At 34.5% G+C, this 72,089-nt stretch overlaps 1 gene segment (V, D, J or C); it reads right to left on the reverse strand.

Annotated features, from left to right (window-relative positions):
• Nucleotides 1–11,156: 11,156 nt before the first annotated feature.
• On the reverse strand, nucleotides 11,157–16,841 carry LOC308418492 (Ig heavy chain V region 108A-like). The segment is given in 2 exons: nucleotides 16,760–16,841; nucleotides 11,157–11,476 (listed from the first exon to the last, which is right to left on the reverse strand).
• Nucleotides 16,842–72,089: the final 55,248 nt, after the last annotated feature.

The raw sequence follows: 72,089 nt of genomic DNA on the forward strand, positions 1-72,089 counted from the left end.
TGTCAGTGCTTGCCTTTTTTGTTCTTTTTTTTTTATTTTTTGATGCTCTGCATTAAGGTCTTACTAGTTACAATGAGCAAAAAGTACATGAAAAACAGGATGTAACCTGGAATTAGTCAACATTTTCTTGTTGTGTAAGGCTTTAGTATAATATTTTTTGTTGTGTTTGCTTTTCTTTTCTTTTTTTTCTTGAACTTCACACAGTCTGTGAGTTGTTTCTGGAGCACTCCGAGCCTCTGGGGTTAACATCCCACTATCAGTTACTGCATATTATTTCTGTTCTTTTGTGACTGGGTTATCTCACTCAGGATGTTATTCTCTAGATGCCACAATTTTCTTTTTCTTTTTATTGAAGAAATTTATTAAAAAAAAAAAAAAAAAACAAAGATAAATGTACAAATTTTTAACCTTTTTTTTTAAGGCTTGATACTCTGCATTAACATCTTACTAGTTACAATAAGCAAAAAGTACATGTAAAATAGGATGTAACCCAGAATTAGTCAAAGTATTCTTCGTGTGTAAGGATTGAGTATAATGTTTTTTTTTTTTTTTTTTTTTCTTGAACTTCACACAGTCTGTGAGTTGTTTCTGGGGTAGGCCGAGCTTTCTGGGTTGAGTATCCCATTATCAGTGACTGCATATTATGTCTGCTCTTTTGTGATTGGGTTATCTCACTCAGGATGATATTCTCTAGATGCAACAATTTTCTTAAGAATCTGGCTAAATAATTGTTTCTGATAGCTGAGTAGTACTCCATTGTGTAAATGTAACACAATTTTTGTATCCATTCATCTACTGAAGGACATCTCGGTTCTTTCCAGCTTCTGGCTATTATAAATAGATTTCTTCATTTTGTGAATTACTATTTATTTTCTGGGATCACAAATTTGATGGAAATTTTTCTTATTTAGTCGTCTCTGTAATTGTAGCTCTATATTCAACAATGTGAAAATGACTTGTAGCATTTATTTCATATATATATATATATATATATATATATATATATATATATGCATATATATATATATATATACGTAATCATTTTGTAATCATATTATTCATGAAAATAAATACTTCATAATTTAAAATATTTATAAGGGTTACCCAAAACAAAATTCTACAAGATAATATTGCTGTCATTTTTGCTGACATAACCATCTGTTTGTTTAGTCTTAAAAAGTACAGCTAACTCACTGGTCTCAACTTTTCATTTAGGATATGCAGTAATACTGTTATTTAACAAGGAAGTTCACCCCTCAACCCTCCCAAAGTAACATTCCCTGTGTGGTGAATAGATGCAGGGAATAAAACAGAAGACATAGAAAAAGAAAAGTCTTTGTCATTAGATCTATCTAGAGATTCTCTTATAAATTTCAGGGATAAGTCATACCGTCTATCTGGCTTCAAATAATTTAAAATAAATTGAAGAAAATGGGATCATGACTATCCTCATGTGTAATGTTAAGTTTTCAAAGAATTGTATGGAACTGATGTACTAACTCAGGTGAACCAAATTACTCCAATGTAAACTATGATCAGAGAGTAGACCCTCAGGCAATAATATTAAAGTGTGATAAATGTCTTATCCATTCACGATAATGTACAGTGTTTAAAGTGTAAATAATATTCATAATTCTTAGATCTGGAAAACAAATGGATTGTCATTACTATACTTGAAATTTTTAAAGAAAGAATCAGTTTTTGATAACAAATTTCACAATCATCATTTCTTAGTTCATATCATTGTTTGTGGTCCCATACATAGTACTATAGACTCTCTGGAAAGTATTATAGAGTAACTCAGACTTTAAACCTTTGTGCGAATTAAATATTCTTAATTGATAAGTGGGTAGAATAAAAGTAGATTCTCTAATTAAAACAAATGAAATATAAATACTATACTTTTATGGTAGGGGAACCAGCATTTTTAAGATGTATTTTTTGCAAAACAGGGTGTGATGACTTAATATTTTAGAAATGTGGAAATTTAATTGAGTTGTAGAGTAGAAAACTATGTTCAAAATCATTCCAGATATTAGAAAACAAAAACGAATAGTTTTGTAGTGTCAATTACTCCTGTTCTAACTTGAATTTTTTAGGGAAGTTTAAGATTTAGGACTCAAACCTTTTAGGCTGTGTTCAAACACAATTTGCAAGTGGAGATGATGCTAAACACATGAACATTTGCACATGATTCCATCTATGAAAACTATAAATAATGCACTCATAAATCTTGTATGATGTACACCCACAATTGGAGGGATGATTTCACTTATCTATATTATTTTCAGTGAAGAAGCAAGGTTATGTTATCTGTTCCATTTTTAGAACAGATTATTTGGATGGAGAACAGTATCACAAAGAAACTTAAAGTTATTGGATGTTTCATATAAAACACTAATCATTAAAAGCCTATACACACAATCAACATGTATACATACCTCCATATACATATAGATGAAATATATATACAAAGATAGATAGATTATAGGTGATAGATAGATTACCTATGCATATATATTTATAAAGATAGACAGATGATAGAGATATGTGTATATATATACATATATGTATATTTATATATCCATATATTTTAACTATTTTGATATGCAAGTATGATACTTTGATTTTAGAAAACTTGAGTGCAAATTATAATTTGAAAACAAGTTCAGTGCAGACTCTATGAGCCATAGACTCATAACTGATGGATATCATTCTCTAAGCTGCAGAGCTGTATCTTATCTCTACATTATCTTACACAGTACTGATGTCAATTTACATTTTTGTGATGGAGCAGAGTTTGAAAAAATGAATTATCCAATGTTGTTCCACAGCTATATTAACTATTCATATTCAAGGGGTCAAAGAAAACTATTGTGACAGAAAAATATTTGTGGTTGACATATTTTCAAAATAAATTTTTATACTTTTTTATGACAATTCTAGAGTTTGTCTAAGGGTTTCCACTGCTGTAAAGAGGGCCCATGACCATCTCACCTTAAGAACAACGTTTAATTGGGGCTCACATACTAGTTCTGAGGTTTAGTCTATTATTATATAGTTGGAAGCATGGCACCATCCCTAACCATGAAGGCATACAGAAAACTGGATTTCTAGACAGGTAGGAGGAGTGTCTCAAAGTCCACTCACACAGTGAAAAACTTTTTCCAACGTGTCATACTTATTCATACAAGGCCACAAAACCTTATGGTACCATTCACTCCCTAGGTTGTGTATATTCAAATCACCACATTACCCTTTACACCCACACAACTTATTGCTAATTGAAGAAAGATGGTGCCCTCCTTGTACTAATGTAATACTTCTTAGCTACTGTGGACAGAGACTGGTAACTAAGTCACATGTACTACTCTGTGTATGTCTATCCATACAGCAACATTTACAACACAATAAAAATCCTGAGGTATGTACATATTCAAAAAATTATGTAACAAGCTCAGATAAGGTATTTAGCTTAGTAGGAAGCTACTATTTCTATTTCTACTACGTAAAATTCAGTACGATTCTATTGTAATAGTGGAAATTATATGTGAAACAATGATTGTTAATTCATATGTAATTTTTACCTTGAGTTTAGAAAACATGAGAAATGTCAAGAGCACACATTAACAGCTTATACACTTGAAGGTCTGTATTGTGAAAGTATTTTCTGTGAGAATTCAATGTACAAAAATTAATTAAAAACAAATATTAATGTGAATAAACCTTCACGGTAGGATTATCATCATTCAAAACTAATAAATTATTTAATGGAATTAAAAATGATGAAAATTATTTTTCTCATTGAGACAGCTATGTGTCAGGGAAACAATTGCCATAATAGGAATCCTGAAGTCTCAGCCATTGGAGAGTGGATTATGGATAATCCAAACTATCAATTACCAAATTTACAAACCCACAAATACCAAGATGAATTTCACACCACTCACGGGTCCTCATGCTTATGTTTTACACTTTACTCACTGACACTTTCCCACCACTTCCTGTCAACACTCTAATCTAGGGACTGGGACCTCAGAGACCTCAAGTCACCTCATGGTGTGATTACCCCTCTATGGCTTGTCAAAGGTGTGTTTAGAACAGAGTGCTCACACTTTGTAAAACACACAGTCGTGAACAGTGCATGAGGTCCTGTCCCTCAACCAAGATATGAAAGTCTTCTTGGCTCTGCAGACCCACACTATGTTCCCCCAGGCAAACTGCTCAGTCTGAAGGTGTGTTTCCACAGAGACGGTGTCTGTGTGTCTACAAGAGAAACTTTTAAGCATCATATTGAACACCAGGAAGTGATTCACGAGAGAGAGTGGAACTCTCATGAAGATCAGTTACTACTGAAAAAGAGTTGGGAGAGTGAACTCCTGTCCTTTATGTGAGGATGAGCTCTTAAAAAATAGGTCTTTCCTAGACTCTGAATCTGCTGAGCCCTGATCTTGGACTTCCAGCCTCCAGAACCACGAGCAAGACACACTGGCTGTTCCATTTCATGGCCTGAGATGATCATCTGTGGCTTAAACCATCGCAGAGCAACAGGGAACTACTGTATGCAATAACAGAATAGGATGCTGGTAAAAACAGAGCAGAGTCCAAAGGAAAACATGTGGTTCTGGGAACTGGAGGAAAAGTCACCTATAACAAAGCTGAAAAGCTTGGTTGATCTGCAGGTAGATCCAGTGTCACGCGCCCATGCTTACCGCCGCTAGGAACAGGCGTGCAACAAAACAAACTCTTCTGCAGATAACCTTTATTGAACAGCACTTTGAGCAGGGGGCTTCTTGAGCAGGAAAATTCTCTCTCAGCCTGGGACCCCCTACCGGGTTCTACTATCTAGCCGACCTCTCACGCGCAGTCCCCCACGAGCGTTCTCTCTGTCCAATCTCTCTCCACTTGGGATCTCCCGCAACCTCTCTTATTGGGCTTCTCTCCACGTGGTCTCTCTCTCCCCGTCGTCTCTCTCTCCCCGTCTTCCTCCCTCCGTGGGGGCGAAATGCACTGCTATATATGCCTGGGAGACTCGTGTTGCTACCTGATTGGTGCATCCTCCTGTAGCTCAATCACGTGTCCCGGGGGTGGGCTGTGACTATGTGGTTGCCAAGTAACACAAGGGGAAAGGTTTTTGTAGGCTGAACAATGGGCGGGAAGCTGGCGCCATCTATTGGCGCCAACGGCTTCCTACAGTAGGTGTAGATTTCAGTGTCTGGTACTACTTACCCACGCATAGGAATGTTACCTTAAATTATTTACACACTCACAACACTGTCAAAAAAGCCATGAAATAATTTATTCATGTCATGTGCCATTTCACACAAGAGATACAATCAGTATTTTGAATATTGTCTCAACCTAATGTGAAAGTTTATTTGATCAATGAATTTTTGGGTCTTAATCTAAATTCTACTTAGAAAATTATCTAAGTTTCCTGATACTTTTAAACCGATTTAGGAGGCACATATTAATGAGACTATTATTTTGAAGAAATGTTAGCAGAAATAAATGGAATCAAGAAAATGTTTATGAGAAGTGTTAGCATATCAAAAATGCATTACTGATCATTTAAGGAGCATAATAATCAAGGTTTGGTCAGTATTGATAATAGGAAAGTTTGGCTTTACCATGTATATAAATAAAATAGGACGGTTTCTGTCTTAACATTTCACATACACTGATATTCATATAAGATAGTTAACTTAAAAATCAAAATTCAGCCCTTGGTAAACTCAGTGATTACAAGACTGTAGGTCATGGTAAAACTGACTTGTAACTCTGGTTTACCGAATTCACAGTGCATTATCACAGCTGGCTGGATTAGAATATGTCATTTTCTATTTTTGGATACAACATGATATTACCATGATGTACTTCCAGTAGGACAGACTAAATCATGCTACCCAGAATTCAAAAGAAAAAAACAAAGTTTCAGCCTGTTGTAATTTAAACAACTTTAAATAAGTAACACATTGTTGATCAGGTTACCACTGAATTCTCTGGAAATCAGTCTGGTGATTCCTCAGAAAATTGGTCTTAGTACTACCTGAAGACCCAATAATTCCACTTGTGGGCCTAAAGACAATCCAATATACAACAAAGAAACATTCACCACAATGTTCATAGCAGCTCTATTTATAATAGCCAGAACCTGGAAAGAACCCAGATGTCCTTCAGTACATAAATGGATACAAAAATGGTGGTACATTTACACAATGGAGTACAACTCAGCTATCAGATACAATGACCTTATGAAATTCTTAAAATATGGATGCATCTAAAGAATATCATCCTGAGTGAGATAACACAGTCAAAAAAGAACAGACATAATATGCAGTCACTGATAATTGGACACTAATCCCAGAAAGCTCTGAACACCCCAGAAACAACTCACAGACTGTGTTAGGTTCAAGAAAAAATAAATAAATAAAAGAAAAAAAAAAACACTGTTTACTCCTTACACACCAAGAAAACTTTGACTTATTCCAGGTTACATCCTGTTTTGCATGTACTTTGTGATCATTGTAACTAATAAGATCTTAATGCACATTATCAAACCTTAAAAAGAAAAGAAAAGAAAAAGCCAAGCAATGACAAAAATGTATTCATATACTTTTATGTGAAAATGCTTAAAATTTGTACATTTATCTTCGTTTTTTTAAAATAAATTTCTTCAATAAAAAGATATTAAATTTTAATGGTTTATATTTTTATACAACATAATTCATAATAGAAACTTATGAAAAGTACATAGATAAAATTATAATTAATATATTTCAAGATTAGTTCATTATGATCTACGTTTTGAATAGATAAGTATTATTGACATGGGTGGAGTGTTTCAGTCATATCTTCCTCTACATTTTACCATTCTCTAACTTTATAGGAAGTGCAATGTCTAATTAGATAGCAATTATATTACAAATCAATGAGGGATATTTTTAACTAACAGACCACTTAGAATGATGTGCCTCAAACATTTCTCGCTTCTAATCAGATAAATCTGAGATGGTGTTAATTCGAATATGTTTGAACCTAATATGTGTTCACAGGGTAAAAAATAAGTAAAATTTTATATTGATATGTGAGTTAAAACAATTATGACCTCTTGAGATACTACAACATCCATATACATACTTTAATTTCTACAAGTTAAACCACAACTTTAATCTGCATAGCTTCAGTGGACGAGTTGAGTGGGTGTGGATGACATCATGTTCTCTATTTCATGAATGAGGATATAGTGATTTTTCTATGCTTTAATAATTTGAAATATTTTGACATATCAATATTCTGTAATAATTATCAGTGATTCAGTGCAGAATGAAATGACATAAAAATCTAAGTCCAGATGATTAATTAACACATAATTTAACAACTTATTATTATTATGTTCACAGTTTTAATTTCACATAGGTTTAGAATTACTTCTATTTGACATACAACCACATTATTTCTACTATGGTACACTCATGAGGAACAAAGATACATAAGAGTGAACATAGCACGATGTAATTCTGGTTCTGCATAGAAGAAATGAGATTTTTTATATATTTTTTCTTAGTATATAAATTTTTTGTGCATTTTAATTTGAGGAATTTTATTGGTAGGAATTTTACTTATATAAGTGAAATCATTACTGGTTAAGATTTTATGTTCACATATATATATATATATATATAACTTTTATATGGTGCCTGTAAGATTCTTTGAAACAAAGTTCACATACTTCTTTTGTGCATCAGGATATTATTATCAGAAAATCATTAGAGGAATCATTGGCTTATTTCACAGAAGTAAACAAACACCAGTTACATTGAATTACCTACATGTACATCAGTCATTACACCTTCATCAAGCAGCTTACTATTCATTTTTTATATCATCAACATTATTGATGTAAATACTGTTCATTCATTTCCATACACATGTGTTTATATAAATGTGTGTATATTTATATTTTTCCAGTGATCATTTCTATAATAATGTGTAATTGCTTTAATTTTTCTGAGATTATGTGATTATATTAGCTGTAATGAGCTTAAAAGTTATTCTTATTCAAAAGGTAAACAAATCCATGGGAATTTTGGGCTAGATGATCAGTTCACATTAATTATTGCTGTTTTGATTTTGGAACAAGAAAACAAAGAGGTAGACTTGTTATCTGAGATACAAATAACATGAGTGGGTATGGTTTTTTAACTTGGAAACTTTTAACAACATAATAACATGTTATGAGTTGTGTTTATCAGATTTATTGTCTTTTGAATAAAAATATTTAAAATTTTCCTTGAGTGACTGCAATATCCTATGAACTAAAAAGAGACGATACTAATAAATTCTAGAATGGTCCTCTATAGCATGAAATAATTTTATTAAGACCTTTCTGACTATCTTCAACAGAGTACACCAGATCTGGCACAATTACACATAATTTACTCCTAGACAAGGAGTTAGGATGAATCCATACTGTAGGCAGATTCTCATGAGTATCACATTTTGCTTTCTTACTTAAAATGTAGCAAAGGGAATAAGTCTTCCTGAAAAAGTGAGAGCAGAATATATCCATCTCACCAAAATGCAAAGGATTCCAACTGAAAATATCAAAACCATAGATGTAACAGGTAAATTCAATGCTGTTTGTCAATTTACAATTAAAGGGAAATTAAAGAAAAACACAAAGAATTCAATTGTCATTTCCACTAAGGGAAACATAACAAATGAAGTTCTCTATTCACTGCAAAAATGAACTGGCTTTTTATTTCTATTCTCTGTATCTCACAGATGCATGTCCTAAATGAAAGCCTAAACGCAGGGAGTAGACACTTGACAGTTACTTCTCCTGACTCATTTAGAATGTTTTCAGGTTAACACTTTTATCTAATCAACCATAACAATATTTACATTTGAGGACTTCTTATATTTTAATTGAGTCTCATGTACATAACTCAGGCAAAATAAACAAATTCCATCTGGATTAAACAATTGAGCTAATGAATTTTTAAAAATGTTTTAAAAGTTATCTTGAAAATGAATTATAAAATATGATTAACTTCATTAACATCTTTTTTATCTATACCATAAATGCTTTTCATAGTTTATAATTATAATGATTCATCATTGTTCTAGTAGAAACCGACATTAGTTTTCTGTAGTATTCATCCATTGTATAATGTGTACAAGCTCCCAATCATAAAAAAATATTATTTAATTAGGGAACTGTAGGGGCTGATACCAAAATCTGGTTCAATAACTCTTTCTTGATTATATCAATAAAGAGGGTAGAATCTAATTGCTTGGTGAATGAAGAAAGGTGGGATTTCTAGTCTCCAGAGGTAAGTAGATGGAAATAAAAGGAGGGAGGGTTTTTCAACAAAGCCTTGGGGAAAGCTGCAAGACACCACGTAAGGCCTTGGGGTAACTAGAACCAGTGGTGGCTTCTGCCATCAGCAGAATCTGATGGGACATCTGATGCATTTTGAAATATAAATTCTTTGCCCAGCTATTGAGTTATCTGGAAAGATTTTAAATATTAATGTATTCATATACTTTTATGCAAAAATGCTGTTAAAATCTGTACATTTATCTTTGTTTTTTAAAATAAAGTTGCTCAAGTTAAAAAAAAAAATTAACGCTGCCTGGTTTTTCTCATCTACGGTAACTGAGCTGGACAAGACAAAAGCACAGACTGTTCAGTTGTTAGAGGTTTGGCAGAGCTATTCTCAGGGTGGTTGTCTGGTGGACAGTGAGTGCAGTTCTAGGCATTCATGAGAAAAGCCACAGAGATTCTTGTTTGATGGAACTAGACACCAGAGGTTGAGGAAACTGAGTTTCTGATTAGGGATCCAGATGGCTGATGGCAGATCTACAACAGAAGTGGGCCCAGCAGCAGTGTGTTCTTGGAGCTGAGCTGAGAACACAGCTGCAGGCAGGTGATAGAGGGAAGAGTTAAAAGTACAGGGAACAGAAACCAATGTTAAATGAACATTCAAAGAGAAACCAAAGCACCTTAAGCTTCATTTTATAACTGGACTTAAAATGATTATGAAAATTATTGTTGCCTGCAGTCCTTTTTCATAATTCTATTGGGATTAATTATACCTACAATGAACTACCTTTCTTAGACTGGATGAAATATGATCCAGGTTGGTAAAGTCAACGTGCACCGAGATCTCAGTCTCTTCTCTTCTTGTGGTTTGCTACCAAAGGTTGACATAGAGACACATTAGCTCTCTAATATTCTATGGCTGGTAGAAGATAGGACCAGGAATACCATCAACTGCGAGAGATGGTGCTATATCACAATATGTCTCTAAAGGTTAGTGACTGTAAGGCTGATTGCTGAAACTGGCACAATTTTTATAGAATCGTGTATTGACAGGACACCTCAGAAACTACACATTATAACATGTACACACAGTGAAATGATAAATGAGCTCTGTAAAAAGTGATTTAATATTACTATTGTCCAACAGATAGGAATTATGCTGATAAGAATATACATTATAAATAAATAATTCTTATAATTTAAAGCCTAGAACTTCTTGACTTCACAGCATGAGGTATCAATATACATAGAAGTCACTTCCATAGCAAATATTACTACTACTACTACTACTACTACTACTACTACTACTACTACTACTACTACTACTACTAAATAATAATAATAATAATAATAATAATAATAATAATAATAATAATAAAGACTTATCACTGTTATAGGAATTTTTGTTTACCCAGTGATTTGTGAGAATTTATTGGTCAAGATAATTTTATTCTTTATTCCTAGATATTCTGATGAAAGCTCTAGGCTATGTCAGAATCCAGATATATTTTATTGTGCATTATCACAGTTTCTGTATTTGTTCTCCTCTTAAATAAGAAACACATTACTGAAGGTGGCCACTGGTGAAGAGATTGAAAACAATTGTAGAAGATACTCTAGGAGCATCCTAATCAACATCATACAACCCATACATATTCTTTTTCAAAGCTGACAAAAGAAATATATGTCTCTAAGGAAGAGAAACAAAAATGGAATCTCAAAAGAATTGTGAATGAGAAAGATTTCAGGCTAAACTTCTCTGAGTCATCTAAGTCCTAGGGTAGCTTTCTGCTCTTTCAGTGTTTCTGACACTCTTAGGATGCGGTTACAACACTGTGTGAGTTGCACAGTAATAGACCGCAGAGTCATCAGATGTCAATCTTCTAAGCTTCATGTAGGCTGTGTTGGAAGATTTATCTGCAAACAATGTGATCCTTTCCTTGAACTTTTGATTGTATGCAGTATCACCATTGTAAGGATAAAACCATACAATCCACTCTAGGCCCTTTTCATGACTCTGCTTCACCCAGTGCATGTAATAGTCAATGATATTGTATCCAGAAACCTTGCAGGAAATCTTCACTGAGATCGCAGACCTCACCAGCACAGACCCATATTGCTGCAGCTGGCCCTGGGAGTGGACACCTGTGGAGGGATGTCATTGTAACCTGAGAGCATGGACAGACTTCAACACTTCTACTGTGAGACACTTACCTGTAGCTGTTGCGACCAGAAAGAGGATGGTACAGCTCCATCCTATGGTGAGGTCCTGTGTACTCAGTGACAAGACAAGACTGCCTATACAATATAGTACTGGAATTTTTAGCCAGAGCAATTAGACAACAAAAAGAGATCAAACTGATAAAAATCAAGAAGGAAAAAGTCATGCTAACCCTATTTGCAATTAACATGATAGTATATATAAGTGACCCCAAAAAGTCTACCAGACAGTGACTACAGCTCTTAAACAACTATAACACAGTGGCTCATTGAAAATTAACTGAAACAGATCAGTAGCCTTCCTCTATTGAAGCAGCCAGCTCTCTCTAATTCTGTCCAGGCATTGTCATAACCAATCCACCAAGTACCTAGGAGAACAAACTACTAACTTTTTCTATGGTTGTATATCATCTTCTAATTCTCTAATCTTTATTTCCTCATCCTTGCCATTCCATTACCCAATGTACTCTCCTTCAAATACTATGTGCTTTCACATGTATGCAAGTCCTTCTCTTATAAATGAGACCTATCATTTACTTCTATTTTATAGATACCAACTTTTCCTTTCTGTGCCATTTCTTATTTGGACCACTTTTATACTCTATCCTTGATATTACCAAGCTCATCCTGGCTAATTGATTCTCCATATTCTCAGCAGCATCTGCTGTCATCTGACTTTTTGACCTTAGCAATTCTGAATGACATGAGGTAGAATCACAGGGTTGTTTTGATTTGCATTTCCCTGATGACTAGGGATGTTTAGCACTTCCTTAAATGGTTCTCTGCCATGTGATATTCCTCAATTGAGAGTTTTTTGTTTAGCTCTCTACATCATTTTTAATAGGATTGTTTGATTCAGTGGCATCTAACTTATTGAGTTATCTATATTCATTGATTATTAGACCTCTATCAGATATGGGCTTGGTAAAGATTTTTTTTCCAATCTGTAGGCTGCTGTTCTATTTTCTTGACAGTGTACTTAGCCTTACAGAAACATTGCAATCTCATTAAGTCCCATTTCTCGATCTTTGGACTTAGAGCACAAGTCATTGATGCTCTGTTCAGGAAATTTTCTACTGTGCTTATGTGTTCTAAGAATTTCCCTACTTTCTCTTCTAATAGTTTCAGTGTACCTGGTTTAATGTGGAGATCTTTGATCCACTTGCACTTGAGCTTTGTACACAAATATAAGAAAGGGCCTATTTTCGTTACTCTGCATGCTAAGTGTCAGTTGAGCCAACACCATTTGTGCAACAAACTGTACTTATCCAGGAATGTTTTCAGATTTTTTGTCAAAGATCAAGTGACTATATGTGTGAGAGTTAATTTTTGGATCTTCTATTCTGTTCGATATATCTACATTTTTATATGTGTACCAGTACCATTGTGTTTTTAACACAATTGCCTTTTAAAATAGCTTGATGTCACAGGTTGTAAATTATGAAGACGTTTTCTTGTTGTTGATAATAGATTTGGGTGTTCTAGTTTTCTAGTTATTTCAGATGAATTTGCAAATTATTCTTTCCAACTCTACAAATAATTGAGTAGGGATTTTGATAGGGATTGCATTGATATGATTTTGATATGGATCACTTTTGGTAAGATGGCTATTTTTTCAATGTTAATCTTTTCAATCCATGAGAAAAGGAGATCTTTCCATCTTCTGAGATCTTCTTCAATTTCCTTCCTCAGAGATTTGACATTATTGTCAGACAGGTCCTTCACTGGCTTCTTTAGAGTCACACCAAGTTATTTCATATAGGTTTGTGGCTAATGCACAGAGTGTATTTTCCCTAATACTGTTCTCAATGTGTTTCTCTTTGCGGTAGATGAAGGCTACTCATTTGTTTGAGTTAATTTTATATCCAGCAACTTTGCTGAAGTTGTTTATCAGCTATAAAAGTTCTTTGATAGAATTTCTAAGGTCACCTAAGTATACTATCATGTAATCTGCAAAATGTGATATTTTTACTTCTTTCTTTATAATTCGTATCCCTTTGATTTCCTTTTGCTGCCTAATTTGTCTGGCCAGGACTTTGAGAACTATGTTGAATAAATAGGTAGAGGGAGAGTGGGCAGCCTTGTCTAGTCCCTGATTTTAGTGGTATTGCTTCAAGTTTCTCACGATTTAGTTTGATGTTGGCTATTGGCTTGTTGTATATTGCTTTTATTATGATTAGTCATGGGCCTAAAATTCCTTCTTTTTCCAAGACTTCTATCATGAAGGGGTATTGAATTTATCAAATCCTTTCTCAGAATCTAGTAAGATTATCATGTAGGTTTATTTCTATCATAGATTACTTTGATATATTTCAGTATATTAAACCATCCCTGCATTCCAGGGATGATACCTAATTGATTATGTTGATGAGTTCTTGGATTTGGTTTCCAAGAATTTTGTTGAGTATTTTTGCATAAGTTTTTATAAGGGAGATTGGATTGAAGTTCTCTTTCCTGTTAATATCTTTCGGTGGTAAAGTAATAAGAGTTATTTTGGCTTCAAATTATAAGTTGGGTACGTCTTGCACTCTATTTTGTGCAGTAGTTTGGAGAGAATTGGTATTAGGTCATCAATAAATATCTGATAGAAGTTCTCACTGAACCCATCTGGTGCTGCTTTAACTTTTGTGTCTGGTATATGTCTAAGAATTCATTCATTTCCAGCAGATTTTCCCGATGTTGTACTAATATCTGATGATTTGTTGAATTTCCTCAGTTGCAGTTGTTATGTCTCCACTTTCAGTTCTGATTTTGTTAATTTGGATACACTCTCTTTGCTCTCTCATTAGTCTGGCTATGGGTTTATCAATTTTGTTAATTTTCTCAAAGAAGCTCTTAGTTTTGTTGATTCTTTGAAAGGTTATTTTTTATTCTATTTGTTTAATTTCTGCTCTGATTTTGATTATTTTTTGCTGTCTAGTCTTCTTGTGTATATATGCTTCCTTTTGTTCTAGAGCATTCAACTGTGCTATCAAGTTGCTAGTGTATGCTCTCTCCAGATTCTTTTTGGAGGCAATAAGAGCTATGAGTTTTCTTTTAGTACTGCTTTCATTGCATCCCATATGTTTGGGCATATTGTGCTTTCATTTTCATTAAATTCTAGAGAATCCTTAATTTCTTTCTTTATTTCATCTTTGTCCATGCTATTCTTTAGTAGAGACTTGTTAAGCTTCCACTTCTATATGTTTTTTTGTTGTCTTTGTTGTTACTAAAGACCAGACTTAGTTTATGTTGATCTGACTGGATACATGGGAGTATTTAAATCTTCTTATATATATTGATGCTTGTTTTATGACAAACTATATGGTCAGTTTTAGAGAAGGTGCTATGAGGTGCTGAGAAGAATGTGTATTCTTCTGTCTTAGTGTGAAATGTTCTGCTCATGTCTGTTAATTTCAATTGGTTTTTAACCTCTGATTCCATGATGTGTACATTGATTAGAGTGGGATGTTGAAGTCTCCAACTATTATTGTTTGTGGTGCAATTTATGTTTTAATCTTTAGTAGGGTTTATTTTATGAATATGGGTGTTCTTGTATTTGGAGCATATATGTTATGTACTGAGAGTTCCTCCTGACAAATTTTCCCTATAACAAGGAAAAAGTGTCCTTCCTTATTTTTTTTTTTTGATAACTTTTGTTTGAAAATATACTTTATTCGATATTAGAATGGCCACTCCAGCTTGCTTCTTGGGGCCATTTAGCTTGGAAGGTTATTTCCCAACCTTTTACCCTGAGATAGTGTCTGTTTTTGTCTCTGAGATGAGTTTCCTGTATGCAGCAAATTTCTGGGTTTTGTTTATGTATCCAATCTGATAGCCTGTCTTTTTATTAAGGAATTGAGTCCATTTATGTTAACAGATATCATGGAATAGTGGTTGCTCTTTCCTGCTATTTTTGTTTTTGGAGGTTGAATTGTGCCTGTATGTCTTTCTTTTTTTGGTTTTCTTACTTGGGAGTTTTCTTGTATTTATTAGGATGTAGTTCCCCTCGTTGTATTGGGTTTTCCCCCTATAATTCATTGTAGTGCTATGTTTGTTGTCAGATATTGTGCAAATTTAGATTTGTCTTGGAATATATTAGTTTCTCCATCTATGGTGATTGAGAGTTTTGTTGGATATGGCAGCTTTGGCTGGCACCTGTGCTCTCTTAGGGTCTGCATGATGTCTGCCCAGGCTCTTCTAGATTTCATAGTCTCTAGTGAGAAACGGGTGTGATTCTGATTGGTCTGCCTTTATATTTCACCTGGCCATTTTCCCTTACTGCTTTTAATATTTTTTCTTTACTTTGGGTACTTTGCATTTTGACTATTATGTGTGGGGAGGAATTTCTTTTCTGGTCCAATCTATTTGGAGTTCAGTAGGCTTGTATTATTCTCATGGTCATCTCATTCTTAAAGGTAAGGAAGTTTTCTTCTATGATTTTGTTGAAGATATTTACTGTGCCACTTAGTTGATATTCTTCTCCTTATTCTATTTCTTTTATCCTTAGGTTTGGTCATCTCATTGTGTCCTGGATCTCCTGAACATTTTTGGTTAGGAGCTTTTTGGTTTTTGCATCTTTCTGACTATTTTGTCTATGCTTTCAATCTTGTCTTCGCCCCCGGATATTCTATCTTCCATTTCTTGTAGTCTATTGGTAATGTTTGCATCTGTGACTTCTGATTTATTTTTTAGGTTTTCTATTTCTAGGATTGTCTCTTTTAGTGTTTTCTTTATTGTGTCTATTTCTGTTTTAAATTCCTTCTTTGATTTCTTCATCTCTTTGGTTCTGTTTTTCTCTAGTTCTTTGTGTTTTTTTGTTTGTTTGTTTGTTTGTTTCCTCTTTAAAAGCTTCTAATTCTTTATGCTTGTCCTCCTGTTCTTGTTTAAGGATCTCTATCATCATTTTGAGGTATGATTTTAGGTCTGTGTCTTCTTTTTCTGGAGTGATTGATATTCTTCTGTTTGCTGTGTTGGGAGAGCTGGGTCCTGGCATTGCCAGGTTTTCTTGGATTCCCTGGGGTATGTTCTTTCCGTTTCCTCTTGCCACCTTGTGGTCAGCCTTGTGTCAATGCCAGGTTATTGGTTTCCTTAGCTGGGTCAGTGAGGGGGACCGGTGAACTGCTCTTTTCACGTGCTCTGCAGAGATCTCTCTTCTCCCAGGCTATTCAGAAAGCCTCCTTGCCAGTCTCGCATCCCTGGATCACCACTGGACCACCTCTGGCTCACCACTGCTCTCGGTGACAGAGGGTTCTAGTGTGCGCCCCGCATTCAAAGTAGTACGGATGGGAACAGCCCCATGCCAGGTCATAGGTTTCCTGAACTGAGCTGCGGTGGGGAGTGGGAACCAGGGGACCGCACATTTTTTGCGCATTTGAAAGAGATCTCTCCGCAGAGATCTTTCTTCACCCCGATCAGTCGGAATGACTCCTCATGAATCCTGGGCCCCTGGACCACCGCAGGACCACCGCTGACTAAGTCCTGCTCCCCGAGGCGGGCGGTTCGAGTGCACATTCTCTCCATGGTGTCTTTTTAAGGAGAAGGGTGTCTAAGTATCTTTGTCAGAGATTTTGAGAATTTCCAAGGAGCACCTCTGAACAACATCATGTATGCAAACAGGTTTTCTTCCCAGGGGACTCGGGGACAGAATGCATGGTCCTCCCCTTGTAGTGATTCACCTTGTACCTCTCACTGGTGCACATGCTCCTTGTAGGATGCACATAGATCTGAGTTCTCAGATCCCGTAGGAATCCGGCTCTATGTGGCTTTATCAAGACCACAACTGCTAGGTAAAGTGGGTGGTAACAAACTTGTAGAGGTTTGGATGCAATGTACTGACTGATGAACTCCACGAGCCTGTTAAAGGTCCAGGGTATCAAAAAACCTTCCGATGGGCCATGAATGGAGGTGGTGGAGAAGGGTTGTAAGCCATGAAGTAATGGAAAACCAATTTTTTAAACCATCCTTCTTCTTGTTCTCTCTGCTTTTTGTGCCATTCTAAACTCTCTCTCACTTTGGACATACAAAATCAAGACAATCCTGGTTGATCAGTATAAAAGCAAAATTTCTCTTTTAATGCTGTACAAAGGCCCCCCATGCTGAAGTGATGCTGAGGGGGCTGATGAGTGTTTCTTCTGTCTGGCTCAACACACACCTGAACAATCATGGCATAAGCAGCAAATGATGCATCTTTGTCACCTGTAAGAAAAGAAAATTTCTCCTCAGGGGCATTTTGTCCCCTGCCTAGATAAGGGAGAGTTTAAAATAAAAGTATCTAAATATTTTCCTATTATATCTTAAAGCCATCTGGAAGCAATATTTTTGGTATTGGAAGAGATAGAATTTTAAGTTGGCCCCACTAACCCTGCTTTGAGGACAAGTCTGTCTCAAGGCTGAGAACAAATGGTGCATAGCACTTGGTCTCCATAAGGTCTGGCTACACAGTCCTGAGACAAACAAGTATAAAGGTCAATGTGCCCCAAAATAGAGTGACCTAGAGTTGAAACATGTACAAAATAGGCAGAGTGTGCCAATTTGAATAAACCAAGGGATTTGCTATGCTCTTGTTGCTAACTGCATATGTGATTTTCCCGATAAATACTTCTCCCCTTTTGAGTTCTGGGTTAACTCCTGTATCTCCTACATGAGATACTTGTTGTCCTCAGAGGTATGGCCTCCCCCACCCACCTATGAATAAACCTCTTGCCTTATTGAAGCAAGATTAGCTCTCTGTGAGTTCTTGGCTTTGCTTTCTCCTGGTACTTGAGTGAAGGGCTTCACCAATTAGGGTGGGTCTTCCATTTGGGGGCTTGTCCGGGATTTTGAGACCACACAAGACTCTGAAAACTTCCTGAAGGTAAAGGGGATTCCCCAGTTTGTGTCTGAGTGTATGACCACTGTCTGTCTCTGTTCTGAATTGTATCTGAGAAGTGCTATTTATTTCACAGCTGCTACTGGAGCCCTGAGGCATCTGAAGCTGTGATCAACAGACATGTCCAGGTGATTACCATCTGTAGCACTAGAAGATGTCCTGTGAGGTCTGGAGGAACCCCGAAGATTCCTGGAATATTTCAGTCTTGGTGCCTGTGAGGATATGGCAGTTTTCCTGTACTGGAGAAGTTATATGCCCTCCTGGCCATCTGTATTTCTGGTTTGGTTTTGTCTTCTAGTTGGAGACAGTCATTTGGAGTGGTTTTGTCTGTCTAGGTGGAGACAGGTTGTGACAATTTCTCTGAATTTCAATTTGTTAGAGTGAAGTTAGGGAAAGAACACACAATATGTTAGTTGAAGTTAATAAGAAAAGGTGGCAGACTTTCTGCACCTCTGAATGGAATCAGCTTGTTTGCCTCAAAAGGGCACTTTCAACCTGACTATAATTTCTGATGCTAAAGCTATTGTCTTTCATGAAGCACAGGGATCAAACCCCAGAAGAGTACATGGGAAGAAGGTGATTTGAGCAGAAAAGGAATGATAGTGGGAAGGAGGAAGCCATGCCAGAAAGCAAATGTATGTAGAAGGCCAAGAAAAAGAAAATATAGGATTAAGGTGTACTGGAAAGTGGATCTTACAGAGACTAACCCAGGAAGATATAAATATAAATATCTATTAGTCTTTATAGATACATTTTCTAGGCAGGTGAAAGCCTCACCACAAAGAGAGAATTGGGGGCAGTAGTTGTAGCTAAGGAGATTTAAGAAGAGATCCATCCTAGGCTTGGCAACCCTAAGGTATGTAGATCAAACAATGGGCTAGCTTGTGTTGTCCAGGTAAGTCAGATATTAGCTCATTGCTTGGGGACCAATTGCAAATTTTATTGTGTATATAGATTACAGAGTTCAAGACAGGTAGAAAGGATGAATAAAACTCTAAAAAAGAACAAAATGTCCTCAGAGATAAGTGGGGGAGAATGGACTCTCCCCCTCTTCTTTGCCCTGTTCCTCAGCTCTTTGGCCTAACACCTTATGAGATCCTGTATAGGGACCACCACTGCTCACTGAGTTTGGTAGGGTGTATTATCCTGATGGCATTTACTCTAAACTTTTGTTTGCCTTCCTAAAGGCCCTTGAGGTGATAAGATGTCAAGCCTGGAAACAACTAAAAGAGGTCTACAAGACTGGAAAAGTACCCCACCAGTTCCATATTGGAAACACTGTCCTTATTTGACACCATCAAGTGAGAAACTGAAACCTCAGTGTATGGGGCCATATCTAGTGCTTTTAACAATGGCTAGCAGTTATATTGGGGCTCAGAGTGGCCACAGGAGTGGCAAAGGACACAGCAACACTAATACTGACTCCTCAATATTTCCATAGGTGAGTATTTACAAGCCCTAGAACAATCCATATCTAAACTTAAAGAGTCAATGACTTCCCTCTTGGAGGTGGTCTTCTAAACAGGAGGGGGTAGAATTACTGTCCCTTAAAGGAGAGGGCTATGTGCTGCCTTAAGAAAAGAATGTCACTTTTACATAGATCATTCAGGGGTAATTAAAGACTATGAGTAAGCTAAGAGAAAGAATAGACAAAGAAATAACAGACAGAGAAAAAACAAAAAAACAAAAAAACAAAAAAAAAAACATGACTTGAGAGATGATTTAATAGATCTCCAAGGCTGAGCACTTTAATCTCCTCATTAATGGGGCCTATTTTAATTTGGATTTTGTTTCTTACATTTGGATCATGCATCCTTAATAAGTTAGTAGCTTTTGTTAGAGAAGGAGTTAGTGCAGTGCAGATTTTAATACTTCACCAGCAATATCAAGCATTAAGTGGTTTGAATAGACTAAAGACAGTGAGTTCTAAGATTAATACTGGCCACTAGAGGAAATGGGGAATGAAAGAGTTAAAATTTTAAGTTGGCCCCACTAACACTGCCTTAAGAAAAAGTATGTCTCAAGGCTGAGAACAGTAACCACAGACCACCTGGTCTCAATGAGATCTGGCTCCATAGTCCTGAGAAAAACAAGTATAAAGAGATCAGTGTGCCCCAAAATAGAGTGGCCTAGAGCTGAATCCTGTCCAGAATAGGCAGAGTGTGCCAATTTGAATAAACCAAGGGAAATGCCATTTTCCTGTTGCTAACTGCTTATGTGATTTTACCTATAATTACTTCTCCACATTTGAGTTCAGGGTCAAGTCCTCTATCTCCTGCATGAAATTCTTGTAATTCCCAGAGCTCTGGCCTCCCGCCAACTCCCAGCAAATAAACCTCTTGCATGATTGCAGCAAGATTTGCTATCCGTGATTTCTGGGGTTCATGTTCTCTTGGTAATTGAGTAAGGGGGCTTTCAGTATCATAAAAACACACCAACAGATCCTCAGGCCTTTAGGAGGGCTTTCCCAGGGTCATTCCTTTGAAGCAGATCTTCTCATAAGACTGTAGGCAAATTTTTATTTATCTCTAGGTATCAAAAGCCTTCTGCAGCAGATTTTCCATCTTTGACCAGTTTCAGAAAATTGAACACAAACAGTGTATGAATTAGGGTGTTTCTGGGAGATCCTTTGATGGGGTATAATCCATCTTTTTGGTTTTAAAGCATTTTTAAAGATTTAATTTGAATGCTCAACAATGTCTTTTCCCTGGGGATGATAAGGAATACCTGTGACATTTTTAATTTGGAGCTGTGCACAGAATTGTTGGAAATTATTTCCAGAGTAACTTTTAATTATTTTCGGTTTACCCATGACAAAAAAAAAAAAAAAAAAAAAAAAAAAAAAAACTCAGTCCAAGAGCAATTACATTTTTAGGGACCTCTCAGGCATGTAGGCAGTCAAAAATAAATGCACTAAAGGTATTAAATGTACCATGAATGTATTTAAGCTTGCCATATTCTGGAAGATGAGTAATATTCTTTTGCTACATTTAATTAGGGACCAGACTTTAGGGATTAAATCCTATATAAGGTGTGGGCAACTGGGTTACATAACCTGAGCAGACAAGTAGGGGGACTGAACAGACATAACTTGACCATAGGCTACAATCACATTAGAGGAGCCACGTATAAATACCAAGCAAGCTTCACATAATAGATATGAAGAGGTTTCTTTTGGAAAAATAAAGTGATGTATTTTAGCAAATAGAAGCACTTTATCAGCAAGGTAATGGTTATCAGTTATCCCAGGCAAGGAAATGCAGGATACATGTCATTCCCCTGTAGTCTAGAAAAGCCAGTCTAACTGCCTCTTGGAATAAGAAACAATTAGTCTATTTGTATCTTTACCAAAAATTTGGACACTCTGTTCTAGTCTCAACATAATAAGTTTAATTACTAAAGAAGGGTAAGAGGCAAGCACTTCAGGACAGGCTGAAATGTATTTCCCAAGAAGAGGAACATTCTGCTAAAACACTGTGGGAGTATGAATTAAAGCAAAGAGAGCAAAAACAAGAGGTTTATCATATGAAATAAAAGACACTCTTTGATTTCAGATAGCATTTTCAATCAATTTTAAAGATTCTCTTGCTGTAGGAGTCAAAATTATCAGTGAAGAAGGAGTAGGGTAACCTTTAAGGATCAAAGAGTGGCTTAAGTTCCCATTTGGTAAGTTTAAGATAAGGCCAAATCTGACCAAAATCTCCTAAGAATTTCTGAAAATCATTTAAAGTTCATAAGTGACTGATTTTTAATTGAACCGTCTGAGTAATTATGGTTTGATGGCAAAGTTCAAATCCTAGAAAAACATAAGTGTCTTTTAATTGAATTTTGTCCGGGATTATCTGCAGCCCATGATCTGTCAATCTATGTGAGAGATTAGCATTCCTAAAAGCAAGAGGTTTTATGAAAAAGAAAAAAGCATTTCCACTGCTGAACAAGGCTCTTATCACATCAGTAAGGAGGCAGATGAATTGAAATAAGGCTCATTAGGTTTTTTTGAACTTGGCAAAAGACTTTGGATTTTTTCATTTTAGTTCTTTATTTTCTTCTCCTGTTGTTTGAGGGGAACCCGTGAAGGAAATTCAATCAGCTAATTGTGAATCTCACTCTTTGAGAGCCTTGAGAAATTGTATTTTGTTTTCCTGCATAGTGGCAACCATTTGGCCAAGTGAAAGCTTTTTTTTTTTTTTTTTTCTCAATTGCCGACAGGATGCAGAAATGGGCAGAGATCCAAAAATAATTATTAAGGGTCTGATATGGGGAAGGAAAATGGAATGGCAGAAATTAAATATCATCCCTGACTAGAGGGCCAGTAAGAAGCGCAATTGAAGCCACATTGGGTGGGACTAGACCATAGCAATCAGACTGATAGGCTGCAGCCTTTTTCTCCATGTCTGCCTTGTCCCCTGGAGAGAATCACCAGGCCCTAGACCCAGTGTTATGTTTTCAATGGATGGGTACATTCTTCTGACAGAAGGCGTGAATAGATTTGTCAATGAGTTGGGGCTGAGCTGGGTCTGTCAGGCTGTGTAGGGATTGTTCCCTCCTCCATTTAAATAAATCAAGAGGCAGAAGAGTCTTGACAGAGTGGCCGAATTACCTAGTAACTGGAGGGGGACAGGAAGCAATTTTCCTGAGAGACATCTCCCCTTATGACACTAACTCTTGTAAGTCTGTCCACTCTGGGGTAGCCCTAAGTATGTCATTAATAAGGTTCCAATAACTAATAATGGTGACCAGAATCTTTTCTGGACAAAATGTTGAATAATAAACCTTAAAGCAGTTGCCAGCTCTCTGCCAAGCCCTTTCATCAAGGGTGCCCTCTTGTGGAATCCAAGCGTGTATGTTAACAGCAAAGTCTACAAATTTATGAGATCCTTTTTCTTATCCCTAATTTCTTGACTCTTGAGAGACTCTTTAAGTCCCAAAAGAAAGAGGGACTTTTGAGAGAATGTTTGTCCCATCACCTTACCTTTAAGGATTTGTGCCTCAAATGAGTTTCCTGAGTTGAGCTTACAAAGGGTAAATCATGTAGTCACTCTGTCACTCTTTGGAACAACATGAAATTTCTTCCTAACTGGGTGCGCGGCGTTCTCTCTGTAGAGACACCTGACTGCCCCAAACACTGGGTGCCAGTTGCCCCGAAGCTGGGGACAGTAAACAGGAACCCAGAATAACATAGGAGTGTAGGAGAGTCAAGAAACACAAAGAATGGGCAACAAGTCAAATGGTCGGATCGAGATGACAATTTTTTATTTTTTTATGTGCTAGTTTTACAGATGTAAGAAGGAAATAAGGCATTGAAAAGAGAGTTATGGAACTAATGAAATGTTCCAGCTATAGAAACTTTCACAATCCTCTTTGTGGCGAATTACATGGGAAGGGAGAAGATCTAGTTGCAGGAGAGAATGTTCATTTCAGACATGTATCTAAAAAATACAACAAATAAAGTTAATGAAGTTAATAAAAATTTTCTATTTTATTGTACAGTTTTTTTACTTACATTTCAAGTGTCAACCTCTTTCCTTGTTTCTCCTCTAGAATCTCCCTATTCCATTTCCCATGTCTCTATGAGAGTGCCCCCCTCACCCACCCACTCCTTCCCACCTCCCCTCCCTGGCTTTATCATACACTGGTCATTGAGCCTTCACAGGGCCAAGACACTCTCCTTTCCTGATGTCTGATAAGTCTATCCCCTGCTACAATAAACTGCAATCCAACTGAAATTAAGATTCTCCAAGTATGCCTTAGCTTGCTTTCATGTTATATGTACAGACATTAAACTTACCTAGTTCATACATGTTTTTGATATTTTTATTCGGAATCCCACGTGTTCTGGTCAGGCTCAAATATTTTTCTCTCATTTCTTCAGTTATATTTGTTCCTTTTGCTATGTTTTAGAAAGGAAGATACAAATTAAATGATCTTATGAACCGGCTAGTGAGGATTAATCAAACTACATTATTTAAAGACAAAGCCACAATTTTCATCTAGGATCCACCTACACTTTTGATGGCAGGTCCAAAAGTAGTTAAATTGTGTAACAGTTTAGAGGCTGCTCCAAAATCACAATGATATCCATTTACACTTACTGGAAAATTGCATGTACTCGAGGCATTTTTTCCTACATCTTTTTAATAAGCATTAAATCAGTAAAATACCAATTAGGACATGTCAGTATGTGTCTATCAAATTCCCCCTGTTATAATTACCCAGACACACTCGTTACTTTTTTTTCAGATTCAAAACTTAACCCTTCGTGTTCTTGACTCCAAAGCAAAGACACAGTAATTATTCAGAACTGCTGACCTCACATACTGCCTTTTCCCACATTCTTTATATATCAAAATTAAACGGCCAAGTTTTATTTATTTTTTTTGTGTTAGAGTAAATTGAAATCCTATTGTGTATTATATAGGCCTTTACTTTCAAAAATATTAAATAAATTCTAGGTCCTATAATAGAGATGATAATTGGAAAAAGTGTATTGATAGCTGTAGGTGTTTTATTTGGAATGGCTGAAGCTGAAATAAATATAATATTTATTCAATAAGTCATATCACCTTTAATGACATATCTAGGCTAAGATAAAGGATGGATATTTAATGAATTCATTATCTCTGGTGATCTGTTTGCACATTTTAGTGCAAACCACATATGGTTAATGTGTGAGATATCTGAAATAAATTTCTATATTACCTTTAATGCTTTAATCTTGGTAGAGCCTAAGGGCATGTGCCATTTGTTGAACTAATATAGACCCACTGTAAAGGTGCTAATGTATTGAAAATAGAGCATTTGATCTTCAGAAAGTCATTATTTTATGTAAAAATAAATAAGATAATTATTGTATAGCAGTGTTATTCAGATGCAAAAAGGCACTACTTATATGCTAAAAATAAAAATGTACTTCTATTTATACAATCAGATATACTCACACAATGCTACAGTCAATCTTATTTCTCTCATTTCCTTATGAGTATACTTCATGAAAAACAGGATGGTTGTATTTGATATATAATCAATAACAATGTTAGATTCATGTGACACTGTGGACAAAAACAAAGCATATAAATTCACAGTTTAGATTCTATTAATTGAATTAAGTAGTCTTATCTCAACATATCGTTCATAACTGATTCTCTAATAATTACCTCTGACTCTCTACAATCCATAACCTCATTTCACTCATTCCTTTCAAATAACAAATCACAAGAAAATACCTGTATCAATCATACAATAGAGAAAGTGCCATGTCATCCATATTTGCTCATTGCTAAGAGAAATCATATCAATAAAGAGTTGTTGTTTTCTCACAGAAATATTAGTAAATATATAAAAGTTACAATGTTTGTAAACATTCAAATTGTTTATTATAGCTGCTTATTTGAATATACACATTACTCCACATCTATGCCATTTCTTCTTCTTCTTCTTCTTCTTCTTCTTCTTCTTCTTCTTCTTCTTCTTCTTCTTCTTCTTCTTCTTCTTCTTCTTCTTCTTCTTTTTCTTCTTCTTCTTCTTCTTCTTCTTCTTCTTCTTCTTCTTCTTCTTCTTCTTCTTCTTCTTCTTCCTCTTCTTCCTCTTCTTCCTCTTCTTCTTCTTCTTCTTCTTCTTCTTCTTCTTCTTCTTCTTCTTCTTCTTCTTCTTCTTCTTCTTCTTCTTCTTCTTCTTCTTTTTCTTCATCTTTATGTTTTTTTTAGAAAGTGAGCACCCATTAGGCTAAAATAAATTAACATCATTTCAGATATATCTGATCATTACTTCTGAATGCTGGACACAGAACCAATGCTCAGTGGTATAAAAAATGTTCCATAAATTTGTAATATTATTTGTGTCAAGTTGAACATCATATTTCTTATAAGTGAGTCAATGGAGGGAAATTTGTAGAGGAATATCTGACTGTCACACACAACACATATTTAGAAAACTGTATTCATCAGAGTGGATAATAAAGGACACATATTTGATAAAATTTGTTTCTTTTTAATCTATTCTTTAATTTTTTTAATGATTCAGACTTTATCTCCTATTCCACCCTCAAACTGTTCTACATCCCATGCCTCCTTGCCCCTATGCCTGTCTGTAGGAAAATGTCTCTACCTCCCACCCTATCTGACCTCCTCACTTTCTGGGGCCTAAAGTCACTCAAGAGTTAGGTACATGTTTTCTGACTCACTGCAAACCTGTCAGTCCTCTGCTCTATATGAGTTGGGGGTTTCATATCAGCTAGTGTATGCTGCCTGGTTGGTGGCTCAGTGTCTGAGAGATCATGGGGTTTCAGCTAGTTCAGATTGTTGATCATGTTACATGGTCTACCTCCTCCTGAGCTTGTTTCCGATATTCCTTACTTCAACCACAGGGGTTACCAGCTTCTGTCCATTGGTTGAGTGGAAACATTTGCATCTGACCCTGTCAGCTGATGCTGTGTCTTTTGGAGTGCAGATATAATAGGCTCTGTTTTGTAAGCACACCATAGCTTCAGTGATAGTGTCAGGCTTCAGGAACTCCCCTTGAGCTGGATCCCAATTTGGACCAGTCAGTGGACCTTCTTTTCCTCAGCCTTCTGTCCATTTATGCTCTTACAGTTCATTAAGACAGAAACAATTCTGGGTAAGAGTTTTTCACTGTGGAATAGCACCCCTATTCCTCCATTGGATGTACTGTCTTTCTACTGAAAGAGACTCTACATGTTCCCTCTCTCCACTTTAGGGCAGTTCATCTAAGATCCCTCCTTCTGAGAGGAGGCTAGAGACACATTACTGTTAATATCATCTATATAACTTTGGTTACACCCTACTAAAAATTAATAGTTCAAAAAACATGAAAGTCCCACTGAAATTAAGTTACCATTTTTTTTCACAGTTCATAAAACACCTGAGGTAAAATGCAAACACACAACTAAGAATAACTACTGTAATGTGTGGTCCTCCTTGAAAGTAAATTGAATTCCAACTGGCTGGAAAAGTTTATGAGTTGGAATTCTGAGAAGAATAACTTTAAATGTGCTAATTTGAAGAAATCATCTTTATGATCATAACATTTTGTATTTAGTAAGGGATAAGGATACACCTTAACCAGGATCAGATGTAATAATGCACTGTGAAGCTGGAGGAATAAACCCAAGTTGTTCTTCCTTAGCCTGCAATCTGCATAACCCTGAGGAAAACAAAGGTAGCTTTTTGACACTTAAATAATGAATCTTAATTTACAAAGCTAAGACAGATGTTTTCCTATGTATATGTTAAGGTAAAATTTCAATTCTTAACAATAGCTAAAATTCATAGGTGTGCTTCTTCAAACATTGTGAATGTGTTTTTGTTTGTTACCGCTATCTGTCAAAATCATTTATATATTTATAACAATTTATTTACTGTAATATGTTTACAAACTGGCAAAAACCATTAGAAAAAGTAGACTCTATATATGTTTAATAAAAACCTAAAACATAGTTACATAATTGCCCATGAGGTATTTCAGTTAAAAACAAAAATATATCTAGATTACCACATATTTTCACAAATGGTCAAGATTTAAGAAGCTTGAGAGATCTATTGAGTGAGGACTCAAAAGAATATAAATGAATATTTCTTAGTTCCTTGCAAGATTTGGGATTTAGTAAAAAATATGAGGGGAACTTTTTATTGTTTAGTGAATAGTACCAGGTATTAAATCTATACCTACCTGGGATCATATATCCATATGAAAAGATGTGAGTTTGTATGTTAGGAATATTGTCCTGTGGCTCAGGCCAGAACCAGATACCAGTGGCAGCATCCTTAGGGTCCTTATACATGCACTTTTTGCCTTTTAAAATATCTGAGAAAATGAAAATAATGATGATGATGATGATGATGCTGATGATCAGATTTTTGACAAAGGAGCTGTAAACATTCAATGGAAAAAGGACAGCCTATTAAACAAATGGTGCTGGTCCAACTGACACTCAGCATGCAAAAGAATGAAAATAGACCCTTTCTTATCTCCTTGTACAAAGCTCAAGTGTAAGTGGATCAAAGATCTCCACATTAAACCAGGTACACTGAAACTATTAGATGAGAATGTAGGTAAAACCTAAGAAAATATAGGAACGGGAGAAAATTTTCTAAACAGAACACCAATGGCTCGAGTTCTAAGGTCAAAGATTGACAAAAGGGACTTAATAAGATTGCAAAGTTTCTGTAAGTCTAAGGACACTGCCAAGAAAACAAAATGGCAGCCAACTCAATGGGAAAAGATCTTTACCAACCCCACATCAGATAGAGGCCTAATATCCAAGGTATACAAAAAACTGAAGAAGCTAGACACCAGGGAATCAAACAACCCTATTAAAATCGGGTAAAGAGCTAAACAAAACATTCTCAATTGAGGAATATCAAATGGCTGAGAAGCATCTAAGGAAGTTCTCGACATCATTAGCCATCAGTGAAAAGCCAATCAAAAAAACCCTGAAATTTTAACTCACACATTCAGATTGGTCAAGATTAAAAATTCAAATGACAGCAGATGTTGGTGAGGATGTGGAGAAAGAGGAACACTTCTCCACTGTTGGTGGGGTTGTAACCTGGTACAACCACTCTAGAAATCAGTCTGGCGATTCCTCAGAAAATTGGACATAGTACTACCTGAAGACCCAATTTATTCCACTTCTAGGCATATTCCCCAGGGAAGTTCCAACATACAACAAAAACACATGTACCACAATATTCATAGCAGTCCTATTTATAGTACCCAGAGGCTGAAAAGAACCCAGATGTCCTTCAGTAGATGAATGGATACAAAAGTGTGGTACATTTACACAATGGAGTATTACTCAGCTATCAGAAGCAATGACTTTATGAAATTCTTAAGAAAATGGATGCATCTAGAGAATATCATCCTGAGTGAGATAACCCAGTCACAAAAGAACAGAAATAACATGCAGTCACTGATAATTGGATACTAACCCCAGAAAACTTTTAACACCCCAGGAACAACTCACAGAATATATGAAGTTAAGAAAAGAAATAAAAAAAGAAAAAAAATGCTTAATCCTTACACACCAAGAAAACTTTGACTAATTCCAGGTTACATCCTGTTTTATATGTACTTTATGCTCATTGTAACTAGTAAGATCTTAATTCACACTATCAAACCTTTAAAAATAAAAGCACTGACATAATGTATTCATATACTTTTATGCAAAAATGCTTAAAATCACATTTTATATTTGTTTTTAAATAAAGTTGTACAATAATAAAAGAAAATATCAATAATAATAACAGAATTTGTAATCTATATTTACTTCCTTCACATATTTGACTGATTTCTTTCAAAGGACATTATCAAACCAAGACATTACATTTATTGTAAAATTTGTGTCCAATCAATGTTATAAATGTAAAATACTCACATAAAATATTTTTGCAAGGTGCATATTTTGACTTTTCTGCTGTAATTATGTGCTTTTGGCATCTCCCATGTCTTCTAAACATAAGGAAATATCACATATTAATATTCAACTATGATACTACATACAATTTTAGTTTATCATAATACAATTCTACAGAATTTTATGTAGTAAAATGTAAACGTTTCCACTCAGTGTACGGCTTAATCCTACTCACAGGAGAGTCTAAGAGATACCTAGAGGTTTTCCAACTATCTACATGATTATGTTTTTGTTATTCTTTTCAAGTTGTCATATTGATGGCACTTTGTACAGTATGACAACTAACCCACAGTTTGGCCTCTGAAAATTACATCCAAGTGCTGTCTCATCTGAAAAATGTGGAGCCACAGCTTTCTTCAGAGTGTAATTTGCTGAGCCTAGGTGTAAAGAAATATTTACACCTAAAACTTTAGTGTGAAGTTCGGGATATAATATCATAGAGAAATATAGAAAAAAATTAATTACTATTTTCTTACATAATCTAAAATGTTACACACAATGGTTTTTACTTTATTCTAGTTTTTAAATTTTTGTTTTCACAGTGAGTACTCTATAGCTTTGGTTTGCTATGTGTCAAATATATCAATCCAGGGTTTCTCATGAGTTTTGGTGATTTCATGTCCAGTGTTCAAAACTAGGATTTTGGACATTTTGCCAAAAGTCACCCTGATCTATATTCTTTGATCAATTTTTCTGAAAACTGTTGTTAGTATTATAAATATGTTGAATGACTTTATTCCTTATTTGTTTAAATGACAATACACTTGGAATTCTAAAGTTCCTCAGAATCTCTGTAATAATTTTGATACATCAAAGTAAGTCACATGCATTGTGTAAAGTTTATTTTTGTATATGTGAGCTTAGTGTATTACAATATATCACAATATGCATGGAACCATGTAGTTCGCCTGGACTGTTTACCTAGATAGGCATATATATATATATATATATATATATATATATATATATATATATATATATATATATATATATTTCAAATTAGAGTCCACAGTCCCTGGTGCACAGAAGTTCTTCCCAATTTCTGAGAAGCAGATGTACTCCCTAAGGCATTGTAGAACCTATGCCTCTTAGTGTATCTATGGAAGCTTCATATAAAAATTGACATTAATCCTGATCATCCCATGTAACTTATGAATGTCATTCTATCCTCGCAAGTATAACTGTATTGACCTTAGCAATTGTCAAATATTGTGTTTCATTGTAGAATGATTATCTACATTTTGAACTATGTGTAGATATTTCATGTAGACCAAATATCTATTCTCTGATTATTATTTACACCTGAATAAAGCTTCTCACCTGATGTAGTAAGTCATGAACATTTTTGTGTAATTCTTCAAAAAAGTAACATTACGCATTAACATCCCTGCATAACCATTGTCTCCAACTTCTTTTAAATCATTGGCAGCCAAGTAGATGGTCTTGAAACTCCCTGAAAGCTAGAACAAAATGTCCAGATAGATCATGTGGGGAAGCTGTAAAATTTCCTTTATCTCTTTCATCGATTATAAGAACTGGACCTATTTAATCTAACATCGTTGCATAATTTTCTTGTGACTGGTGAACTTTCTAGATAAGTAGCAATATTATTGTACATGATAAAAATTAAGTAAAATTGTGAATATGTAGTATATTTTATTCATTTTAGTGTTTTTAACTGAATATTTTAGTTACTTATATTTCAAATATTATCTCCTGTCAAGGTTACCCCTTGGGAATGCCCTTATCCCATATTATCACCACAAGTCTATAAGAGAATATTTTTAAATTAAAATAAACCAGTTGTTTGCTAATCAAGATGAGATCTAGAAATTTAGCAATCATACTTATTTCTGTCTTTAATAAATGTTTGAAATATCATTTGTTAGAATGATGACATTTATTTTTATGTTACTGTTTTAATTTTATTCATGGCAAGAGTACAGAATGTGAGGTAGTGGAAGTGAACCCTGAGAGTTCCTATAGCAACAGTGAGAGAGACTTCTCCAAGCAGCAAAGATAACGTAAGAAAAGTACGTGACAAAATCAGTAAACCTTGAAATTTGAGTGTAATTTACAAAATGAAGGAATAATATCTTGAGAACATAACTTTATATTATGAAGAAAATAATTAGTGGAAGTAGTCATAATTTCAAATTTAATAGTGTCCTGTAAATTGAGAAGAAAGACTTAAAATTGAGATGTTCTTTCAATGAATCAAAGTTCAATTCTTGGGACATGTGCAAAAGCCAAATTAACTATGTCTCTCCTTCCCCCTCTCTCTTCCTCTCCCTCTCTAGCCTCCCTCCATCCCTCTCTCCTACCCCAGTGTTTGCATGTGTGTGTGTGTGTGTGTGTGTGTGTGTGTGTGTGTGTGTGTGTGCTTGTGTGTATTTGTGTATCTCAGTGCTCCTATGGAGAAAAGAAGATGAACACAATGGAATGTCCATAAGAAGAGGAGTCAAATAACCTATGTTCACATGAACCATGAGAATTTCTCAAATAAGCTGTTATGTGAGGGCAAACACACAATGTCACACTATAATTTCTATTTAGTGTGACACATGTTTATACACACAGATATAAAATTCATTTGTACACATGAAGAAGAATTGCAAAACAATGGCAATATCTCCATTAGACATATTGAATACTAACTTTTGAATAAATGTTTCTCATATATTCTCATACTACGACATAACTAAAACAGTACATGCATGGTCTAGGAAAACACGTGACACTATTTGTGAAGTCACTAAGTTACTCCACATGGTATACATTGTAAAATTCCAAGTAAGTTTAATCAGTTACATGAAAATATTTGAATTGATTTTATATGTCATATGTGTTTAAATTTGTACCTTTTATCTTGGTTGGTAAGACTGTTTACCAGAATCACAAATTAGATGTTAACATTAAAAACACACATAACATGACATTTTAAAGTTGTGAACAAATCTTGTTAGCTTTTTAAACACATTTGACCCATGAATGTCATAACATAGATAATAGTAGTGGAATGAATTTGTTTGTACAAAACTGCATATGATTTGTGAAGTAGTCTGCAATATCGGTTCACCTAATTACACTCACAACCAGGGAAATTAGAAAAACACACATAATATAAAGTTTAACCAACTCACACAAACAGAGAGAGAGAGCAAGAAAGGGAGATGATAGATAGATAGATAGATAGATAGATAGATAGATAGATAGATAGATAGAGATTCATTTTTATCTCATATTTTACCGGTAAGGGTCTCTCATCAGCAATAGTCAAATGTATTAGAAGAACAAGCAAAAGAACCTCCATCTCTTGGTTTCTTGTCTTTCCTCTTACAGGAAAAAGAGTTACTGGTTAAAGAGTAAAATAAAGAAACATTTAAATCATTTCCTCTTGGCAAAAACATAAAGAAATCTTACCCTTTCCTGTTCAAGTTTACCTAATAAGAAGGTTACCAATCATGGTTGGCTGTTTCCCATTGCATTGCGTTAAAAATAAAATAAGCATTAAATGAAGCATAATATGATTTGATGGTTAATGCTGTATACAAGAGAAACCACAATTCTTATGTTATAATTCAAAAATAATTACATGCCTCAACATGGGCTGTTCTTATGTAGTGAATTATGGAATGAAAAATGTACTGAAATCTGAAATCTATAACTTTTTCCAAGATTTAGATAATTGATGTAAATTACCATCAAAGTTAAAAAATATGTTAATGAAGAGTTTAATCAAAAATATGGATTTTTTATTACTTTACTAACATCAAATTCTGGATTTTGCATCTATGTTAAATTAAGGAAAATGTAGAATATAAATTAGAATTAGTCTGTAATCTTCTAGTTCAGTCAAAATTTCTAAAAAATAATTTATTACACAATGAATAGGTGTTGTGCTACTTTATTCAAACATTGAAATGTACTGAATATAATGTAAATATGACTTTTAAAAACACATCAATAATATTAGACATTGATAGTGCCTAAAAATTTTAATTTTGCACCTGGAAATCAATCCATTCATTTTTTAAAGTAATTACATGATCCCAAATGTAATTCTTAACACTATAATGAAAGAATATTAGAAGGTGTGACTCACATTTTGTTCATTTATCATGGCAGTACATCAAAAATCAAAGTATTTAAGGTGTTGACATGTTTTCAATCAGTAGAAATACTCATGGGCAAATAAAAATAAAAGAAAAACAATGAACAAAGATAACCTATGTACAGAGTTGTTAAATTCTATTCTTCCTAGAGAAGAGTGACCTCATGAAATACGGGCATCAACTGTTAAAATTGGACAGCCCTACTTGGAACTGGGAGTTAATATGGATAACAGTGAGTACAGAATGCTTTATTCAGGAATCCTAGTAACTCTGAGAATCCACTCGCATTAGGAATCAGTCTGCAAGCTTGAACATTTGAACTGGTTTGAAAACATAGGACAGTGGCAAAGGCTAGTTTGTGTGAAATAATTTTGATGTTTACTGAAGAAAAAAGTACTCTTATAATCCCTATGATAAAACAATATAAAATAGTTTGCTTCACTTAAGTAGTAAAAATAAGAACAGCAGTAAACTACCATAGCAAATTGAGTATAATACCTAACTGTGAATGGAAAATCATATGGGTGTTATATCAAAAAAAGTATAATATCCTCACACATCTTTTAATGAAAGAAAAATAACATAGGAATTTCAAAATTCTAATGCCATTTATGAATGTACACACAAGACTTACAACAGCACACTTCTTCATAATTTTTTTAATTTTATTGTCTATTCTCTGGGTTTACAATTACACCTACACACATACACATGTCCATAAACACACATCAGTGAATAAAATATATGAAATGTTTGTCAGTCTGAGAGTTAAGTGACAATCAGGTTAGCTGATGCAATCTTATCTTCAAATTTAAAATTCAAAATTACGAAGAGAACAGGTAATGAGTGGAACTTTCCACCACTTAGTAATGCTCTTACCAAACCAGTTTTTGTACAAACAATGCTGGCAAAAATCAGCTAATTTCCAGATTTTAGAGGACTCATTCAGTTGAAGTAAATACATAATATTTTGCCAAGCCTATTCTTAATGTAATTTTGAAAAGAAAATGTAAATCTGAGCACCTGTATTTACCCAGCCTTTATGTCTCTTCCATTACCAAACCAGTTTTTGTACAAACAATGCTGGCAAAAATCAACTAATTTCCAGAATTTAGAGAACTCATTCAGTTGAAGTAAATACATAATATTTTGCCAAGCCTATTCTTAATGTAATTTTGAAAAGAAAAAGTAAATCTGAGCACCTGTATTTACCCAGCCTTTATGTCTCTTCCATTCTGAGGGTGATGAATAGAAACATTTATGAGAATCAGTTTATTCAGTTATGAGATAGAAATACAAACACACACACACACACACACACACACACACACACACACACACACACACACACACACACACACACATATATATATATATATATATATATATATATATATATATATATATATATTTATATATATACTGAGAGGGACATAAACTATAGATATTGTATCCACTGTTATGCATGCTGTTAAAATCAATATTAAATAATAACCTATACAATAGAAAATACCATTTTAATAATTTTGAAGAGTAACTTTATAAACACTCTCCTATCTAGGGAAACAGCAACCATAGGTTTACTGAATGCAGTACATTTCTTATATCACAATTCAGCACACAAGAACAGCATTGAAACAGAAGAGTACCTGTTCTAGAAACTCAACCATCAGCTTGTGTTTTCTCAAAAATCCATGCCTCATATTCACTCACATTATGCTTCCATCTTCACTGTTCCCATTCGCAAACACTGCAATGGAAACAGCCAACAATGACTGAATTATTTCTTAAGAAACTATTGATGATGAAGGACACAGAACATTCTCTCTGTAGCCAATACAAAATGCTTTATATCTGCCTTTCTTTCACTTTTTCACCAGCAAGTCTTCTCTTCCATTAGGGTAAAGAGAATAATCCTAATGATCATTGTCCTCCTTGCTGTTCTAACTCTTTGCTTGCTGCTCTTAAAGAACCTGCTCTGGTACCATATGATTTTAAAACAGGTATTTGCATGAACTGGAGAAATGTTTGTCTTGAATGAGTTTTTCCCATTGACCCCCATTGATCATTGTAATTCTATAAACATATGATTTCAGGGACTGTATAATACATAACATATGGAATTCTGTATTGCCTTTCAAATATCAGCTCTCTTATGGTAATCTGTGCTTAAAGTTCTGCATGATAATCTGTTTCAATGTCTACATGTTATCTGCGGCTCTTGAAAGCAATGTTACCAGAAAAAACACACAAATTATAACAAATTGTGTAGATCAATTTAATAAATCTTTTGTATTTGATGAAAATTACATAAAATTTCATAGTTCATACAATACATAGTAATTATAAAAAACTAAAAATTGTGGTCTCATTTTTTGTTTGAACCATGCATATTCCAAGTGTCATAGTAATGCCCCAAAATAATCAACTATGTCTTGATATGAATATTGTTATTCTCTTTGAATTATTCTGTATCTGGACATACATTGAATCGAAAGAATAGTAATTAAACTGTGATATGGAACACTTGGTCCAGTGTACCTATTTATTTGGTAAAGCATCTCATGACCCCTGTTTACATAGGCTGTTTGACCTTGCTTTTCTTTCTTGGATTTTAGAAATTTACATTTCCATATGTAGTCTTCTCTGAAATTGTAGCTCTATATTCAAGAAGGAGAAAAATGACTTTAGCATTTATTTCTTCATTAAATTACCTTGTAATCACATCTTGCATGAAAATAAATACTTCACAATTTAAAATATTTGTAAGGGTTACACAGAAATAAAATTCTCCAAGATAATGTTGATGTCATTTTTGCTGACATAACCATCTGTTTGTTTAGTCTTAAAAAGTACAGCTTATTCACTGGTCTCAACATTTGTTTTAGGATATGCAATAATACTGTTATTTAACAAGGAAGTTCACCCTCAACCCTCCCATAGTGACATTCCCTTTGTGGTGAGCAGATGCAGGGAATAAAACAGATGACAGAAAAAAAGTAAAGTCTTTGACACTTGATCTATCAGAACATTCTCTTTTAGGTTTCAGGGATATTTAACACCATCTATCTGGCTTCAAATGATTTAAAATAACTGAAGACAATGGGAACATGAGGATACTCGTGTGTGTTGTTAAATTTTCAAAGAATTGTATAGAAGTGATGTACTATCTCAGGTGAGACAAATTACTTCAGTGTAAAAAATGATCAGAGTGTACAACCTCAGTCAATAATAATACAGTATGGCAAATATGTTATCTATTCACCAAAATGTACAGTGTAAACAATATTCAGAATTCTTACCTCTGGAAAACAAATAGATTCTCATAGCTATACCTGAAATGTTTAAGAAAGAATCAGTTTTTGATAACAAATTTCACAATCATCATTTCTTAGTTCATGTTATTATTTGTGATCCTATTCTTAGTACCAGAGACTGTCAGAAAGATACTATAGGGTAACTCAGACTTTAAACCTTTGTGCAAATTAAATATTCTTAATTGATAAGTGGATAGAGTAAAAGTAGATACTCTAATTAAAACAAGGAATATATAAATACTATAATTTATTTTAGGGAAGCAGCATTTTTAAAATGCATTTTTGCAATACAGGGTGTGATGACTTAATATTTTTCTCAAATGTGGAAATTTGATTGAGTTGTAGAGTAGAAAAATATGTTCAAACTCATTCCAGATATTAGGAAGAATAAAACAAATAGTTTTGTTGTGTCAATTATTCCTGTTCTACCTTGAATTTTTAGGGTAATTTTAGATTAAAGACTCATAACTTTTTCACTCTGTTAAAACAAAATTTGCAAGTGGAGATGCTGCTAAACACATGAACATTTACACATGGTTCCATCTATGAAAACTATAAACAATGCAATCATAAATCTTGTATGACGTACACCCACTATTGTAGGGATGATTTCACATATCTATATTATTCTCAATGAAGAAGCAAGATTTTGTTTTCTGTTAAATTTTTAGACCACATTATTTGTATGAAGAAGAGTGTAACAAATAAAATTACAGTTATTGGCGGTCTCGTGTAAAGCAGTCATTTTAAAAGCATATACAAAATCAACATGTATATGTACCTTCATATACATATAGATAAAATATATAGATAGATAGGTGATAGATAGATTACATATATATAGATATAGATATAGATAGACAGATAGAGATCAGTATATATATATATATATATATATATATATATATATATATATATATACATATATTTGTATATGTATATTTATACATACATATATGTTTAGCTATTTAGATATGCAAGTATGCTAGTTTGCTTTTATTTATAATTTACACATACATATATTAAACATAAAATGATATAGGAAAAAGAACAACCTAGTAAGCATATGTAGAAGAACATTTCCAGATATGGTAACACGTAGGACATATAGGAAGAATGGTCAAAGAAAATGATACAGTTGAATTTCAAATAATTGTTTTCAAAATATATGAAAATCTGTCTAAAGACTTCTGATAACAATGGAATCTACCACATGCCTCAGATTTATACAGGAAACAATTATGGTCATCATAAATGTCCAGCACTTTTTTCTGCAATGATGTCTCCACAAGTAAAAAAAAAAACATTAGAAATATTTGTAATTGTATAAGCATTACTATATGTAGGGTGCAGTTTGATTTACACATTATACAGTGCATGCAAGACTAATGTCTAATGCACATTGTTCTGTCAAGTTTCCGTGTTTCATTTACTTCTGAGAGAACAATCAGAGAAACACAGAGAAGCCTTGTTACTGCACTGACTGAGGGAATCAGTCTCTGGGGATACCTTCAGAGTTCTTTGTCCCTAAGTTCCACCCCCAATAAAAACATATATTAGGGCTTAATACTGCTGTGTTTATAAATATATTAGTGGAAGTATATAGAAAATTGAGTGATAAAAATAAATATATATCAAATACCATACTGTAAAAATACAAGCAATTTCTCCATCTCTCTTCTCCTGAGCTGTGAGTCTCACATCACAGTGGGACCAGGTGTCCAATTATTTACCAGCAGAGCATAATTGGATTAACATTGTGGATAGAAAATCAAGGGGCATGTTCCCAAGTCACAATCAATCATATTTTCAAAGCTGAGAAAAGTCCCTCCTGCCAGGGGAAAGAAGTTACATACAGATTTACAGATGAAGTTGACTGTGAGAGTGATGACTGACCATTGCATATATCATGTTTGAAACTTTCTATAAATCATTCATTTGCATATATGATTTGTTTCTTTCTTCCCTTTAAGTTTAATGTGTAATGAATAGAACATATATGCAATTAATTAACAAAGAACTTTTACTGTCCTTTACTTCTGTTCTTGTCACAGTTTGGTCTCTGAAATTGTGTGATGTTAGGAGAGTAAGCCTCAGAATCTACTGGGAATGCCTCATTCTCCAGATGTTTCTCTGCACATGTCACTGTTTCTTTCCTGGTGAAAGTTGATTTACATTGCCCCCTACTGTTCCCGTTTATCCTCCAAGGAACTATTTCTGAGCTCACTGCATCTCCTGCACAGTACAAAGCTGTATCTTAGTAGTGAAAGAACTTTGCTTCAGTGTGAAGTAGTTCTTCAGTGGGTAAACTGACAATCTCATGCATTCCTCTGTGACAGCTCCACACTTTACAGACCTTACCCTCTTTTCTTTCAGGGCATATAGCTTCTTTCTGAAGGTGAACAGCCATGAGGGGACTCTCCCAACCCAACAGTCATGAGCCATCTTCACACAGTGTGGAGGACCAGCCTTAGTGGAGAAGTGTATTGACCCAAGTCAGGGATGGGAGTGGCACTAATTCAACATTGACTCCAGGTCAGTAGTGGATGCAAACTGTCAGCTCAAGTGCTCCGTGTTTACACAAGGATTCTCCTCATCCTTCTGTCCTCTCCTCTCATGCTTTTTCTTCCCCATTTTCATTATTTTTTTCTCTAGATTTATTCATTGTTTCTCCTGACCACAGAACCTGATAAAAGTTCAGTATTTTATTTACTAAAGTAATGTCATCAAGGCTTTTATCATTATTAGTATTTATTCTTAAAATCCTTAATTTACACAAAAATCTATGAATTCTAGATAATTAACCCCAACCTCTGTTTTCTTAAAACAGAATAAAACACAAAAAAGTAGGTATTTTAGTAGGAATTACACAGCCTATTGCTCACAGGTTCCTGGACACAGTCCTTATGGTTTTCTAGTACAGCAGAGATGTGTCCTTAGTAACATTTTTCATGTAAGAACATGTGGCTTAATTTCAAATCCTTTCAGGACTGGCTTCTTATTATACTCTGAACAATTTAAACAAATATATGAGACCTAAGGGGCATGGGTACTCAAGCATATAGGATATATACATATATATATATATATACATATATATATATATATATGTATATATGTATATATATATATGTATATATAATGTATTTATTTATTAAATTTTAATGTTCTCTTTTTTCTATTTCCATTGGAAGTACATTTATTCCTGAAATATATTCTGAGTATGGATTTCCATCTCAAACACCACCTCAATTTTGTCAGGGTTAAATCTGTTACTTTAACTAATGAAAAGTCAAAACAAATTAAGATGAAATCAACAACAACCAAATTAGAATAAGACAAAACAAACAAGCAGAAGAAAATTAACCAAAAATAAATCAAAAGAAGCATGTGTGGATGCAGACCTACATTACAAAATATTCTATAGAACAAAGCTGAGCAATAGGTATGCGAGGGGTTATGAAAATAGATGTTCTATCACTATAGGTCCATTTCATAAAGAGGAGAGTGACTGTATGACTGATTTCTGAGACTGATTTAAATATGGGATCAAACATGTATGATATCAGAACTCACCCCCATTACCAGGCATGAACACTGTGTTGGTAAAGAGTCCTATAAAAAGTGATTCCATGTTATTTTGACCAACCTACAGGTATTATATTTACATGCCTGTGGAGTATATGATATAAATATCTCTCACTTTAGAAGAGACTAGAATTTTAGCTGGAATATGCAACAAGAGTTGTAAACACTCCTGAGATCATTAACTACTTAAGACTCTGAATGAGTCTTTGATTATACTGACAGTGATTTTCTTTTTGTAGTTCAAATTTTTCTTATATGTTATTCCCAAGAATTTCAAAAGATTTTTGGTCATTCAGGACCTAGTGGTTATTTTTATCACACATAGCTATATGTTTCTTTTTTTATTGATTTATTGAATAAAAAACATGTCAGGTGAGGTGGACACTGGTGAAGAGATTCACAACGTATGGAGACTTTATACTTATACAAATAGCACCACTTTATTCATAGACGTACATTTACAAAGGTGACAATGACACTATAGATCTGTGTGGACGAAACTCAAAATTACTATTTCTGATCAAGTCAAGAGATTGGTCTTTTTGTCATTTCAGTGCCATGACAGCTTTCTGTTCCTCCAGGTTTTCTGACACTCTCAGGCTCTGGTTACAACACTTTGTGTCTTGCACAGTAATAGACGGCAGAGTCATCAGATGTCAGGATGCTGAATTGCATGTAGGCTGTACTGGAGGATATGTCTACAGTCAGTTCTGCCTTGCCTTTGAACTTTTCATTCTATTCAGTATCACCATCTCCAGGATAAATCCATCCAGTCCACTCAAGGCCCTCTCCAGGTCTCTGCTTTACCCACTTAACCAGTAGCTGGTGAAGCTGTAGCCAGAAGCCTTACAGGGCAATTTAACTGAAGACCCAGGTTTAACCAGTTCAGTTCCAGACTGCTGCAACTGAACCTGGCAGTGGACACCTGTGGAGAAAAAGTCAGAGTAGAGGTCATTGTCACCTCAGCCCCTGTCTCCTCTTCAAATGTGGAAAAGGTGAGACTTTTACCTGCAGTTACTGAAAGGAGGAAAAGAAAGTTCCAGCTCCAGTCCATGGTTACAGTCAGTGTGTTCAGTACTGTGGAAAAAACACTGATCACCTATTGTTTTCTAGGTGTGGACATCCAGTATTTACTGACAGAGACTCAGGTCATTTGCCTATTCATAAGACAGGGACTTGTTAGGGAAGCACCTAGTCCAGCTTCAGAAGAACTGCAGAGGAAGAACTGAAAAGGATCATGAATTAGGCAGTAGGTTGTTCAGGTCCAAATACTATTTCTCTCTGAGGAAATGCATTCTAGATTGGTGTGAATCTCTCAGTCAATTTTTGGCCTGAATCTGTTGTTCCACTCTGAGATATGTTTACATGTTTATTTAAATATAATATTTCATGAAGAGTATGATGATGATGATGATGGTGATAATGATGGAAAATTTCAAATCAGCTAATTTTTATTTTAATGTCTTATTTCTAATATATGCAAATAATGTTTTCCTTTCAAAAAGCTTAAATACTTCAAAACATAGTAAAATAACAAAATGTACTATTTACCTATCAATGATTATTGCAGGAACATCAACAATAGATAAAGTATAGCAATATGTTATAATGTTTCAAGAAATGATTTTATAGTAAGGCATGAGTATAAATATATATGTATATATATATATATATATATGTATATGCAATATAAAATACACATAAAACATATATATGTATGCATGTATATATACAATATGCATATATTTATACATATATACACATATATGTATATATGTGTATATATCAGAACTTTTTGTAATGAAATAAATAAGACATTTAGATTGCTTTTGGACAAATGAATATAATGAGAGATAACTGTATAAATAGAAACAATCTTAAAATCTCAGACATTAAATGAGACTCTCATGAGCAGCTCTTATATATTTCATAGTTACATATATATATTTATGAAAATACATTGTATTGTTTCAGTAAAATTCTATAGTAAGATAAATGGAAAATAGCATGGACATGAGGTGAAAGGAAAAATACACGCAGTGTAAAAAATACATGTGTTAAATATCTGTAAATAAAGTTGTTATTTCTATACTTTATAAGGAATTTTATCTTTGAAGTTTTCAATAATACGTGAAATATACTATAATCTACCACCACTATCTGGACTTTCACTACAATCTACCAACACTAGGTCCCTGTGGTTCCCGGACCAGAAATTACAGTCACACACGGATGGCTCCTCAATGGAGATAAAATCAAGTACCTGCTCTCCATACAGAAAGCTGTGAGTAGAGGTTCTTAATAATCTAGTTATTTGAAGAATAATCTGGGGAATTAGGGAAGAACACAAACTAACTAGCCATAATGATGATCCCAAAGCTTTCTATCATTAGAATATTGCACATCATTAGTGCAAGTGTCACATATACTATATAGCCTGCTGACTTGTATGCTATTGGTTATAGAGCACACAGGAATCTGGATTTATCAAAAGAACCCACCTTCACTGTTATAAGAGCTCATAAAATGGGTGATATAGTCACACCTTAAGCTTTTTTGTGCAATGTGATCTGGAATGGTTGTGGACACTATTTTTTTCTGGAGTCCCTTTACTAAAATGTATGGTGTGATTTGAGTACTGGTAAATATAGCTACTGAGAGTTAATATGTGCACTAAGAACAGCTAAATCCCTGGAGATATTATTTCATGTCCTTAGACCCCATTCTCTGTATCTTACATCCTCTGTTTTATGATGATCTTTGATGCCTGGGTAAGAGATTGGTGTTATTGCACCACCTGTTGCTGAATACTCCGTCAATCATTCTCAGCAGACTCTCCAACTATAAATGAGTATGTAAATTTTTACACACAGTACATATGAGCCTCTGTGATCAAGGCTCAGACATTATACTGGGTAAAATTATAAATATTTAGGCAGTTTGACTACATGACCATTAACAATACAACTGAGATCACTAGGGACTATAAAATTTCTAAACATGGGATTTAAGCACACTTACCTGGGATGCAGACTGTTCTATAAAAATTAGCAAAATAATAAAGGTAATTCTCTTCCCAGCAGTAACACTCTCAAATATGTACTTGGATGAATCTTAATCTTAATGTAGAGATGTTCTTGCATTCACCTTTATTCACAGCATGTTATTCGTGATCTTCTAACAGCATATGGAGGAAGGAATTATCACAGATATATAATATAACATAAATTGAAATGTTAAATTTGGACATATAGAAAGTCAATATTACTCAATGATAATATATGATTTATCTGATCTATAAAAATATGGAACTGGAAAAATATACAGAATATGTTACCAATGTCCATTAGTCAAATGCTTCGTGTAATCATCCATAATTGTTCCAAGATGTGTTTGGTATATTTAATTGTAAAAGCTGAGAGACTCTATTTGGGCCATTAGAGTACAAGGGGTTTACAAATATCTTACAGTAAGAGATAAGTTAGTTTACTTAAATAAAGAAAACCACAGAGGATACACAGCTCCATCCATACCCACCTCATCTTTCTATGGGATTTATGGCCTCATTTTACCATCTGCTGGTCATAAGATCCGCTGAAAATGGGTTTGTCATGGTTGACACTGAAGTTGCACTGTCTGACTTAAGAGAAAAAAAAAAAAACTTATCCATGGAACTTCAGCATTTAGAAAGCTCACCTTTAGAGATAAATGGTTCTAGTTTAACTTTGGATAATGATGTATGCATCAGAGATTGTGAGTTTTGACAGTATGAATATAATATCACTCTCAAAGCCAGATTTCTCCTTAGTGGAAGTTGGATTGAGCTCTAGCAGGTTACATTACAAAGGTGTGAAAAGAGGTTATGACAGGCAATTTTCTGTAGTAATCAGACAACACTGGAGGCAGAACACTTGTGTTCAGAGAGTAAATCACTCATGCTACCTTGTTAAATCGTAAAAGTGAAAAGACTTACATAATAATTGTAACTGTACACTGGAATGAAACTGTTGATATAAATAATTAAAATGTTGAAGTATCTCAGTACCTGACTAGATTTTTAGAAGGTGAAACATTTTTGAACTTACTGCTGAAATAGTTCTGTATTAAAACAGTGGATAATTAGTGAAAACACTTACAGATAATTAAAAGAACTTGCCAGATGTAAGGGCTGCATCTTATCGGTCTGCAATGAGTATCGCTCCATGGTGCTTCAGGCTTTCACGTGTTTATTGTACATGTAAACACTTAGCAGCTATAGATCCCACCACAAAACCCGAAAAAATAAAGCCAGTCAAAGATAAAGCATTATTTCATGTTAAACAGCTGAGTAGCCAAAGTATTTACTGGTAAGTTTAGTTATATAATTTGATTGCTTGAATGCTCAAGGTAGGATGTGAGATATGAATGTCATTCATCTTTTCTCTCAGTTTAACACATGAAACTTGTTACATTTTTGCTCTGTTTCACCAGTAACTATATTTTTAAAATATAACAACACTATGGTATGGGATTTCTATGTTTTTCATATCTACCAACCTTGGGATCTGTTAGTATTTGACAATTAATGAGGAAAAATATACTCTTTTTTTTCTTTGAAAGGATTCTAGGTGTTACTTATCAATGAGTGAATCACACACACAAACACAACATATTACATATATATATATATATATATATATATATATATATATATATATGAGATAGACAGTTATACATACATACATAGTTATAGGGATATAGATATGTATCTCACTTATTGTATTCTACATACTGTTAGGTAATGGGTTAAAAGTGGAAGTAAGAAGGTTATAGTGAGGTATATATAATCCTGATATATTTCACACATGAATAAAAGTGTCAAGGAAGAAGAAAATTCATAATGAAATATAAAAATAAATATTTTACATATGGTTATAGTTTTTAAGTAAATTAATATTTTGCACTATCACTCATGAAATCAGTCTAGCAATTGATTTAAATAATTTTAAATACTTTACCTGAAAACTGAGCTATATCCTCCTTAGCATGTAACAAAAGGTTCTCCACTATATACAAGAATTTAATTCCATTATATATGTAAGAGCTTTATTCACAAAAGCCATGATCAGGAAAAAAATTGTTACCCTTTCTTCATCTAGATGATAGATACAGAAAATGTGGTGCATTTACACAATAGAATACTATGTAATTATTAAAACAAGGACATGATGGAATTTGTAAACAAAGCTATGGAACTAGAAAATATTATACTGAGTGAAGTTACACAGATACAAAAGGATATACATAGTAAAAACTCACTTATAAGTAGATAATAGCCATAACATACAGGTTATTAACCCTACCCCATACAGACCCACAGAGGCCAAACAAGAAGGAAGGCTCAGGCAAAGATGATTTTATATGAGATATTCTTTGTATTTACATTTGAAATGTTATCCCCTTCCCCCAACTTTCTTTTATCCCCTCTATCCCCCCACTTGTCTTTGAAGGTGCTAATCACCTTCTCCACCCTATTGCCTTGGTATCCCCATAGGTAGGGAAACCATACCCTCCCTGAACTGAAGGCCCCTTCTCATATTAATACCAGACACTGATATCTTCAACTACATATGCAACTGGAGCCAAAAGTCAATGTGAGCTCAATGGTTTTAGTTCATGGGAGATTTGAAGAGTTTAGTTGGTTGATAATATTGTCCTTTCCATGCAGTTACAACCAATTTATGCTCCTTCATTCCTTTTTGGCACCTTCATTGGGGTCCGCATGTTCAGTCCACTCAGCTGTATCTGTATGACTCTGAAAAAGGCCCTGAGAAGGCATCTTTATTTGGTTCCTTCCGGAAGTACTTCTTGGTGTCACCAGTAGTGCTTGCGTTTGGTGGCTGCATATGGGGTGAATTCCTGGGGGAGGCAGCCTCAGAATGATCTATAATCTCACATAAAAATGGGAACTAAACAGTCACAGGAGCTACAACTGTGTTGTGTCCCAGGCATATCCCTCATAGTCATTTATGTAAATGACTATATTTATTATCACAGAGACCCTTTTACATCCATGTTTATTGATGCTCCATCTGCAACAGTTGGGAAATGGAATCCATCTAGATATATAACAAAAGACAAATAGATGTAGACAATGTGGAGCACAGAGATAATAGAATATTGTTCAAAGGAACACAATTGATAAAATTTAAAAGAACAAATGGCCATTTAAAACTATGGTTAATTGGGTCGCCTAAGTCCATATAACAAATTTATCATGTTTTCATTGATATGATTCACTAACTGAATTTTTTGTTCTTTTCTGCAATTCCTATTCCTCAATTTGACCTTGTAATTCCTCCAATGATTGATTTTTTTCCAGAATTGAAGATGCATAAATAAATCTACATATCTAAGATCACTTGAACTTTGAAAAATAAGCTAAATCCATTCAGTGGAAAAAGACAGAATATTTAATAAATTATGCTGACCTGAGTGGCAGTCATCATGTAGAATAATGTAAATTGATCCATTTTATCTCCTTTTACAAAGGTCTAAGTTGATCAAAGACCTCCACATAAAACCACATAAACTAAATATTACAAGAGAAATTGGTAAAGAGGCTTGAACACACCAACACAGGAGAAATTTTTCTGAAAAGAACAACAATGGCATGAGCTCTAAGATCAAATAGAGACAAATGTGACCTCACAAAATTGAAAAGCTTCTTTAAGTAAAGGACACTGCCATCAGGACAAAACTGGAATGACAGATTGGAAAACTATCTTTACCAATTCTGCATCCCATATGGGCTAATACTGAATATATACAAAAACAGAAGTTATACTCAAAATTACCAAATAATCTTATTAAAGATGGGTTACAGGACAAAGCAAAAAATAATTATCAACTGAAAAATTTCAAATGGCCAAGAACCACCTAAAGAAAAGTTCAACTTCCTTAGTCATCAAAGAAATGTTAATCAAAACAACCCTGAGTTTCTACTATATACAAATCCGAATGGCTAAGATCAAAAACACAGGTGGCAACAGGTGCAGGCAAGGATGTAGATAAACAGGAACACTCCCCAATTGCTGGTGGGATTGTCAGTTGGTACAACCAATCTGGGAATCAGTCTCGCGGTTCTTCAGAAAATTTGACATGGTATTACCTGAGGACCCAGCTATAGCACTCCTGGGCTTATATTCAATAGATGCTCCAACATATAACCGGAAGCCATGCTCCACCATTCTCATAAGAACCTTATGTATAATAACAAGAAGCTCGAATGAGCCCAGATGTCCTTCAAAATAGGAGGGAATACAAAAAATACGGTACATTAACATATTAGAGTGCTACCTGGTTATAAAAAGTGAGTTCATGAAATTTGTGAGAAATGCTAATGTGACATACTGCTTTTTAAAAAAGAAATGTTGGAATAAAGTGATTCAGAGCATTTAAAATCATTATTTAGACATTCTAGAAAAAATAATCTAAGAATATAAAAAAGTTTGTTGTGAAAACTTATTAATGATCCTAACCTATGATTAGAGAACATGGAAAGACCAAAAGTCAAGAGAATCCCTGGATTGACAGTCACTACAAAGAAAATAGTAGCTCTAGAATACTGACCATAAAAAGAAAACTGCACAAAATATATCTATTTTGTATAAATTTCAAATCATGCAAATTATTATGCACCAAGTAATTTTGCTTTTATCAAATGTTGAATCCCAATAGTAAAGATCCTTCTGGTGACTGTATTTGTTTTTACAGTTGTCAAGTGATTTTCAAATGGATATCAGTAGAAAGAGATGAATAAGACATCCTTCATTTTCCACCAGTGCATTGCATTGATTACTGAAATATTGCAATGAGTATTTGATGTATTTTTGTTGCATTTCTTTAGGATATTGATTTTATCTTGACATTTGTGTTTTAATTTTTATTTAAAAGTAATATAATTTTCATGTACATAAAAATTTTAAAGTAAAAGATTGCTTAAATTAAAACAAAATTACAAATATTGAGTGTGAATTAAAATTCTGAAACATTATAAATTCCATTTTTACAAACAATAGATACAAGGCTGATTAAAATCATTTTCACCCTTGTACATCTGCATCTTATTCCCACATTGTCTTGTTGATTACTGATATCTATTTAGAGATTTAATAATGGAACACATTGTGGAATAATGAGTTATTGAAAGAAATGACTAATAGTGTGTATATGTATTCATATTCACTAAGGGACAGAAAATATTTTGGCAGATATAATATCTGGTTGAACTATTCATGAAATCATCTTCTAACCTTCACTGTGAAAATGTGGCTGCATTCCACACCCAGCAGCTAATTTGATGAAAGTTCCAGCTCTCAGTGGTATGATGTAATACCTCAGGTGCTATTCTGAGAAGACAGTCACTTTATCCGTTGTCATACAGTGCATTACTCAGAAAAGGAGAGATCTCTCATAGGCATCAACTCTCCTTAGCATAGCAAGTTGCGGTTGGACTATCTGAATTTTCTCCTATTGAGCATAGACAAATTGACCCAGTTAAGGAGAAATAACCCAAAGCCAGACAAAAGATTCATAAATAGCTTCTACTCCAGTTGTTATGCTTCCCACATGAAGATAAACTGTACAGCTAATAAATATTTGTAAGACAATAGGCTAAAATGACACATGTCATTTGGTAGGTGGAAATGACATCCTAAGCAAATGGTTCTGGTTTAATTGGATGTCTTCAAGTAGAAGGATGCAAAAAAAGCACCCTGAAGTCCAAGGAAGTAAATAACCTCAACATAATACCAAATACACTAAATTTGATTAGATTTTTATGTGTGCTAGGCATAAAATTGCTTTGACTATCAATCAAGCATCAAAATAGGATGTATTGCTGCTCTTATCCAGACAGAAAACACAACCAACCACAAAGCATCTCTTTACCCATTGCCCTCAGTAAAAAAGAAAGTCAGCCCTGTGGTCATGAGAGAGGGAAAGCTTTGTCACTTGCCTGTCACTGGCTACAGCACTTGGGAGACCAGACATGGCACCATGTCTCGGCAGCACAGTAGAACTGAGCCTGGTGGAAGAGGATTTCAAGTCCCCATGGGCATGAGCACAGGAGAGCTGCCCAAACCCCTAGTCTGTCCTGTTCAGGTGTGATTCCCACCATACTGCCTTACAATCTTCAGGATTGGAAGGGCTGTTTACAAGAAAATAAAAGCTGGTGAGCTAGCCCTTCCTCCTTACCTGCTATAGCACTCAAAAGACCTGTCCTTCATCTTTACCTTAGAATCACAGTGGAGTTGGTCTTCATGGTAAAGGCACAGGTGAGCCAGTTCAAAGGCTAGGTAAGGAAGAGGACTGGCTCAGTCCTTCAAAGGCTACAGCTTTTGGGATAGTGTGTCCCGCACTTTAAATGAGAAGCAGTGTAAAATGTAAGCATAGTTGTGCTGAGCCAGCTCCAGTGCATAAGAGCAAGCTAGCTGACCTTGCCTCCAGATTGCACCATTAGATAACCTACACTGTGTTGTACTGGAGAGCTTGTGCTAGAGCAGTGCATAAGGAAAACATAATGTACTAACCAAATCAGCTCCAACCTTGGCCTAGTTATAAGTTTCTAAATTTGCACACTCCAAAATCTACATGATATACAACATATTAGGATGTATCAAATGTACAGTCTTGCTGATCCAAAGCTGCAAATCACTATGCACCAGGGCAACAGGACAATTGGCGGATGGCAGGTGAAGATCCATCAGAGATCGAGGCAGAGAAGCCAGAAAACCCCAACTAGACCAATGAATAATTACAATAAACCTTTGCAAAGGAAGTTGTGGAGACAGAGGGTCTATTGTGGGTCACACTAAAAGAAAATACTGCTTCCAAGATGACATACCTCTGTGATTCATTTTTATTATTTGTCTCTTCCTCTGCGTTTTATTTTGTTTATTTTATGAATTTTATTTGGGAGAGAGTTACAAGTAGTAAGGGAAGAAATAAGAAATGGACAGATGAGACAGACATGTATAATGTGTCACTCACAAAGCATCAATACAATTTAAAAATGGAAAGCAAGAGACATTGGAAAACATATTATATTCCCAAGTGGAGGTTTCCATCAACTACCTGATCATGGGAATCTGGGAAATCCTAAAAAATGATGAAGAGAGAGGTGTACATGTGAGCAAACAGTGGCTTTGGCCAGACAGGAGTCATCCATTGTCTGCACCACAGAGGGTTCTATGATTGGAAAGAAAAGAGGACACAGGAATTCTTTCCTAATAAGAGCTCTCCCACTGACAACTATTATCAAATGAAATATTAGTCTTCTTCAAGGGAATCTTACTGTGAAAACAAGCTACATTTAATGTGAGGCCCTGTGCTCTGATTGAGATGCCAAACACAAATCTAACTCAATGGCATCTTTGGGGAGTCTTGGTCTCATACTGTTGAGTCAATCATTTTTCATCTCCTTCCATCTCTTTGACATTCTAATATGACTTCCAGTTTTATGTTTTATAATTATTTCTGTATATGGGAATGTGTGTTTGTATGAATGTTTGTACTTGTTCTTGACACTATTTTCTTTACTGTTTGTTGTAGATTTGGTTTAATGCTTGCTTTATGGTTTCCCAAAACTGCTTGAAAATCTTCAATGTGAGATGTTGAAAGTCCCTGTCCCCATGTAGTTCTAATTAAAAAATAAAGTGGCTGGTGTCCAATGGCTGGACAGGGAAACAGAGGGGACCTTAGGATTCATGGGCAAAGGGTCAGAAGAAGAATCAGAATTGCCATGATGAGATATGATCATGGCTGATATTTTTGTTCTTCCTATGAGGTTCTAAAACCCTTCAGCTCCTTCAGTCCTTACTCTAATTCCTCCATCAGGGTCCACATGCTCAGTCTGATGGTAGCTCTAAGCATCTTAATTGGTATCATTAAAGTTCTGGCAGAGCCTCTCAGGTGACAGCCACATCAGGATCCTATCAGCATGTTCTTCCTGGTATCCCCAATATTGCCTGGTTTTGGTTGCTGTATATGGGATGGAACCTCGGGTGAAGCAGTCTCTGGATGACCTCTTCATCATGATCTGCTCTACACTTTGTGTCTGTATTTTCTCCTATGAGAACCTCCCCCCTTCTAGGAAAACTGAAGTATACCATTCTGGTCTTCCTTCTTTTTGAGCTTCATATGGTCTGTGAATTTTATCTTGAATGTTCCAAGCTTTAGAGCTAATATCCAGTTTTCCATGAATACATACCATATGGGATCTTTTGTGACTGGGTTATCTCACTCAGGATGACTGTTTCTAGTTCCATCCATTTGCCTAAGAATTTCATAAACTTATTGGGTTTAAATAGCTGAGTAGTACTCCATTGTGTAGATGTACTATATTTTCTGTACCCATTCCTCTTTTGAAAAACATCTGGGATCGTTCCAGCATCTGCTATTATAAATAAGGATGCTATAAACATGGTAGAGCATGTGTCCTTATTATATGTTGGAGCATCTTTTGAGTATTTACCCAGGAGTGCTATATCAGGGTCCTCAGGTAGCGCTTTGTCTAATTTTCTGAAGAACCACCAGACTGATTTCTAGAGTCTTTGTACCATCTTACAATCCCACCAACAGTGGAGGAGTGTTCCTCTTTCTTTACATCCTCACCAGCATCTGCTGTCACCTGAGCTTTAGATTATAGCCATTCCAGACACCCTACCCCAGAGCTCCCAGGAACTAAAAGTCCAAACAAAAAGTACACATTAGGGGGATGCTTGCTTCCATATGTTTAAATAGCAGATCATGGCCTTATCTATCATTATCAAGAGGAGAAACCATTGGTCCTAGTAAGGCTCCTTTGAGCCATGTAGGGAAATGACAGGGTGATGAGTTGTGATTACATGGGGTGGAGGGGGAACATCTTCATAGAAGAAGAGGGAGAGAGGATGGGACATAGAGGAACCGAGTAAAAAGGATAATATTTTAAATGTAAATACTTAAAGTATTCAATAAAAATCAAGGCTTGAGACCTGCAGAAAATGAGAAATAATATTCATGTAAGAGACAGGAAAGAGGGGCAACAGAGGTGATCTGGGTTAGCAAAATTGGAATGTAGGAAAAGAAGTAATACTTCAGGATTATGGGAGGGAGTTAAGAAGGCAGAATTTGGAGAGTAGTCTACTTACTGACCTGATTAAGTTATATGAAATATATCTGTCTGCCTGCCTGCCTCCACACCCCGTGTGTGTGTGTGTGTGTGTGTGTGTGTGTGTGTGTGTATTTTATTCAAGAATGCAGAACTTTGTGGTGTATAACAAGAAATTCATGCTGCCAACACTGTCGGGAGAATAGAGCAGATTAATCAATTAATACAAAAGTTTTTATTAATTATTTTATTTACATATTAATTTGTTATCATTCTTTAAATGGTTTGTCATATTGCTATTGAGAGGCAGAATGTATGTGGATCAGTCAGATCGAAACAAAGGTGGGGGTTCAATGAAAAATAGGGGAAAACAAAACTATAAACAAAAATATGTAAAATATAATATATTTTCAATGAAAAAGGAAATTTAAAAACCATTAAGGTTACCAAAAGTAAAACAAATTAAAACCTTGTGGGCCCCCGGAGAGTGAAGCACCAAAAAAACAAGGAGCATGGGCTGGATTTAGGGCCCCTGCTATGTAGCTGATGTGCAGCATGTCTTGGTGAGGTTCTCCAACAAGGGGAGCAGGGGGGGTCCCTTAATCTGTTGCCTAACTCTGGATACTGTTCTCCTAACTGAGGCGACTTTTCTAATTTCAGTTGGAGAGGATAGTCTTAGATCTGCAGTGATTTAGTAGAAATTATGAGATTTTAATTATATTCTATTGTTAATTATCAAGATAACATTTGAAAAATAGCTATTGATTTAAGAAGATGAATGGTTTGTTAAATATTTTAATTTATTTTATATAATTTGTGCACATCACAATAAATGAAAACATCCCCTATTCCTTAATGTGAGTATACTTTCAAGACAGTGTTATCCTGAAAACATTCTAAAATGAGTCAGGAGGCACAATTGCTAACACTCCAATCACTGGGTAAAGGCTGTCATTTCGGGCATGTATCTGAAAAATACAACAAATAAAATTAAAGAAGTTAATCCATCTTTCCTTTATATTGAATAATTTTTTATTTACATTTCCAATATTAAACCCTTTCCCTATTTCCCCTCTAGAATCCCCGTATTCCATTTCCGATGCCTCTATGAGAGTGCACCCCTCACCCACCCACTGCTTCTCACCTCCCCACAATAACACTGGCCATTTATCCTTCACTGGACCAAGGGACTCTCCTTTCCTGATGTCTGATGGGTCCATCCTCTGCTACATTAAACTGCAGTTCAGAGTAAATTAATATTCTCCAATTTTTCCTTAACTTGTTTTCAATTCTTTAAGTACAGAAAGCATTTTATTTACCTATTTCATACATACTTTTGATATTTTCAGTGGGAATCTTATGTTTTCTGGTCAGGTTCACATATTTTTCTCTCATTTCTTCAGTTATATTTGATGATTTTGCTACATTTTAGAAAGGAAAAGACAAATTAAATGTTCATGAGAACCTGCCTAGTGTGGATTCATCAAACCTCATTATCTATTAAGAGTGCCACAATATCCATCTAGGATTCACAATTCATGTTTGATGCCAGGTCCAAAAGTAGTCAAAATAGTGTCACAGTTTATAGGCTGTTCCAGAATCACCATTATGTTCAAATAACACTAACTGGAAAATTGCATGTACTCAAGGCATTTTTCTTACATTTTTATTTTAATAAGTATTAAATCAGTAAAACACCAATTAGAACATGTCAATATGTTTCTAGCAAATTTCCAGTGGTATAATAATCTAGCCACTCTTTTTATTTTTTATTTTTTTTGAAATAAAAAAATCTAACCCTTCACTTTCTTGACTCCAAAGCAAAGACACAGTAATTATTTGGAACTGCTGAACTCACATACTGCCTTTTCCCACATCCTTCAATAAAAAAACTAAATGACCAAGATTATTTTATCTTTTATGTCAGAGTAAATTGCAATCCTATTATGTATAATATAGGCCTTTACTTTCAGAAATATTAAAAACATTCTAGACTCTATAACAGAGATGATCACTGGAAAAAGTATTGATAGCTGTAGGTATTTGATTGGGAATGTCTGCAGCTAAAACAAATTTATTATTTACTTCAAAAAGACATATCACCTTTGATGACAGATCTAAGCTAAGAAAAGGATAGATATTTAATGAATTCATGATAACTTACATACCATTTACACTTTCCAATCCACACCATATATGTTTATATGTGTAAAATATCCCAAATAATTTTCTATATGACCTTTAGGACTTTCATCAATAACATCTTGATATACAGAGTAAGTACCTGTGCCATTTGAATAAAACATAACCCCACTGAAAAGCTGCTAGTGTCCTTAAAAGAACACATGTGAACTTCAGACAGACATGATTTTATGTAAAAGCAAATGAGTTTATTAGTTCATAGCAGTATTATTCATACACAGACAATGCACAAAATTACTTGCATGCTAAGAAAAATAGAATGGTAATTATATTTATAAAGTCAGATGTACTCACACAAGGCTAGAGTCAGTCTTATTTCTCTCCTTTCCTTATGAATGTACTTCATGAAAAACAGCATGGTGGTATTTGATATATAATTAATAACAATACTAGATGCAGGTGACACTGTGAATAAAAACAGAGAATATAAATTCACAGTTTAGATTCTTCTATTTGAATTAAGTTGTCTTATCTCGCATACCATTCATAACTGATTCAGTAATAATTGTCTCTGACACTCTATAATCCATAACCTTATGCTGCTCATTCTTTTCAAATAACAAATTATGAGAAATTCCCTGTCAAACAAATAATAGAGAAAATGTCTTGCCAGCCACAATTGTTCAATGGTAACAGAAATCATATCAATGAAAAGTTGAATTTTTTTCTTATAGAAGTATTGGTAAATATATAGATGTCATAATTTCTGTTACCATGCAAATTTCTCATTATGACTGAATAGTAGTAGAATGTGCACATTATTCCACAGCTATTTCATTTATTCTTCCTTTTTTTTAGAAAATGAGCATTCATTAGGCTAAAACAGATTTAAATTGACATCATCTCACATCGACCTGATCAGTACTTCTGAATGCTGGACACAGAAACAATTCTCAGTGGTAAAGAAAAAAATTTCCATTGCCTTGTAATACAATTTTGGTCTAGTTGACCATCTTATTTCTTATAAGTGAATTAATGGAGGGAATTTGTAGAGTAATATCTAACTGTAACACACAACACATATTTAGAAAAATATATTTATTAGATTTGATAATAAAGGACCAATATTTAAAACATTTTTTCTTTATTCTTAAATCTTTTTTTTAACGATTCAATATTTTATGCTCCTTTTGGTCCATCCTGCAACTCTTCCATATTCCACACCTTCTTGCCCCATCTCTGTCTCCAACTCCCACCCTACCAGACCTCCCCCTTTCCTAGGCCCCAAGTCTCTCAAGAGTTAGGCACATCTTTTCTGACTGACTCCAAACCTGTCAGTTCTCTGCTGTGTATATGTTGGGTACCTCATATCAGCTAGTATATGCTGCCATGTTTGTGATTCAGTGTCTGAGAGATGCGGGGGTTCCAGGCTAGCTGAGACTGTTAGTCTTCCACTAGGTTCTACCTTCTCCTGAGCTTGTTCCAGCTTTTCTCTAATTCAGCCACAGGGATCACCAGCTTCTGTCCACTGATTGGGTGGAAACATCTGCCTCTGACTCTGTCAGCTAATGTCGGGTCTTTTGGAGGGCAGATATGAAAGGCCCCATTTTGTAAGCATCCCATGAATTCAGTAACAGTGTCAGGCTTTGGAGATACCCCTGAGCTAGAACCCAATTTGAGTCACTCACTGGACCTTCTTTTCCTCAGCCCCATCTCCATCTTTGTTCTTGCAGTTCTTTCAGACTGGAACATTTCTGGGTCAAAGTTTTCCACTGTGGAATAGCATCCCCATCCCTCCACTGGATGCACTGTCTTTCTACTGAAGGAGATTCTATAAGTTCCTTCTCTCCACTCTAGGGCACTTCATCTAAGATCCCTCCCTCTGTAAGGAGTGAGAGATACATTAGTGTTGATAGCATCTAGGTACCTCTAGTTACACCCCACTAAAAATTTACTAGTAAAAAAAAACATGAAATTCCGACTGACTGTAACTTGCCATTATTTTCATATTTTATAAAACGCGTGAGTAAAATCTAAACAGTTAACTAAGAATAACTACTTCTTTAATGTGTGGTCCTCTTTGAAAGCAATTCAAATTCCAACTGGAGAAAGGATTATGAGTTGGACTTCTGAGAAATAAAACTTTAAATGTACTGATGTGAAGAAATCATCTTTATAACCATAACATTTTGTATTCAGTTAGGGATAAGGATACACCTTAACCAGTACCAGATGTAGTAATGCACTGTGAAGCTGGAGGAATAAACCCAAGTTGTTCCTCTTTAGCCTGCAAACTGTATAACCTTGAACAAACCAAAGGCATGTTTTTGACACTTAAATAAAGAATCTCAGCTTACAAAGCTAAGACGAATATTTTCTTTTGTATGTATTAAGGAAAATTTGCCAATGTTACTAGTAGCTAAAATTCATATGTATGCTTCTTCAAATATTGTGAATGCCTTTTTGTTTATCACCACCATCTGTCGAAATATTTTCTATATTTATAACCATTTCTCTACCTTAATATGTTTAATAACTAGTAAAAATTATTAGAAAATGTGGACTCTAAATATGCTTAATATAAACTTATAAAATATTTACATGATTTTCCATTTCACATTTCTGTTAAGAACAAACATATTTCTATATTAAAATATTCTTTCACAAAGGATCAAGCTTTAAGATGCTTGTGTGGTCCCTTGTGACTATAAATGATTATTCCTTAGCTCTTTGCACAAATTGGGATTTAAAGATATGAGGTGAGCTTCCTATTGTTTAGTGATTAGTAACAGGTATTGAAAACTATACCTACCTTTGACAATGGTTCCATGTATAAAGAGGTAAGTCTGTATGTGGGAATATTGTACTGTGGCTCAGGCCAGAACCAGAAGCCAGTGGCAAAGTCCTTAGGGTCCTTAAGTATGCAATTTTTATCCTGTAAAATAGCTGAGACAATGAAAATAATGATGATGGTGTTGATGATGATGATGATGATGATGATTATGATAATAATAATAAAGAAATTTTTAATCTGTAGTTACTTCCTTCACATATTTGATTGATTTCTTCCAAAAGAAATAATCAAACAAAGAAGGTATATTCACTGTAAAATTTGTTTCAAATCAATAATCTAAATATGAAATACTCACATAAAATATTTTTGCAAGTTGCAAATTCAGGCTTTTGTGCTGTAAATGCATGATTTTGGCATCTCCCATGTCTTCTAAACATAAAAAATCACATATTAATGTTCAATTATGAGTCTACATACAATTTTGGCTTACCATAATACAATTCTACAGAATTTTATGTGGAAAAATGTAAACATGTTCCACTCTGTATACTGCTTAACCCTATTCAAAGGAGATTCTCAAAAATACATAATGAATTTTCAAGTATCCACATGATTATGTTTTTGATGTATGATTCAAGTGTCATATTGATGGCACTTTGTACAGTAGGACTAGTAACCTACTGTCTGGCCTCAGGAAATAATGTTCAAATGCTGTCCCATCTGAACAACGGGGAGCCACTGCTTTCTTCAAAGTGTAATTACCTGAGCGTGGGTGTAAATAAAACTACTTACTTCAAAGAGAAGTCCAGGATATAATATTATAGAGTGAGATAGATGCAAAATTAATTAATTACTATTATCTTACACAATCTAAGGTGTTACATACAATAATCTTTAGTTTATTCTACTTTTTAAATTTGTATTTTCATACTGTGTACTCCATAGCTATAGTTTGCTATGTATAAAATATATCAAACCAGGGTTAAATATATCAAACCAGGGTTTCTAATGAGTTTTGGACATTTAATGTCCATTGTTCATAAACTGAGATTTTGGACATATATGCCCAAAGTCACCCTGATCTATACTCTTTGATTCATTTTTCTGAAAATTTTGTTAGTATTATATATATATATATATATATATATATATATATATGCTGAATCACTTTATTCTTTCTTTGCTCAAATGACATTGCATTACAATTGAAATTCTCAATTTCCTCACAATCTCTGTCACAATTTTGATACATCATAGTATGTCACAAGCATTGTGTAAAGTCTATTTTTGTATATGCGTCCTTAGTGTAGTAAAATATGTCACAATATTAATGGAACCATGAAGTTCTCCTGGACTGTCTGCCAGAGAGGCATATATCATATATTTTTCAAATTAGAGTCCACAGTTCCTGGTGCACAAATGTTCTTCCAAACTTCTGAGAAGCAGATGTACTCCCTAAGGCATTGAAGAACCCAGGCCTCTTAGTGTATCTATGGAGGCTTCATATAAAAATTGACATTAATCCTGAGCACCCCAAATAACTTGCACATGTCATTCTATCCTCGCAAGTATAACTGTATTCATCTTAGCAATTGTCATATATTCTGTTTCATTGTAGAATGATTATCTACATTTTGATCTATATGTAGATTTTTATGTAGACCAAATATCTAGTCTCTGATTATTATCACCACCTGAATAAAGTTACTTACTTGATATAGTAAGTCATGACCATTTTCCTGTAATTCTCCAAAAAAGTAACATTACGCATTAACATCCCTGCATAACCATTTTCTCCAACTTCGTTTAAATCATTGGCAGCCAAGTAGATGGTATTGAAACTCTCTGAATGCTAGAACAGAATATTCAGATAGATCATGTGAGAAAACCTTCAACTTTTCTTTATCTCTCTCATCTATTTTAAACACAAGAACTATTTAATCTTAACATATTTGCATAAATTTCTTGAGAGTGCTAACTTTCTAGCTAACTAACCCTAGTGTTGTACAGGATAAAAATTATGTAGAAGAGTGAATAGGTAGAAGATTTCATTTATTTTTTTTAGTATTTTTACTGGACATTTTATTTACTGACATTTCAAATGTTATCCCCTACCCCAGATACCCCTCTGGAATCCCCCTATCCAATACTTCCTCCACCTGCCTCTATGAGAATATTTTAAATTAAAGAATTTTTTTTATTCTTTAAGATGAAGTCTAAAATTTTACCAATACTACTTATTTCTGTCTTCAATAAATTTTTGAATTTTCATTTGCTAGAACGTTGATATTCATTTTTATGTTACTATTTTAATTTCATATATAGCAAGAATACAAAATGTGAGGCAGTAGAAGAAAACCCTGCAAGTTCCTATAGCAACAGCGACAGAAACTTCCCCAAGCAGCAAAGATAACATAAGGAAAGTATATGTCAAAATCAGTAAACCTAAAGTTTGAGTGTAATTTGCAAAATGAAGGAATATCTCGAGAACAGACTTTTATGTTATGCAGAAAATAATTGCTGAATGTTGTCATAAATTCAAATTAAATAGTGTCCAGTCAAAGGAGGTAAAGGACTTAAAATTGAGACATTCTCTATATAGGCACGGGTATTTAGGTAAAACACTTGTCACTCAAAATAAAGAATCAAAATTCAATCATCCTGGACATGCACAAAGGCCAGATTAACTCTCTCTCTGCCTCTTTCTCTATCCCTCCCTGTCTCCCCTCTCCCCACTGTGTGTGCTTGTGTGTATTTGTGAATATCAGTTCTCCTATGGAGAAAGAAAGATGAACACATTAGAATGACTAAGAAAAAGTGTCAAATAACCTATGTACACGAGTCATGAGAGATTTTTTTCAAATATGCTGTCATGTGGGGCAAACACTCAATGTAACACTGTGATTTCTATTTGGTGTAACACATGTTTATACACACAGATTTAAAAAATCATTTATACACATAAACAATAATTGCAAAAGAATGGTAATATCTTCATGAGTCATATTGAATACTGACTTGAATAAACCTTTCTCATATATTCTCAGAGTACAACATAACTTAAACAATAAATTTATGGTCTAAGAAAACAATTGACAGTATTTGAGAATTCATTTGATTACTACACATGGTATACATTGTAAAATTCCAAGTAAGTTTAATCAAATAAAAATTATTAAATTGATTATACTTGTATGTGTTTAAATATTTACCTTTTATCTTGAATGGTAAGACTTTTTACCAGAATCACGAATTAGAATTTAATATTAAAACTACACTTATCATGATATTTTAAAGTTGGAAAAAAATTTTGTTACTTTTTAAAACACATTTAGCCCATGAATATAATAACAGAGATAATAATAGGTGAATGTAGATGGTGATACCGAACTGCATATATATTGTAAATAGTCTCAATATCTGTTCACAGAATTGCAGTCATGCACTGAGAAATGTGATAAACACACATGATAGAAAATTTATCCATCACACACAAACAGAGAGAGCTAGAGAACTAAAGAGAGAAAGAGAGAGAGAGAGAGAGAGAGAGAGAGAGAGAGAGAGAGAGAGAGAGAGAGAGAGAGACATTCATTTTCAGCTCATATTTTACCAGTAAGGGTCTCTCATCAGCAACAGTCAAATGAATTAGAACAACAAGAAGAATAGCCTCCATCTCTTGGTTTCTTCTCTTTCCTCTTACAGGAAAATGAGCTACTAATTGAAGGGTAAAATAAGGACACATTTAAAGCATTTCCTCTTGGCAAAACAAGAATGACCTCTTATCTCTTTCCTGTTCAAGTTTAACTAACAAGAAAGTTACCAATTAGACTTGGCTGTTTCCCATTGCATTATGTTAAAATAAAATGAGGATTGAATGAAGCATAATGTGACTTAATATTTGATACTTGAGAAAGCACAATTCTCATGATATAATTAAAAAAATTGTGCCGTAACACAGTCTGTTCTTATGTAGTGAATTAAAATTTAAAAATGTACTGCAATCTGAAAGCTTTAAATTTTTCCCTGCTTTAGAAAATGAATGTAAATTACTGTCAAAGCTCAAGGAAATTATTTATGCTAATGAAGAGTTTAATTGAAAATTATGAATTTTTTTATTACTTTACTAACATTTCAAACCATAGATTTTAAACCTATGTTTCCTTAAGGAAAAAATGTATATATATTTATATATTATATTATATATTTATATATATATTATAAATATAAAATATATATATTATAAATATATAAATATATTTTTATATATATATTATATTATATATATACATTAAAAAATTATATATATATATATATATATATATATATATATATATAATGAATTAGAATTAGCCAGTAATCTTCTAGATTGGGGAGAATTTCTAAAAAATAATTTTTTACACAATAAATAGGAGCTGTGTGAGGATGTGGAGAAAGAGGAACACTTGTCCACTGTTGGTTGGGTTTTAAACTGGTACAACTACTCTGCAAATCAGTCTGGCAGTTCCTCAGAAAATTGGACATAGTACTACCTGAAGACACAGTTATTTTAGTTCTGGACATATACCCCAGAGAAGCTCCAACACACAATAATGACACATGCACAGTGTTCATAGCAGCTCTATTTATAATAGCCAGAAGCTGGAAAGAACCCAGATGCCCTTCAGTAGATGAATGGATACAAAAATTGTGGTACATTTACACCACAGAGTACTACTCAGCTATCAGAAACAATGAACTTATAAAATTCCTAAGAAAATGGATGCATCTAGAGACTATCATCCTGAGTGAGATAACCCAGTCACAAAAAAACAGACATAATATGCAGTCACTGATAATGGGATACTAACCCCAGAAAGCTCTGAACACCCCAGAAACAACTCACAGACCATATGAATTTCAAGAAAATAAAAGAGAAAAAGAAAATGAAAAGTCATCATGCTTAATCTTTAAAAACCAAGAAAGCTTTGACTAATTCCAGGTTATATTTTTTTACAGCTACTTTATGCTCATTGTTACTAGTAAGAACTTAAGGCACACTATCAAACCTTAAAAAAAAACCAAGTGCTGACAAAAATATACTTGTATACTTTAATGCAAAATTGCTTAAAACCTGTACATTTATTTTTGTATTTTAAAATAAAATTGTTCAATTAAAATAAATAAATAAAGAATAGGAGCTGTAATACTTATCTTCATCCAATTCTTGAAAAGTACTGAAGAAAATGTAAATATCAGTTTCAAAAAAATACAACAATATTATTAGACATTGATAGTGGCTATACATTTCATATTTGAAGCTTGACATCAGTTCATCCATTTGTTTAATAATTACATGATCTCAAATTTAATTCTTAACACTATAATGGAAAAAAATTAGGACATGTGATACACATTTGGTTCATTTATCATATCAGTAGATCAAAGAACACAGTATTTAGCCTGTTGATATGTTTTCTATCAATAGACATACTTATGGGCAAAGAAACAAAAGGAAAGAAAAATAATGAGCAAAAATAATATGTGTCCAGAGTTCTTAAATTCTATTCTTCCTAGAAAAGAGTAACCTCAAGAAAATACTGACAACAACAGTGACGTTGGATAGCACAACTTGACCCTACTTGGGACTGGGAATCAATATGAATAACCATGAGTATAAAATGCTTTATTTAGGATACCTAGTGGATTTTCCCTTGATGATTTTGAAGTGTCCTTTCTCATCTTGCTTGATATGCTTCTGATAGAAATTCTATCTTATTGGTTATTAGGATGGAAACTCCATCTTGGTTCTTTGGACCATTTGTTTGGAATATCTTTTTCTAGCCTTTTACTGAGAGGTAGTCCCTGTATTTCTTATTGGAAGAATTTCTTGTATGCAGCAATATGCTAGACCTTATTTGTGTATCCAGTCTGTTATCTATGTCTGTTTATATGTGAGTTGAGTCCATTGGTATTATGAGCTATTAAAGTCAGATGATAGTTTCTGGGATGTTTGTTATTGCAGATGGCATTATATACATGTGGTTCTGTCCTTTTGAATCATTGTATAATGATTAACATCTTGTCTTTTCTTTGGTATTAGTATACTCCAAGTGTTGGAATTCTTTTTCTAGAATTCTTTGTATTACTGGATTTGAAGATAAATACTGTTTGAATTTAGTTTTGCCCTGGAATATTTTGGCTTCTCGATCTATGTTGAATGAGAGTCTTGCTGGGTATCAAAGCCTGAGGTGGTATTTGTGTTCACTCAGAGTCTGCATAACCTCTAGTTTTTACTGTCTCTGCTAAGAAGTCTGGTATAATTCTGATAGGGTTACCGTGGTATTTACTTGGCCCTTTTCCCTTGCAGCATTTAATATTCTTTCTTTATTCTGTGTATTTTTGTTTAGGATTATGAGCCATAAGATTTTCTTTTCTAGCCCCATTTATTTGGTGTTCTATAGGCTTTAGTACATTAGTGTCCATAAACTGCTTTAGGTTGGAGAAGATTGCTTCCTTGATTTTGTTGAAGATGTTTTCAGGTCCTTTGAACTGGGATTTCATTCTCCTCAATTCCAGGTATTCTTAGCTTGGTCTTATCCTTATATCCTGAATTTACTTCATGTTTTGCATTAGAAGATTTAATTATTTATTTATTGCTTTGAATTTTCTTTAAAATTCTGTCAATCTCCTCTATGTTATCTTCTACACCTGGCTCTTTCCTTCTATCCCTTGCATTCTGCTGGTGATGTTTACATCTGTAATTCCTGACATCTGTCCTAAGTTTTCATTTCCAGATTTGCCTCCATTGTGTCATCTTTATTGGTCCTACTTCCACTGTTAGGTCTTGGACTGTTTTATTAATTTTTTTCACCTCTTTGATTGTGTACTCTCATTTCATTAAGGAATTTATTTGTTTCCTCTTTGATAGCTTATACCTATTTACATGTTTTTCCTGTATTTTCTCCAGTGAGTTATTTCTGTCCCCTTAAGGGGCTACATTATTTTCATAAGATAAAATTTTAGTTCAACTTCCTTATTCTCATGTGTGCTGCTGTATTTAAGGCTTGCTCTGTTGGATGAACTGTTTCTGATGATGCTCATATATTCGCTTCTGTTGCTTATTGTCTTTTCCTTGTCTTTGCCATCTTGTTATCCCTTGTGTTTCTTTGTCTCTGTGATTGTTTAGAACCTGTCACTTTTGTTTTTGGTGTCTTTAAGGTCTCCAGATAAGCCTGAAGTCCTAGTTGTAGCAGACCTCCTGTGGGGCCTCCTGACTGTGAGGTTTTCAGGGGGCAGTCAAATATTGACTTGTGTAAAGCTATTCTTCAGGGGTACTTACACATTATGGTTTCTGTTCTCTGTGTGCAGAACACCAGAAAGCATTTTATATGGTTGGATCAGTTGCCCTCAAGATTGCAGAACTTTCTGGGAGGTCTTCAAGATGTGGTATGACTTACCCAGTTTCCCTGTAAGCAAAGGATCTCCTGAGATGCCTTCAGGCTTTAGTGTCAGTTGCTCTATGTATGGAAGATTTCCCAAAATACCAGTTGCCCTCTGTGCAGCAAGAAAATCTGCTTTGATGCCTCAGATTTTGGTATCAGATGCTCTGACTGCAGTGGATCTCTTGGGATGCCTCAGGCTCTGGTGTCTTCAGGGAAACAGACTAGCTAGCAGTATGCCCAGTAAAAATGACTGGATAGAAGGGGATATTTTAGTATTTCAAATCTACTTCTTCAAGGCAACAATGTAAAATTGTTGCCTTTGTCTCCTGGGTGCTCAGATTAGAAATTTAACATCAAGTCACTGCTAATTTTTTCATGATCATATACATATTAAAATGTTCACTCTATGTATGTTTTCAGAATTTTTCAAAGGATTTCTGTTGTAAGTTTTGTAACTACTTGCATAAGTGATATTGTATGTATGATTTTTTTTTATACATGAGTTGCCTCTACAGCTCAACCTGGTCAACACAACTCGCTTCCCTTGGCAGTTTTTTACTGCTTGTTCTCCAGCTATGTCCTGGTGTATTTTTGTACCCCAAAATCCCACACAAACACAGCTCTACAGGCCGATAGCTTTTTATACATGTTTATATATTTTATAAAACTCTCAGTCCACAAATCGTTTACAGAACAAGATTGCTTCAAATAGACAAAAATACAAACTGCCCTTCTTTGTGAGATATTAGACCTGTAAGATCCTTAATGTTCACAGCTTTTTAACACCCATAAATCCCACCTGGATCCAGCTGTCCTTGCGAAGCTCCATGTTGCCTCGAACTCTATCCTCTGTTCTCCCACTTCCTCTGCCACCCACTTCTGAAATTTAATCCTTTGACTTCATAGACCTCTCTTCTCTCCAACCCCTCTCCCTGCCCAGTCACTGGCTTTCCTTTATTTTACTAATTAAAATGGAAAGATTCTGTAGGAGTCTTCTGACTAGGTGGACCTTCTTGGGGAAGTTGAATTAACAATAAAATATGAACAGATTCTGGACAATTTAGGCATTCTGGAAGCTTTATTGCTTTTGGTCAACATGTTGTGTTTGGCAATCAGTCCAGGACTAAAACTGATATTGCAATGTTTTCCCTATGACATTTACACAGGAAAGGTTAGTAAAATATTGATTGTAAGAAAGTACAAGAAAAAAATCATTGTATAATTGTAAGTACAGTATGAGACTGTACTTATTATATTGAGAATGAGGCTCAAAATTTATTATTTACATTGATATTTTATGCTATTATTAGGGCAATAGGAAATTTATGGACTGTAAGAATTGAAAGGTTATTCCCTCTTTGGTTCATCCTCTAGGGAAGATGCCAGAGCAGTCTGTTATCTCATGTGGACCTCCATTCTACTATTATGTTTTCACCCATCTCCATCAGACCTGTGATCCCTGAACCATGTGTGTCAGCATCTCATTTTCTGTCATTATTCACTACTTCCAGAGACCTCTGAGTCACCCCCAGCAATCTTTACACTTGATTTACCTGCTGGACCTTCAGTCTCCTGCCAACTCTCCAATCCCTTCATTAGAACAGTGACTCCTGAATCATGCAGAGCTTTGATCCAGAACTCTAGAACCCAGGAGTACCCATCAGAGGCCTGACACATGGAGGTCACTGAGTTTATTGATACTCCCAATACCTACATCAACAGGAACATCCAAGGACCCAAGTCATCCAGGTGGCTAACAGGCCTTGAAAATACACAAACAACAAATGCCAGGACAATGTGACACCCTCAAAGTACAGTTATCCTACAATCCTAAGTCCTGAATATCTTAACACAACTGAAGCAAAAGACAGTTTCTTTAAACCCAATCTCTTATTTAAAAAATCTTTATTAGATCATATTTAGGAGGAAACAAGGAAAAGTACAAAGGGTCAGGAAATTGAACTGAGTTGTATAGCAGTAGAAATGGTTAAATATGGGGAACATGAGAAATTCCCAGATCCCAGGAAAGCAAAAGGCTCCCAGGAAGCAATGAGGATGAGATTATCTGAAATGACTAACAAAGAGGACAGAGAACCTGTAGAGACCATTTCAACAGGTTAGGCATGGCTCTGTTTGAGTGATGGTGACACACACCCATCTCAAAAATTTTTTACCCAGAATTGCAACCGTCTAAAGGAAATAGAGAACAAAGAGTGGAATAGTAACCAAAGGAAAGGCCATCCAGAGACTTCCCCACATAGAGACCCATCCCATCTGCTGACAAAAAACAAATACACTATTGCTGGTGCCCAGAAGTGCTTACTGACAGTAGCCTGTTTTAGCTGTTTCTTAAGCCGCTCTGTCAGAGCTTGGCGAATACAATGGTGGATGCTCCCAGCCAGCCATTAAACTGAGCACAGAGGCCACAATGCAAAAGATAATGGAAGTACTAAGGGAGCTACAGGGTTTTGAAATTCTGACCAAGTCTTCTCAGTCAGTCAGCAATTTCTCCAGGGAGTGGGTGGGGATTAAGAAGAAAAGAGACAATTATGCAATACTGTAACATGACTACAGTCAGTTCTGAGGCTGAAGTGAGTTTATTTTTGCAAGTCTGCATTTATATGAACTTAAGAACATGCAAATATGTAGATCAGTTATGGGACAAGAAACAAGCAAAGCATTAAACAAAATCTGGTAAGCACTGTTTTTAGAGGCTAATCAGGATGACCAAGACAAAAGGAACGGAACATAATCATCTGCTGAGCCCATTCTTATCTTTCCATTACCTCAAAGGTTAATATTCCTAATCTCAGTCTACTTCCTGAGTCCTAGCCTGAGAATTTTCTATTTCCTGGTCAGATGTCAAATTCCTGCCAAGTTTCTAGTTTTCCCAGAAGATCTCCCCACATCTCCATAGGGAGAACAACAGTAGCAACTAACCAGGTCTATCCAGAGCTCCCAGGGACAAAAGACCAGCCAAAGAATACCCATGGAGGGACCGTGGCTCCAGCTGCATATGTAGAAAAGGATGGCCTTATCTGGGAGGAGTGGTTCTTGGTCCAGTGCAGGTCCAATGCCCAGGCATATGGGAATGCTACTGTGGTTCACTATCCATACGTGGATTTTAGGGAACTCATCCAGTTGAAGTAAATAGATAATATTGTGTTACGCCTATTCTTAATGTAATTTTGAAAAGAATGAGTAAATCTGTGCACCCATCCTTTGTGTCTCTACCTTTCTGAGGGTGAGAGATACAAAGATTTATGAGAATCAGTTTATGCTGTTGTGAGATAAGTGGCAGTGTGTGGGTGGGATTTGGTGCACACTCATAGAAGCAGGGTTCATAGAATAAGAGGTTTGCTGTGTAGAAACAAGAAAGGGGGAATAAAATTTAAAATATTAATAAATATGACAACCAATAAAATATAATAAAATGAAATATAAACAAAATAACAGACTAGGATAAGACAAAGCAGAAGTCAATGAAAAAATATAATGAACACATAATGACACTTAAATCCCAAAGAGAAAGATCATATGACACTATCATATAAAAAAAAAAAACTGGTTATGTAAAAGTAAAAAAATAAAAAGTAGCATAGCACACTTTTAAAAATAAATAGGTGAAAAGAAAAAAAAAAAAACGGACATACAACATGCCAAGCAGGATCGCCAAAAATGAAGCAAAAGCATTGGCATAGAGTAACTTTCCTATTAAAATGAAATTCTCAATGTTGTATACAGTTTTCTTTATGACTGATTTGGTATTGATATTCAACTTACACTAGAAATATTTTTACATAGAGTGAAATTCTAAGAAAACTCACTTAATAAATGTTTATAACAATGAAAATGTATACGTAGCACCCATATCCCTTAGACAACACAAAAGATACAGTATGAATTACAAAGTTTTGCTGGAAAATATTTCATATGTATTTTAGTCTCTCATGTACAAAATGTCATCAATATAGACTCATAAATAAGACTACATTTTACACACAGCAAGGATATTGATATTAAAAACAGAAAACAAAATACAAAATTCAGTTTCAGGAAGAATATCTGATTAATTTCACTTCATCCAATGAAAAAAATTACAGAAATGTGTCAAACGTTCCTTCAATTTAAGTTCTTCTCATAGACCTCAGTACTCTGAATTTTTAATAGGAAGCTAGGAAAAACTCACAAGATGATGCTTTCTATGCTTCCGTTTCAGCCTATAATTGAAATTGTGCACTAAAGCTACAGTTCTGGTTTCATGTGTATGGAGTATGGGCTGGTCTTTGTGTGTGCATATGTGTGTGTGTGTGTGTGTGTGTGTGTGTGTGTGTGTGTTTGTGTGTATGTATGTGTGTGTGAATGAGAGAGAGAGAGATAGAGAGAGAGAGAGAGAGAGAGAGAGAGAGAGAGAGAGAGAGAGAGAGAGAGAGAATGAGAATTAGAATGAGAAAAAATGAGATTTTTTTTTTCAGTATGAAGAAGAAGAATCACCATTATTTTTCATAGATAGAAATCTCAGTGGCTGTGAGGTTATATTACTCATTCTGTGTGAATACTTTGTCTACAATGTCTAAATGATTTTGAGATAGAAACTTATTCTAATAAGTATATTCATTTTCAAATGTATATTTCATATATGTAAACATTTTTAAACTCTTCACACTTTATTTATTTACTTGTTTATTTAATTTATTTTTTGCATTTTCTACAATCTGTGCCACTTCTCCCAAGAGAACATTTTTCAAGGAGAATCACTGGCATAAAACTTGAAAATTTAGGAAAGATTAGCAAGTGTTCTTTTGGTGCACAAGGCATAAATGGAATTCTACACCACCAGGTACATAATATGGTTATGGATTGAAGCACTATTCTATGTGAACTCTAGTATTGGTGACACTGGAGAACACGTTTCCTTTATTTTCATCCTTCTGAGTCCTAACAAAGTGTCTTAGTTCGCATCCTTTTACCTCTGCTGAGACACTACAAGAAGTGGACAAAATGGATGTTTCAATTATGATTTTTTTAATCATAGAAATTTTACTATTGTTATGTTTTCTATGGATTGATTGATTTGAGTTACTTTTTTGCTTTTATAAATTCTGTTTTTCTTTTTAACTTTAACTCTTCTGCTTTCAATAGAAAAAATAATGATAGAAATTTGTAGACTGTGTTGTCATTTATTGAGAGACTATATTTATAAGAAGATAAGAGAGGAGTCTGTCTTATGGAGGTGTGTAGTCAGGTACAGGAGAAAAGGGTCCCTCTACTTAGCCATGCTCATCCTTCTACCTGAGGGAAAAACCTCAAGATGGTATGGTACAGTAGAGCACAGAATTTATTCAGGACATGGGGAGGGGAGTCAAGAAGGTACTAAAGGCAGACAAATTGAGAGAAAAAGAGAGAGACAGAGAGACAGAGAAAGAGAAGGGAATTAGAGGGGTAAAGGCTGGCCATGAGCATGTAGAGAGAGGAGGGGAAGGGCCAGGAGGCAGAAAAGCAAGAACGCAATAACAAAATGGAGAGAAGGAGGCCAACAGCCCCTTTTATACAGACTGAAGCACAACTGAATGTTGCCAGGTAAGTGGGGTGGAGCTCAGACAAAATGCTAAAAGATCATTTTGTGGAATGTTCATTCATCAGAATACTGCTTGCAAAGACGGAAACTAAATAATGGATAATTTAGTTGATTGATGTGGTATAATAATAATTTATAATACTGGTAAAATAAACTATGAATTTAACAACATTTCACAGAAATTCAATGAACTTCCTGAGAAAACATTTAGCATTTTGAATTCTGTCATGAATAAAGGGCCATGTGGTTACTACAAAATTTAGTATATTTTATTTATTTTTTTATATAAAAAGTTTCAATTTTAATAATTTCGCACCATATTTCCAGCTTACATTGTAAAAACACTTGTACTTACATAAATAGATGTTCAATGCTAATTTTACACACTGGAAACAAAAGAAAGTCGGTAATGTTAAAACACACACTTCATTACTTTTTTTTAAACAACTTTATTTTACTAAACAAAGATAAATGTACAGATTTTAAGCATTGTTTGCATAAAATTATACAATACATTTTTATCAGTACTTTTTTCAGATTTTAAAATAATTTTTACATAAAACTGTGTGAATATATTTTAGTCAGTACTTCATTTTTTTAAAGGTTTGATAGTATGCATTGAAAACTTAATAGTTACAATGAGCATAAAGTACGTGTAAAACAAAATATGCCAGCTAGATTCAGGAACACACTAATGATTTCTTATATCATAATTCAGCACACAAGAATAGCATTTAAAAAGACAAGTACCTGCTCTAGAAACTCAATCATCACTTGTATTTCCTCAAACATACAATACCTCATATTCATTCACATTATGATCCCATGTTAACTCATCTCATTAGCAAACACTGAGATGGGAAAAGGCCAACCATGATTGAATTATTTTGTAATAATGTACTGATGAGGAAGGACACAGAACATTCTCTCTGTAGCCAATACAAAATGCTTTATATCTGTCTTTCTTTCACATATTCACCAGCAAGTCTTCTCCCCAATAAAAGTAAAGAGAAGGATCCAAATGATGATCATTCACCTCCTTGCTGTTCCAACTTTTTTCCTTGCTCCTACTGAAGAAACTGCACTGGTACAATATGATTTTAAAACAGGTATTTGTGTGAACTAGGAGAATGTTTGTCTTGGATGAGTTTTTCACATTGACCCCCCAT

The sequence above is a fragment of the Micromys minutus genome, assembly GCF_963924665.1.
Source record: "Micromys minutus genome assembly, chromosome: 1".
NCBI lineage: Eukaryota > Metazoa > Chordata > Mammalia > Rodentia > Muridae > Micromys > Micromys minutus.